This window comes from Equus przewalskii, chromosome X (assembly GCF_037783145.1).
Source record: "Equus przewalskii isolate Varuska chromosome X, EquPr2, whole genome shotgun sequence".
Taxonomy (NCBI): Eukaryota; Metazoa; Chordata; class Mammalia; order Perissodactyla; family Equidae; genus Equus; species Equus przewalskii.
Genome location: NC_091863.1, coordinates 83626245 through 83698333, shown reverse-complemented (window position 1 = coordinate 83698333; position 72089 = coordinate 83626245). Strand labels below are relative to the sequence as shown.

The window sequence follows — 72089 nt, the reverse complement described above, 5'->3', positions numbered from 1 at the left end:
GGATCAAGAAGAAGTAGAAAATGTGAATAGACCAATCACCAGTAAGGAGATCAAAACAGTAATCGAAAGCCTCCCAAAAAATAAAAGTCCAGGACCAGACAGTTTCTCTGGTGAATTCTACCAAACATTTAAAGAAGACTTAATACCTATCCTTCTCAAACTGTTGCAAAAAGTTGAAGAGGAAGGGAGGCTTCCCAACTCATTCTACGAAGCCAAAATTATCCCAATACCAAAACCAGACAAGGACAACACAAAAAAAGAAAATTACAGGCCAATTTCACTGATGAACATCGATGCAAAAATCCTCAACAAAATACTAGCTAATTGAATACAACAATACATTAAAAAGATTATACATCATGATCAAATGGGTTTTATTCCAGGGATGCAGGGATGGTTCAACATCCGCAAATCAACCAATGTGATACACCACATTAACAAAATGAGGAATAAAAATTGCATGCTCATCTCACTGGATGAAGAGAAAGCATTTGACAAGATACAGCATCCATTTATGACCAAAAAAACCCTCTAAATAAAATGAGTATAGAAGGAAAATACCTCAACATAATAAAGACCATATATGACAAACCCACAGCTAATATCGTTCTCAATGGAGAAAAACTGAAAGCTATCCCTCTAAGAACAGGAACCAAACAAGGATGCCCACTGTCACCACTCTTGTTTACCATAGTATTGGAAGTCCTAGCCAGAGCAATCAGGCAAGAAAAAAGAAATAAAAGGGATCCAAATTGGAAAAGAAGAAGTGCAACTGTCACTATTTGTGGATGACATAATTTTATGTATAGAAAACCCTAAAGAATCCACTAAAAAACTTTTAGAAATAGTAACCGAATACAGTCAAGTTGTAGATTACAAAATCAACATACAAAAATCAGTTGCATTTCTATACACTAACAATGTAGTAGTACAAAGAGAAATTAAGAATACAATTCCATTTACAATTGCAACAAAAAGAATAAAATACCTAGGAATAAACTTAAACAAAGAGGTGAAAGATCTGTACACCAAAAACTATAAAACATTGTTGAAAGAAATCGAAGAAGATACAAAGAAATGGAAAAATATCCCATGCTCTTGGGTTGGTAGAATTAACACAGTTAAAATGTCTATACTTCCTAAAGCAATCTGTAGATTCAACACAATCTCTATCAAAGTTCCAACATTTTTCACAGCTATAGAACAAACAATCTAAAGTTTATATGGAACAACAAAAGACCCCGAATAGCCAAAGGAATCCTGGGGAAAAAGAACAAAGCTGGAGATATCACACTCCCTGATTTAAAAATATACTACAAAGCTATAGTAATCAAAACAGCATGGTACTGACACAAAAACAGACACACAGATCAATGGAACAGACTCGAGAGCCCAGAAATAAACCCACACATTTATGGACAGCTAATTTTCAACAGGGGAGCCAAGAGCATAGAATGGAGAAAGGAGAGTCTTTTCAATAAATGGCATTGGGAAAACTGGACAGCCACATGCAAAAGAATGAAAGTAGACTATCATCCTACACTGTGCACAAAAATCAACTCAAAATGGATTAAAGACTTGAATGAAAGACCTGAAACCATGAAACTTCTAGAAAAAAACATAGGCAGCACACTCTTTGACATCAGTCTTAGCAGCATATTTTCAAGTACTGTGTCTGACCAGGCAAGGGGATCAAAAGAAAAAATAAACAAATGAGACTACATCAAACTAGAATCTTCTACACAGCAAAGGAAACCATCAACCAAACGAAAAGACAATCTAACAATTGGGAGAAGATATTTTCAAAGCATATATGGGATAAGGGTTTAATACCCAAATATACAAAGAACTCAGACATCTCAACAACAAAGAAACCAACAACCCAATCAAAAAATGGGCAAAAGATCTGAACAGAGATTTCTCCAAAGAAGATATACAGATGGCTGACAGATACATGAAAAGATGTTCAACATCATTAACTATCAGGGAAATGCAAATCAAAACTACAATGAGATATCACCTCACTCCAGTCAGAATGGCTATAATTTACAAGACAGGAAACAGCAAGTGTTGGAGAGGATTTGGGCAGAATGGAACCCTTGTACACTGCTGGTGGAAGTGTAAACTGGTGCAGCCACTATGGAAAACAGTATGAAGTTTCCTCATAAAATTAAGAATAGATCTACCATATGATCCAGGTATTCCACTGCTGGGTATTTATTCCAAATAACTTGAAAAGACAAATGCATAAAAATACATACTCCCCTATGGTCATTGCAGCCTTATTCACAATAGCCAAGACTTGGAAGCAACCTAGGTGCCCATCAAGGGACAAATGGATAAAGAAGACGTGGTATATATACACAATGGAATACTACTCAGCCATAAGAAAGGATGAAATCCAGCCGTTTGTGACAACATGGATAGACCTTGAGGGAATAATGCTAAGTGAAATAAGTCAGAGGGAGAAAGTCAAATACCATATGATCTCACTCATAAGTAGAAGATAAAAACAACGACAAACAAACACATAGCAACACAGATTGGATTGGTGGTTACCAGAGGGAAGCGGGAAGGGAGGAGGGCGAAAGGGGTGATTAGGCACATGTGTGGTGGTGGATTATAATTAGTCTTTGGGTGGTGAACATGATGTAATCTATGCAGAATTCGGAATATATTATGATGTACATCTGAAAATTATATAATGTTATAATCCAATGTTACCACTATAAAAACAAAAATTAAAATTAAAAAAATAAATAAAATGGGAAAAAATTAACCTATATTTCATTCTAACACACTCTCTAATCTTTGCTAACAATGACCCCACTGCCTGAAATGTCCTTCCTGTTATATTTGCCTATTAAAAATCCTACCTTTAAAAGTTAAAGATCCAGAGCATAGGAAGTGGGACCAAGATGGCAGAGTGACTAGTCTTCTTTGTCTGTCCCCCTTCAAATCTACAACTAATTGGACATTCATCAGTTAACAAAGGATATCCATATAGCATCTCAAGACGCCTGAGAGACCCATGCTGCTATACATTGGAAGGTGGATGGACTTCCTCCCGGGAGGAGGTGGAGATAGGTGAAAACTCTCCAACCCCCGACCCCCGGACAGCCTAGTACCTGCAAGAGGCTCTCTTCCAGCGGACTGCCCCATAGCTTCATCATGCACCAAGGGCGGGAGTGTGCACTCACTGGCAGAACGACAGTGGAAACAGGTGACTACAGCCCTACCTAAGCCCCCTGCGATTACACCTAAGCCCAGGAGGAAACTCCAGGGTCCCGCGCTGCCAACAGGGAAACCCTCTGCTCATCATTAGCAGAGAGGCCCTGGCCAGCATTCAGAATGCCGGGAAGCTCCCAAAGAGCGGAATTCCCAGCAGGGCAGCAGCCCATCAGCCACTGCCAGGCTCCAGGACTCCGGCTGTGCACTGGACAATGCAAGAGGCACCCAGAGATCCTGTGGGCATGCTTTGGGGCCGGGTGGAGCTCAAGCGCCCAGCTTCATGGTCCAGGGGGAAACTCCAGGGTCCTGCACTGCTGGCAAGGAAAGCCTCTGGTCGCCATTAGCAGAGAGGCCCCGCCCAGCATTCAGAACACAGGGAAGCTCCCAAAGAGCAGAATTCCCAGCAGGGCAGCAGCCCACCATCCGCTGCCAGGCCCACGAACTCTGGCTGTGCCCTGGGCGGTGCAAGAGGCACCCAGAGATCCCATGGGCATGCTTGGGGGCCAGGTGGAGCTCCAGCACCTGGCTCTGTGGCCCAGGGGAAACTCCAGGGTCTTGCACTACTGGCAGGGAAAGCCTCTGCTCGCCATTAGCAGAGAGGCCCTGCCCAGCATTCAGAAGGCTGGGTAACTCCCAAAGAGCAGAATTCCCCACAAGGCAGCAGCCTGCCAGCAGCCGCCGGGCCCACGGACTACAGCTGTGTCCCAGATGGGGCAAGGGGCTCCCAGAGATTCCGTGGGAGTCATCTGGGGCTGGGTGGAGCCCCAGGGGACCAGCTCCGTGGCCCAGGGGGCAACTCCAGGTTCTCACAGCAGCCTCAGTGAAAGCCTCTGCACAGCACTAGTGGAGAGGCCCTGACCAGCAATCACAAGGCTGAAGGCCCTGGGGCAAAAGTAGCACAGCTAGGTGAGCTAACCACAGACTGCAGAAGATACCCATAGCTCTGCTGGGACCTATAGTGGACAAGTGAGATCTTGTGGGCTCTGACAGTGACAGAACTGTGATTATAGGTGATCCTGCCCCCGGCTGCTGGGGAAGCCCATAACACCGCTGCAGACCCCAAGGAGGGAGTGCTTCTAGGTGGTCTGCAACAGTAGACACCAGCAGCCTGAGGCCCCCATGCAATTGCCCCCACAACTGATGAGGGACCCCACAGGACCACTGTGACTACGAGGTGGGGCCCAGGTCCAGTCAGTAACAGCTGACAGGGTTCCTGGTCGGTGCAGTCTAAACAGCTGCTCCCCCCCACACACACCAGTTGAAACAAGTGGAAACAGTAACTAAACTCTATCTCTATGCGGAGGCACAAATCCACGCCATCAAGCAGTATGAAAAAATATGTTAAATCTCCAGAACAGAAGGAAAATGACAAGTACCCAGAAAACAATCCCAAAGACATTGAAATCTATAACCTAAATGACAATGAATTCAAAACAGCCATTATTAAAAAACTCAGTGAGTTAAAAGAGAATTCAGATAGACAACTCAACGAGTTCAGGAGCTGTGTCACAAAAGAGCTTGATACTATAAAGAAGAACCAATTAGAAATACTGGAGATGAAGAACACAATGGAGGAGATTAAGAAAAATCTGGACTCTCTGAACAGTAGGGTCGATAATATGGAGGACAGAATTAGCAATTTGGAGGATAGGAATATAGAAATGCTGCAGACAGAGGAGGAGATCAAACTAAGACTAAAAAGAAATGAAGAAACTCTCCAAGAATTATCCGAGTCAATTAGGAGATGCAACATAGGGATTATCAGTATACCAGAGGGAGAAGAGAAGGAGAAAGGGGCAGAAGGCCTGTTCAAAGAAATAATGGTTGAGAACTTTGCAAACTTAGGGAGAGAGATGGAACTTCATGTGACAGAAGCCAAAAGATCTCCAAACTTTATCACTGTAAGAAGACCAACCCCAAGGCATATAGTAGTGAAGCTAGCAAAAGTCAATGGCAAAGAGAAAATACTAAGGGCAGCCAGGCAGAAGAAAATAACCTACAAAGGAACCCCCATAAGGCCATCAGCAGATGTCTCAGGATATACCTTACAGGCTAGAAGAGAATGGAATGATATATTCAGAACTCAGAAGGACAAAAACCTGCAGCCAAGAATACTCTACGCAGTGAAAATATCCTTCAAATACAATGGAGAAATAAAAACTTTCACAGATAAACAAAAGTTAAGGCAGTTCATTGCCACAAGAACTTCTCTTCAAGAAATGCTCAGGAAGAAACTCATACCTGAAAAATCAAAAAAAGGAAAGAGGTTACAAAACCCAGAACAAAGGAGATAAGCAGAAGGACAATAACAGAATGTAGCAGCTCTCCATCAGAACAGGTTAGCAAAAGTTAAATAAAACATTAAAGATAAACGGAAGGGAAACACCAAGAATTAAATATGACCTTGTCATTTTAACCGCAAACTCACAACACAAGAAGGAAGAGGGAAAAAAAAATCTGACAATAACAACCTGGAAGGGAAAAAGAAAAGGGATGGAACATTTTAATTTAAGGAAATAAGAGCCTATCAGAAAAAGGACTATCTCATCTATGAGATGTGTTATACAAACCACCTGGTAACCACTAAACAAATAACAAGAATAAAGACACAAATTACAAATAAGAAGAAAGCCAATACAGAAATTTACCTACCTGAATTAGGAATCCAAAAATCATGGGACGAGAAACAAAGGAAATGCAAAAGAACCAGAGAACAAGTGATAAAATGGCAGCAGTAGGCCCCTACATTTCAATAATCACTCTAAATGTAAATGGATTGAACTCTCCAATCAAAAGAAACAGAGTGGTAGGATGGATCGAAGAACAAGATCCAACAATATGCTGCCTCCAGGAAACACACCTCAGCCCCAAAGACAAACACAGACTCAGAGTGAAGGGATGGAAGACAATACTCCAAGGTAATAATGAACAAAAGAAAGCAGGTGTTGCCATACTTATATCAGACAAAGTAGACTTCAAAGCAAAACAGATAAAGAAAGACAAAGGGGGGCAGTATATAATGATAAAAGGAACACTCCACCATTATGACATAACACTTATAAATATATACGCACCCAACACAGGAGCACCAAAATTTGTAAAGCAACTATTAACAAAACTAAAAGGAGACATCGACAACAATACAATAATAGTAGGGGACCTCAACACCCCATTCACACCAATGGATAGATCATCCAGACAGAAAATCAACAAGGAAATTATAGAACTAAATGAAAAATTAGACCAGATGGACTTAATAGGTATATATAGAACACTTCATCCAAAAACAGCAGGTTACACATTCTTCTCAAGTGAGCATGGAACATTCTCAAGGATAGACCATATCTTGGGAAACAAAGCAAGCATCAATAAATTCAAGAGTGTTGAAATAATATCGAGCATCTCTTCAGATCATAATGCTATGAAACTAGAAATCAACTACAAGAATAAAGCTGGGAAAGGGGCAAAAATGTGAACACTAAACAACATGCTACTGAACAAAGAATGGATTATTGAAGAAATTAAAGGAGAAATCAAATATTATCTGGAGACAAGTGAAAATGAAAACACGCCATACCAACTTATTTGGGACGCAGCAAAAGCAGTCCTAAGAGGGAAATTAGTTGCAATACAGGCTCACCTCAATAAGTAAGAAAAATCTTATATAAACAACCTCAAATGACACCTAACAGAATTAGAAAAAGAAGAACAAACAAAGCCCAAAGTCAGTAGAAGGAGGGAAATAATAAAAATTAGAGCAGAAATAAACGATATTGAAACAAAAAAGACAGTAGAAAGGATCAATGAAACAAAGAGTTGGTTCTTCAAAAAAAATTAACAAAATCGATAAAACCTTAGCCAGATTCACTAAGAAAAAAAGAGAGAAGTCTCAAATAAATAAAATTAGAAATGAGAGAGGAGAAATCACAACAGATACTGAAGAAATACAAAGGATCATAAGAGAATACTTTGAAAAACTATATGCCAACAAATTGAACAACCTAGAAGAAATGGATAAATTCCTAGACTCTTACAACCTCCCCAAACTGAATCAGGAAGAAATAGAGAATCTGAATAGACCAATCACAAGTAAAGAAATAGAAACAGTAATCAAAAACCTCCCCAAAAATAAGAGTCCAGGACCAGACGGCTTCTCTGGAGAATTCTACCAAACAGTCAAAGAAGATTTAATACCTATCTTTCTCAAACTACTCCAGAAAATTGAGGAAGATGGAGCACTCCCTAACACATTCTATGAAGCCAACATCACCCTGATCCCCAAACCTGACAAGGAGAACACAAAGAAGGAAAATTACAGGCCATTTTCACTCATGAACATAAATGCAAAAATCCTCAACAAAATTTTGGCAAACTGAATACAGCAATACATCAAAAAGATCATACACCATGATCTAGTGGGATTTATACCAGGGACACAGGGATGGTTCAACATCCGCAAGTCAATCAACGTGATTCACTACATCAACAAAATGAGGAAGAAAAACCACATGATCATCTCAATAGATGCAGAGAAAGCATTTGACAAGATCCAACATCCATTTATGATAAAAATCCTCAATAAAATAGGTATAGAAGGAAAGTACCTCAATATAATAAAGGTCATATACGACAAACCCACAGCCAACATCATACTCAATGGACGAAAACTGAAACCCATCCCTCTGAGAACAGGAACAAGACAAGGGTGCCCACTTTCACCACTCTTATTCAACATAGTATTCGAGGTGTTGGCCAGAGCAATTCGGCAGGAAAAAGAAATAAAAGGAATCCAAATAGGCAACGGAGAAGTAAAACTCTCACTGTTTGCAAACGACATGATCTCATATATAGAAAACCCCAAAGAATCCATAGGAAAACTATTAGAAACAATCAACAGCTACAGCAAAGTTGCAGGGTATAAAATCAACATACATAAATCAGCAGCATTTTTATACACTAACAGTGAACTAACAGAAAAAGAACTCAAGAACTCAATCCCATTCACGATCACAACAAAAAGAATATAATACCTTGGGATAAATTTAACCAAGGAAGTGAAAGATCTATACAACGAAAAGTACAAGACTTTCTTGAAAGAAATCGATGACGACATAAAGAGATGGAAAGACATTCCATGCACATGGATTGGAAGAATAAACATAGTTAAAATGTCCATACTACCTAAAGCAATCTACAGATTCAACGCTATCCCAATCAGAATCCCAAGAACATTCTTTACAGAAATTGAACAAAGAATCCTAAAATTCATATGGGGCAACAAAAGACCCTGAATTGCTAAAGCAATCCTGAGAAAGAACAAAGCCGGAGGCATCACAATCCCTGACTTCAAAGCATACTACAAAGCTACAGTAATCAAAACAGCATGGTACTGGTACAAAAACAGGTGCACACATCAATGGAACAGCATTGAAAGCCCAGAAATAAAACCACACATCTATGGACAGCTAATCTTCGACAAAGGAGTTGAGGACCTACAATGGAGAAAAGAAAGTCTCTTCAACAAATGGTGCTGGGAAAACTGGACAGCCACATGTAAAAGAGTGAAAATCAACCATTCTTTTTCACCATTCACAAAAATAAACTCAAAATGGATCAAAGACCTAAAGATTAGGCCTGAAACAATAAGTCTTCTAGAAGAGAATATAGGCAGTACACTCTTTGACATCAGTTTCAAAAGAATCTTTTCAGACATCATAACCCCTTAGACGAGGGAAACAATAGAAAGAATAAACAAATGGGACTTCATCAGACTAAAGAGCTTCTTCAAGGCAAGGGAAAACAGGGTTGAAACAAAAAAAACAGCCCACTAATTGGGAAAAAATATTTACAAGTTATTTATCCGACAAAGGGTTAATCTCCATCATATATAAAGAACTCACACAGCTCAACAACAAAAAAAAATCAAACAACCCAATCAAAAAATGGGACATGAACAGACATTTCTCCAAAGAAGATATACGGATGGTCAATAGACACATGAAAAGATGCTCATCATCACTAATCATCAGGGAAATGCAAATCAAAACTACATTAAGATATCACCTTACACCTGTTAGAATGGCAAAAATATCCAAAACCAAGAGTGACAAATGTTGGAGAGGCTGTGGAGAAAAAGGAACCCTCATACACTGTTGGTGGGAATGCAAACTTGTGCAGCCACTATGGAAAACAGTATGGAAATTTCTCAAAAAGTTAAAAATAGAAATACCTTATGACCCAGCCATCCCACTACTGGGTATCTATCCTAAGAACCTGAAATCAGCAATTCCAAAAGTCCCATGCACCCCTATGTTCATCGCAGCATTATTCACAATAGCCAAGACGTGGAACCAACCTAAGTGCCCAGCAACTGATGATTGGATAAAGAAGATATGGTGTATATATATATACAATGGAATACTACTCAGCCATAAAAAAGGACAAAGTCGTCCCATTCACAAGAACATGGATGGACCTTGAGGGTTATTATGTTGAGTGATATAAGCCAGACAGAGAAAGACAAACTCTGTATTACTCCACTCATAGGTTGTAGTTAACATATAGACAAAGAGAACTGATCAGTGGTTACCAGGGGAAAGGGGGGGTGGGGGAGGGCACAAAGGGTGAAGTGGTGCACCTACAACATGACTAACAATAATATACAACTGTAATTTCACAAGGGTGTTAACTATCATAATCTTAATAATAAAAAAAAAAAACTAAAGATCCAGGGGCTGGCCTGGTGGCATGATGGTTAAGTTCGCGCACTCTGCTTTGGCTACCCAGCGTTTGCAGGTTTGGATCCCAGGCGTGGACCTACACACTGCTTATCAATCCATGCTGTGGCAGCATCCCACATACAAAATAGAGGAAGATTGGCACAGATGTTAGCTCAGGGACAATCTTCCTCACTAAAAAAAATAAGGTCCAGCCCCTATGAGTCCACTTCCATGAGGCTTTCTTTGATCTACACAGCCAGAAGTGATAGTTTCCCTCTTCTGAATGCCCAAAGCACTTTGCTTGGAACTTTCTTAGGCTATTCATTATAGTCTGCCTTATACTACAGTTATTTATGTGAATCTCTTATCTCCCCTTTGGCTTATAAATTCCTGGACGGAAGGGAGTGGATCTTTAATTCAGCAATCATTGATTTAGTGACCAGTGCATTCCAGGCACTCTGTTAGAGCCTGAAGGCTACAAGGATGGATTGGATTCTCCCTACTCTTAAGGAACTCATAATCTAAAGGGAAAGGCAGAATGCGTGCAATTGTAATATAAGTCACACTGTGATAAGTGCTGTGGGAGATTAAGGTATTGTGTGCCTTCTATGTACCAGGCACCTTATATGCATTCCTTCATTTAATCCTCATACAACCTGCAAGATAAACATTACAATTACGTTTTACAAATGAGGAAATTGAGACTTGGAGAAGCCACATAACTTGCAGAAGATCGGGGATTCAAAACCAGGTATATTAATGTACAAAGCCCATACTCTTTCTATTTTACCATGATTTAGCACAATGCCTGCCATCCAGTAGATGTTCAATAAATACCTGTTGAATGAATGACTAGAGCAGTGGCATCCACTATCCTCTAATTATACATATTACATATATACACTACATAGAACAATTTAAAGAAATGTAAATAAAAAGGTTAAATTTTGTAGTATCTACTATTAATCCTGCAATCCTCAATTGATCCTTCGTTACCTAACCTGGCCTTTTAATTATTGGTAATTCACCTTGAAGTCTACCAGGCTCCTCTATGTCAATAATTCTGAATTGCTGAAAAACTATGATACCTCACATCTTTAAAGAATGGCTTTCCACAACTGTTCCCTTCAACAAAGCTCTGAAGGCTTGGTGAAGGCAACTGAAGATTTACAAACAGTGGTTAAGCATTATTCCATGTACTTGTATTCAATGCTTCATTCATCAACAAATATTTATTTAACACCTCATATATGGCATATACTCTGCCAGAGCTGTCAGGAAAACAAACTTTGATTAATGGCATGCTTATCAAGCCATCATCTTAGCCAGTTTCTTCAAGTCTCAAAACCCTGCAACAACAACTTCATCAGTCATGAGGGAAATACAAATTAAATACACAATTAGATATCACAACATGCCCAACAAAATGCCTAAAATCAAAAAGACTGACAACACCATATGTTGACAAGGATATGGAAAAACTGGAACTCTCATACACTGCAGTGAGAGTGTAAATTGGAACGATCACTTTGGAAAACTATTTGGCAGTATGTACTAAAGCTAAAAATATGCTTATTCAGTGACTCAGAAATTCCCAAGTGAATATGGGCTCAAAAAGACATGCACAGAGTTTATAGTCATGAACTTTGTTCATTATAACACCAAACTAGAAGCAATTCAACAGCAGAATGAACGAATAAATTATGGCATATTCACATAATAGAATGGCAATAAAAATGAACAGTTGTCATTCCGACAGCAACACAAATGAATCTCACAAAAATAATGTTGAGTGAAAGAATTCAGGTACAAAAGAGTATGCAGCGTTTTATTCCATTTACATAAAGTTCAAAAACAGACAAAACTAATCAATTCTGTTGGAAATGAGGTTTATGATTACCCTTAGATGAAATAGTTACTTGGAGGGAGCACTTTGGGGAGCTTCTAGGCTGCTGGTACTGTTCAGTTTGTTGATTTGGGTGCTAATTGCACAAGTGTATTCACCTTGTGAAAATGCATGGAGCAATTTGTGCACTTTTTGTATGTATGTTATACTCCAATAAAGAATAAAAGTTACCAAAAATCAAACTCTGCGGTATCTTCCACTCTTTTAGCAGAGTCTCCTAAACTTGCCTGATCATGAGAATCGCTTGGGGCCCTTGTTTAAAACATAAATTTCTAGGCCTCATCTCAGACTTTCTGAATCAGGATCTCTGGAGGTGGTGAAGTACTGAGAATCAGTGTTTTAAAAACAATCTTCCAAAAATATTCTTTTTTAAAAAACTATTTTATTGAGGTATAACTGACATGTAAAACCTGTACATATTTAGTGTTTACAACTCAATGAGTTTGGGGATGACTGTACACCTGTGAAGCCATCAACACCATCTCAAGGCCATAGGCATATCCATCACCTCCCAAAGTTGTTTCCTCTTGTCCCTTTATCATTATTATTATTTGTGTATATGTGTGTGTATGTGATAAGAACACTTCACATAAGATCTACCCTCTTCAAAAAATTTTAAGCATACTGAAACACAAATACTGTATGGTCTCACTTATATGTGGAATCGAAAGTAGTCAAACTCGTAGAAGAGTAGAATAGTGATTGCCTGGGGCTGAGAGGAGGGGGAAATGTGGAGATGATGGTCAAACAGTACAAAGTTTCAGTTATGCAGGATACTGTTGATATGACACAAATTTCAGAAAACTTTTTCTATGACATTTAAGAGCTTTTTGTTTGACTGAGACTTTCTTATTTCTTCCCCAGTGCCCAACTCTGATGTCTAGCTACCCAGTCCTCTGTAGACATAGACTATCTAGAAGGTCCTTTAGAGAGCCTTGATTTCAGTCTTCTCCTTTTACGGAGTAGGAAATGAAGACCCAAGTTAGTTTTTAACTTACACAAAATTGTAAAAAGAATGTCAAAAAGACATAAGATATAGCAAGAAGATATCTGACCATGGCTATGTATTTGAAAAGATAAGAAATCCAAATTATGAATGCACATACCCCTAAAAAGATCTGTAACAGGAAAGTAATGTCTTCTTCTAATATATTAAAAAAGTCAAAGGTTGGGGAGAAATTTTCAAATGTCTTGGGAAAGCGAAGTAATCAAAATGACTTATGAAGCCAAATGGTTAACATTAGTATGATAAAGGATTGGAAGAACTGATTGAGATAAATTCATGCCATCAATCTAGTTTACACTTAACCAAAAGAGTGAAAGATACCCATAAAATTGATAGGATTTATGTGAAATAGAATAGAAGTCATGCAAAATGAAGTGAAAGATGCCATCACTTCCGATCATGCTATGGCAAGAACCTGAATTAATTTCTTAAAAGATTGGAAAGTTGGAAGAAGTGTATAAAGGTTAAGTAAATTCCTACTCTTACAGGAATTAGAAATATGATAAGAGGAATGATTGATGGCATATAAACTGAGTTCATCTTTCAAGATACTCAAGCAGGGTGTGTGTGGGTGTGATATTTAATGTGTGTATGGGGAGAAGATAATGTAAAGATTATTGTCAGGGAAAGAGTAGAGTCAAAGCGTCTAAGGTGAAAATAGATCATCTCTTCTGTAGAAGCAAATAATGAGGGATATAGGAAATTCACAGATGAAGAAGGGAAGAATGTTTAAGGCAAGAATAAGGCTGTGATTTTAAAACTTTAGTGTGTATGAAAATCACCAGGCACTAAGGAGCTTGTGCAAATTAAGATTCCTCTGTTCCTCTCCCAAGGACACTGATCTAGCGGATCTACGTAGGGCCCAGGAGACTGCATTTTAACAAGAACATCCCCCTACACACACACGTCACACCAAGGAGTTTCTGAAGGACACTAAAGTTTGAGAACCACTAAACCATGCTATAGCCAGGGGAGGATGGTGAAACTATGGCTAGTGAAAAATCTCCAATGTCTCTCTATCCACTTCCTCCATATTCAAAGTCCTAGAAGAAACTAAACACCTAGGTCCTGTGACTGAGCCTAGGTCATGTGCCTGTATCTTAGCTGTTGGGGGCAGGAAATAAGAATGTTGGCCGCTCTTGACCTCTGTAATGAAAGGCAGAGCACTTTCTTCCACCAAAATACACACAAAGGACAGTTCCCACAAACATAAAGAGGGTTCAGATGCTATGCAACTGTAAAGAGATTGACAAATATTTACATAAGGCATCACTTGTGAAATCTTGATCAAGTTGTTGAAGATAAGAAGAGTGCCTATGTTGGGTGACGTCATTGCCGAGCCATTTTGAGATCAGTAAGTATTAGTAAGTATTTTGAGATCAGTAGACCAGCAATTGATATGAATTTTACAGTTGCAGACACTGATTCAGAGAAGTTAGTGTGACTTGCTAAAGGCCTCCTAACTAGAAAGTGGCAGGACTGGGATTAGGCAGACTCTATGAAGGAGGGAGTATTTCAGCTGGACTGCAAAATAAAAGGAAGACTGAAACTAGCAATGAAGGAGATGGAATCGGGGTGAAGAGAGAAGTCTAGGCTGGGGGCACTTTATGAGTAGGATGAGGCAGGACTAATAAGATATGTTCAGGGAAAACTAAATAGTCCAGTTTAGCTTGATGGAAGGCTTGTATAGGGAAAAAGTATAGAGGAGATATAAAGTAGATAGGAGTCAGATCTTAGAGGGCCTTGGGTAAATGTTTTAGGAAGAATAATCTGGCCATAGTGTATCAGATGGCTTAGAACATGGATGCAGGGATGCCATTAAAGTGGCAAAACACCAACCAACCAAACATAGTGTATAGAAGCCAAAGCTCTAGAGTCAGAAGGTCCTTGGGCGAGTTACTTAACCTCTCTTTGCCTCATATTTCCACATCTGTCAGATAGAGTTAATAGTAATATCTACCTCATAGAGTTGTGGTGAGAATGAACCGAGATAAGGGACATAAAGGCCTATGAGTGTACTAGTCAGGGTGCTAGCAAAAAAAAAAAAAAAAAACAGGCGGCACACTCATATTAGGTAATTTAAGAGATTTTAATAAAGGGACTACTAACAAAGATGTGGGTAGGGTGTAGGGAAGTTACAAGGAATAGTAAAGTACCTGGGGACAAATTACAGTGGGATTATTACCACTCTTAGTCCTGTAGGAGGGAGGAGAGGGAGAAGTGGGAGAAGTTAGTTGATGGGACAGAAGGATGTTGGGAGGGTCATCTATCAGGCACTATGAACTTAGCCATTCCACTGTGACCCCGCAGGGAAGGAGCTCAGGGAATAAATACCCTGACTTTACTCTCCTTCCTCTCCCAGATCTCCTGCTGTGTCTTCTCAATGGTGGAACCCAAAAGGAAGCCAGAATATAAGAAAGCCCATTAACGATGTCAATACAGGTCAATTTCCTCCAGGGACACAAAGCATGGGGAGGAGTGGGGAGAGATGAAGAGTGAAACTGGAAGAACAGTAAATGTGTGCCCAATAATCAGTGGTAGTGTGATTTAGATTCAGGTCCTGCAAGGTCCCAAGGCTTCTGGCTTACTGGAGCCATTGTACCCTTTAAAATTTAAGGGATTATGGGGAAGGTTTGATGCTTTATATTTCTTCTGGTTACCAATGTCTGTGAGTTTCTCATGCCTCCTGGGTACATGGTTTCTTTTCTGTACTGTGTTACCTCCCTGCTCGCTGCTTGATTCCTTCACTTTCCCATCTACTATCGATAGCTGTGTACTGGCAGATTTCACTGAAGGAACCAAGTATTTGCAGTGTAACAGCAAACAACTTAAAATTAAACATTAAATATCTCTCACCTTAAAAGTTCCTTAGCCACTCCATGCTGCTCAATTCTCCTCTCTCCTTCAATCTTCTCCCTACTTTCCCTCAGATCCCTAATATCCAAACCATGACATTATTGCTAATTGCTCAAGCAGAGCAGTTTAGCTCCAGGTTTATTCCAACTATGCCCCAAGGGTAATCTTTGGGCAATCAAAATGACCTATCCAGCTGTTTGCTAAAACAAACACATATCTCTCCCTCTAAGAGGAAATTTGCAGTTAGCTCTTAAACTGACACTTTTATTTTCTCCCCATTAGTTAGTTTGGTTGTTTTTCAGGCATGAGTTGATGAGCACCTGGTTTGATTGAGTGTTAAGAGGATTGAAAACAAAGGGACAGATGTGAGGTACATTAGATGAGAAAAATAAGCCGTGATGACTAAGTAGATGTGGAGAGGCTGAGAGGGTCATCCAACAACAGGATTGCAGCCTGGGTGACTGGGAATCTTGATGCTTTCGGCTCAGCTTTGCTGCAGCCTGCTGAGAGCCATGCCATCATTTTCTCTAGAAAAATAATTAATTTGCACACATGTGTGGTGATGGACTATAATTAGTTTTTGGGTGGTGAGCATGATGTAATCTACACATAATTTGAAATATATTACAATGTACATCTGAAAGCTGTACAATGTTATAATCCAATGTTACTGCAATAAAAAATAAAATAATTAATTTGACTACCATAAAACATTGGGTTTTCTCTGTCTGCCTGTATGTGTGTGTGTAGGTGTGAACTCAGTGGAGCACCTTGGGTTTGGAGTGAAATGAGGAAATTCTGGTCAGGCAAGCCCTAACAGCAAGACTTACCTATCCTTTGCCTTGCTGAAACTTGTACTTTGTTCATGCTCTATTCTTGTTGGAAGGAGATTATCATCAGGCTGATTTCTGATGTCTCACAAAGACACATGGGAGCTCTATGACCTCACCTTTTCCATTCATTGAGAAGGGAAAGTTTCCGTCTCAGGCTGGGTCTCTTACTTTGGTCTCCTTCTCTCCAACTTTCCCACTCTTTCCTGTTGCCAGTTGTCCTCTCCCCCAGCTTACTGTCCTCCAGAAGCCACAGGTCGGGTGTGGGCCACAGCTGTAGCTGCTTTAACCCACATCCCATCACCCATAAATCACCCACACTAAACCATATTCCTTCAGTGTTGAAAAACTGATTTTCCTACAGTTGATCCGGAAGCACTGCAGGACACTGATATCTAATGTGCCTTTTTAAACAATAACAATTTATTGAAATATAATTCACATACCATAAAAGTCAACCTTTGAAAGTGTATAATTCAGTTGTTTTTAGTATATTCCCTGAGTAATGCAACCACTACTACTAATCTCAGAATATTTTCATCATCCCCCAAAGAAACCCCATACCCATTAGGAGTCACTCCTGATCTCCTGTCCTTGCAGTCCCTGGCAACCATTAATCTACTCTCTGTTTTTGTATATTTACCTATTCTGGACATTTTGTATAAGTGGAATCATTTTATGTTTGCCTTCTTTCATTTATCATAGTTTTTCAAGGTTCATCCATATTGTAGCATGTTTGGTACTTCATTCTTTTTGATAACTAAGTAATATTCCATTGTATGGATATACTACGTTTTGTTTATTCAGTCACCAATTAATGGGCATTTTTGGTTGTCTCCACCTTTGGCTATTGTTGATAATGCTGCTATGAATATTCATGTACAAGCTTTTGTGTGGACATAGGTTTTTATTTCTCTTGGCTGTACATCTGGGACTGGCATTGCTGGGTCGCATTTTGAGGAACAGCCAAACTGTTTTCCAAAGTAGCTGTACCATGTACAATCCCATCAGCAATGTTTGAGGGTTCTAATTTCTCCACCTCACTGTAAACACTTTTTGTTTGTCTTTTTCACTTTAGCCATCCTGTGGGGATCGAAGTGTTATCTCATTGTGGTTTTGATTTGCATTTCCCTGATGACTAATGAGCTTGAACATCTTTTTACATGCTTATTATCCATATGTATGTATGTATGCCTTCCTTAGAGAAATGTCTATTCAAGTCTTTTGACTTTTTTTTAAATTGAATCATTTGTCTTTTTATTGTTCAATTGTAAGAATTCTTTATATATAAGTCCTTTATGAGATATACAATTTGCAAAAATTTTCTCCCATTCTGCAGGTTGTCTTTTCATTTTATTGATGGTATACTTTGAAGCACAAAGGTTTTGAATTTTGATGAATTCCCATTTAACTATTTTTTCTTTTGTTGCTTGCAGTTTTGGTGTCATATCTAAGATACCACTGCCTAGTCCAAAGTTAACAAAGATATACTCCTGTGTTTCCTTCTAATAGTTTTAAACTTTTAGCTGTTACATTTAGGTCTATGATCCATTTTGAGCTAATTTTTGTATATAGTGTGAGGAAGAGGTTCCCAAACTAGTGGCTGCAAGCCAACTTGCCCCACCTCTGTTTCAGGATTTTTTGCTGGTAGCCGGCTATTCAATTCATGCCTTACGGACTCTTACTGCGCACAACGGGCTGCTTCTCACTACTGGCACTAAATCCCTTTCTCACCACTTACTTTGTCAACATATGGCTCAAATAAAATTTAGTGACCTTAGTATTTTTTCAGAGGGAAAAAGAAAAGCCTCTGAAGTCAATTGTTGCTATAGTATGTCTTTCCTACCTGCAGGAGAAATGGAAATTAAACGGCTTCTTGCTGCCACCTGCTGTCAGGCACAGTTCAGACAACAATTGGTGGCCCCAGAAGTTTGTTGACAGAGTTAGCAAACTTAAATACTTCAGGGGTTGGGTAGGCAGTAGGAGTGTGTGCCAGGTACTGGTTAGGAACTATGTGAACTGCTAGCATTAGCCCATAAAAAGCAGGCAGCAGTTCCCCACCTCTAGAGAATTATTGCCACAAAGGAACATTGGTCTAGTAAGGCCAGATCTTGGTTGTTTTTTTTTTTTTAAGAGAAATCCAGAAATCTAGATACTTAAATGTGAACTCTCATAATTTTTAGCCGACAATTTAATAAAATCAAGTGCCCTGCAGACAAAAAAGAACAGGTCTCTAGGATAATAGTTTGCAACCTCTCTTTCTTGTGCCACAGCCCCAAAGATTATTTTGATAAATACAGGAGTCAAAATTAAAAGTAATCTGAGACAGCCCTGATTGCCTAGTGGTTAAAGTTCAGCTCTCACCACTTCAGCAGTCCAGTTTCGCTCTCTGGTGGCAGAACCATACCACTTGTCAGCTGCCATGCTGTGGTGGCAGCTCACATAGAAGAACTAGAATGTCTTACAACTAGGATAGATAATTGTGCATTGGGGCTTTGGGGAGGAAAAGAAAAAAAAGGGGAAGATTGGGAACAGATGTTAGCTCAGGGCAAATCTTTCCCTGCCAAAAAGAAAAAATTAAAAGCAATTTTCTCTAATGAAGTTCAAGTGATTTAGTGGTGGCTCAGCATCGTCAGGCTGCCTGGTTTATTTTGGAATCTGAAGACCTGGACTTCCTTAAGGACAGACCAAATTTTCTGCATCTTTGTGTCCCCATCAGTGAGTACATTGCCCTGGACGGAGTAAGTGCTTAATCAACACAGGATAGATGAACAGGTTTATGCTTTGACCCTGCCACTGAACAGCTCTGTAATCTTGGGTGAATTAAGTAGCTTCCCTGAGTGTCCATTTCCTCATTTGTAGAATATGAGGTTCAACTTTTGCAAAAGTGACCTTTATACAAAGATGACTTGATAGTGGTGAAAGACAAGCTGAATAAAGGAATATTTAAATTCTTCGGGAAGAAGTTCCTGAGCATAAACTGAGTGAACCACAGCCCAAAGGTCCTCAGATTTCGAGAAAATCAAAGTCATACTAAAAAGAACCCTGATGAAAATGAGCCACAGAACAATTTGACACAAGCTGAGAAGATAGAATGTTTCAGCTTGAATATAAATTAAAGTAAATTGGATGATTAAAGCTAAAACCACAACTTTGCCCTCGTGCACTATTCAAAACCCTCTACCTCATTAATTGAATGAAGTACAAATATTTCCAATCTTGAAAACATCATAAATTGTGGTGATTGTGAGGGTCAAGTGTCAAGATGGAAATATTAGTAAGTTGCACGCTAAACACAATGTTTCCCCCAATTACCTGATCATAACACTCACCTTGCAGCGAGAGATTATCAAAATACATATTCCCAGGCCCCATTGCTTGTGATTTTGATTCAGTAGGTCCAGGCAGATAGAATCTCTTGTATCTGTATTTCACAAGGCCCCCAAGTGATTCATATGATCAAACAAGTTTGGGAAACTCTGAAGAGGATTTGGTTTCTGAATTGAGTTCTAGGCAACTGCTAGTAACGTAAATTTGCAAAAGTCACAAACTCTGAGCTGAGTTCCCTCCCCATAATAAAATGAGAAGTTGAATTACCAGATTTCGTTTTGATAACAAGATTTTTAAGGCCCCTTTATGATCTAAAAATCTATATACTATGTTCACAAAATGTATATTTGAAAAAAAAGAAAAGCATACTCATTTCCTCCATCTCTTTTATTCCTACTGTTTCAGAATCCCCACATCTCTATAAAGGAAGAACCATTTTGACCAGCTCTCACATTTTTGAAGGGCTCTATTTATACTTTTAATGTTTACTTCAGACAAGATTGTCCATCCTGTTCCAGACATAAACTGACAAAATTGAAGAAAATGGCATTTATCAGACAACTTTATATTTGTGTCTTATTATTGAACCATAAGACATAAAGAACATTGTTAATTACATTTATAATGTTTTGTTTTTTGAATATATTATATCACATTATTTGGGGAGGTTGGTGATGTTAAAAGTTTCGATATGGTAAATATAAGTATTTAAAACATCTCACAATGTTTAAAACCTGTTTTAACATGTCTTTGTCATTTCCTTTTAATATATCAAGAGCCTAAGAAATAATAGTGGTAGCCTAGGCCTCTTTTGAACTCTGAGAGTCCCTATCTCTAATTATATTTTGGAAACATCCTTCCTGTCATCCAAGGCTAATTGTTCCACTCATGCTCTTATCCCATTACTTCTGTCTCCTCTGGAACATTTTTCTATTATTTATTGCAGTGTCCCCCTCTTTAGGATCTCACCTATATAGCTTTTCCTTCTTGATCTTCTTCAAGCAATCCTTTTCCTCCTCTAGTCCCCTAGCTGAGTTTTCCCAAGGTTTCAGTCATAGCCTATGTGCTCACAAACTCAAGTGCTCAAAGGGACCAGGCAGCAAACATAAATGACTCAATATTCTGTTGAGGGTTTCTGCTTGGTTATCCCACAATCATTTAATATGTCTAAAAAGAAATTCATCAACTTCCATTGAACCAGTCCTTCCTTCACCCCTACTTTATTTTCTTTGTCGATGACATGATAGTTCTGATCCGTCAATCTGGGACCAGTGAATAGCCCTGACAGAATTGAGTCAGACAGAAGGAGGTGCTGGTGACATCAGCATGATTGTGATACTGGCACAGATCTAGTCAGAATCCAGAATTATGCAGGAAACAGCAATCAGGTCAGTGTGGGTCGTGGGGACAGAGCATGGCTAGGTAGCATTTAAAGTACATTATATAATGCCAAAAAGGCACCTCAAAGCCAGGGAAGGCTCAAGCAGATCTGATCATAGCTCCAGGAAAAGCTTTAAGGAAACAGTTGCTTCAACTATGTTCTCCAGTTACATTTTAATTAGAGCAGTTCAGGACTGCTGGCTGTCAGTTATCCCAGGGAAAGACTCTTCAATGAGTGATTCTTAACCTTTCCTGGGTCATGAACCCCTTTGAGAATCTGATCAAAGTAGAATTTTTCCCTAGAAAAATGCACAGATTAACATACTCACAAATTATTATACACAATTTCAGAGGATTCATGAACCATCTGATCCTATTCATAGACCCTAGGCTGAGAACCTTTGCCACATATCTTAAAGGACTTTGGCTAAATAGAGCAATGCTGAATCTCCTTAGGGACAGAGTGGGTCAGGGAAGGAACTCCTTCGGCTGAATTTAGTATTAACGGTTCCTGAGTCTTCCCTGTTCTTTCTCCCAGTGGATTCCGTTAGGCTGGACTGCCAAAATCTATGAAAGGAAACCTTCGTGCCTGCTATTTTAAAATTTTTTGTTCAACAAGTATTATTTATTGAAAGTTTATTTTATTCCAGTTACTACACTAGGACCTGAGAAATCAGCAGTGAATAAGAGAGATAAAAATGGAACTTGTGGCCTAGTGAGGGATACTGACATTAAACAAAGAAAAATACGTTAATAGAAGTATTGCAAGTTGTAAATGTTAACAAAAGAAACAATTGAGATGAGATAAAAAGTTATAGGAGGCAAGGATAGAGAAAATTATTTCTGACAAGAAGGTAAGAAAGGGCCTTCTGAGGAATAGACTCATGCTGAAGTCTAAGGAGTTTGCCTTGAGAAAAATTAGTAGAGAACATCCTAAATGGAAGGGATGGCATGCATAATAACCTAGAAATAGGAAAGAGATTGCTTTGTTTGAGAAAGTGAAAAAAGACCACTGTCTTTGGAGGAGACTACATGTTGGGGAGAATGGCAAAAGATGAGGGTGTCACAATAGGAAGCAGTCCGATCATGTAGGGCCTTAACAGGGCCTTAACATGGTACCTGACTCTGAATTTTGTTTGAAGTGTAACAGGAAGCCATTGAATAAGTCTAAGTAGGAAAGTCACATGACTCAATTAACATTTTAAAAATCACTCTGCTGGGTGGAGAATGAATTAGAAGAGTCAAGAATGCAAGCAGAGAGACCTATTTGGAGTTTGATGTAGCGACTCAGATGGGGTTTGACTAAGATGGTGTCAGTAGAAGTCAGAGGTGGATTCCAGATATATTTTGGCACTACAATTGACATGATTTGCTGGTGTATCTGCTTAAGGCAGGAGTAAGACAAGAGGAAGGCAAATCAAGGAATCGAATTTTCAGAGCAAGGAATCAAGGACTTCATAAACTTCTGGCTAGAAAAACTGTTTGGATGAATGTTGATGCCATTAACTAGAATGGAGAAGATGATGGATGAGAAGAAAGTTTGGTAGAAAAAATCAGTAGTTTCATTTTCAGCATGTTTGATATTACTGTGAGATATCAGAGTGGTGATTTCAAGTAGACAGCTGGGCATGAAAATCTGAAAATACAAATTTGAAAATCATCAGCATCAGATAGTATTTGAATCCATGATCACTGATGAACATTGCTATGGAGAGAAGAGAGTCCATAAAGAGTATAGAAGAACGCTAGCATTTAGAGTCAGTTATAGGATGAGAAGCCAACAAAGGAGCCCGAGGTAGAGAAACCAGCTAAGGTAGGAACAAAAACCAGGAAAGACTAGTGTTACAGAAGTTGCTACAGACTGGACTGTGTTCCCCAAAAGTTCATATGTTGAAGCCCTAACCTCTAATGCGACTGTATTTGGAGGCAGGGTCTTTAGGGAGTAATTACGGTTAAATGAGGTTTTCAGGGTGGGCCCTAATCTGATAAGGTTGATGCCCTAAGAAGAAGAAAAAGAGAGACCAGAGTGCTCGTTCTCTGTCTCTGTCTCCATATGAAGACACAGTGAGAAGGTGGATGTCAGCAAGCCAGGAAAAGAGTCCTTACCAGAAATCAAACCATGTCAGACTTCAGTCTTGGATTTCCCAGCCTCCAGAGCTGTGAGAAATAAATTTCTGCTGTTCAAGCCACCCAGTCTATGGTATTTGTTGTGGCGGCCCAGGCTGACTAATACAGAACCAAGAGGAGAATATCTCGAGAAGAGAGGAGTGCTGTTGAGTCAAGCGAAATGAAAACAAAGCACTGACTATTGAACTTGGTGATACTGAGGTAACTATTGACCTTGACAAGAACAGTCTCTCAAGAGCAATGATGGAGACGAACGCCAGAAAATAGTGGGCTAAGGAGAAATGAAAATGTGAGGATGCAGAGACATCAACTACATCAACTATAGACAACTCTATTGGACAGTTTTGTTGTAAAGGGAATCAGAGAAGCAGAACCGTGGCTAAAGGGTGGCCTAAATTAAAAACTTTTTTCTTTAAAGTAAATTGGAGCTAGTAGAAGATGTTTTATGCTGATAGAAATGATTGCATAGAAACAGAGAAACTGATGCAAAAGAGAGAAGGAATAACCAACTCAAAGAGCAAGTTCCTTGAGAAGTAAGAGGGATGACCCTCAGAGCATATGTTGACAAACTGTCCTTTGGTAGGAGGATGGATGTTTACTCACTCAGAAGAGAAAGTAAGAAGAAAATATGAGTGAAAGCATAGGTAGGGTTGTAGACTTGGTGGTGGAAAGAAGTGGGAGTTTTCTGTGATGCTGTCTATTTTGTCAATAAAATATGAATCAAAGTCAACAGATAGGAGTGAAAGTGAGGGAAGAGATATGGGAGGTTTGATGAAAGAGGAAAATGTTTGAAACAGTGTGCATAGGAAGCGACAAAGTGAGCCTCCTAGAGAAACATAGTGGCATCATCAGGCATAGTTAGGCATGAGTTTGAAGCCTGAGGTCATGCATTTAAAATAAAACTAGTTGATTCAATTGTGAAATTTTCCTCCAGCAAACTTTGCCTGCTTGAAGGCAGGCACAGAGAAGGTGGCCAATAGGTTACATCCAGTATTTTGATGATGGGAGAAAGGGACAAGTGCAATAATGAGTATGTAAGGGAGTGGTTATAATGATCAACCGTGGAAGCTAAGGTAGACAAGTGAAGACAGGAGATGGATAGGTAGGAAAGGTTTAATTAATTAATTTATTTATTTATTTATTTATTTCCAGGGAAATATTTGCCCTGAGCTAACATCTATTGCCAATCTTCCTCTTTTTTTTGCCTCCCCAAAGCCCCAGTGCATGGTTGTGTATCCTAGTTGTAAGTAGTTCTAGTTCTTCTATGTGAGCTGCCACCACAGCATGGCAACTGACAGACGAGTGGTATGGTTCTGTGACTGGGAAGTGAACCCCCGCTGCCAAAGTGGTGAGAGTGCCAAACTTCAACCACTATACCATCAGGGCTGGCTCTATTTTAATTTATTTTTTAATTTTCAGGTAGAAGGGTGTTTTTTCCATAAAATTTTGATGAAGTATAACATACATACAAAAAGTGCACACATTATTTAGTGTACAGATTGATGAATTTTTGCAAAGTGAGCATACTCTTGTAACCAGCTCCCAAATCAAAACACAGAACATGACCAGGCCACAGGAAACCCCACTATGCACTCTTCAGTCACTACCTCCCAGAGGGTGACACTAACTTGACTTCTAACATCATAGATATGTTTTGCATGTTTTTGTATTTTATATAAATGGAATCATACAGTAAACACTCTTTTGTGTCTGGTTTTTTTTACTCAGCATCATGTTTGTGAGGTTGAGCCTTTCTATTGGAGTGGATATTTGGGTAGTCTCCAACTTTCAGTCTGAGGCTATGACTATGAATATGGCTGCTCTCGCTATTTTAGTTGCTGTCTTTTGGTGAACATATGCATTTCTGTTAGGTATATAACCAGCAGTGAAAATTATAGAAAAAAAGAATGTTAAGGGTCATACCATTCATATTAGATGCTATTTTGAAACTTGCATTTTTTTTATTTCTCATAACATTAGGAACATAATTCTATGTCAACCAATAAGGATAAGTAAGGAAGGAAGGAAGAAATTCACCAATTTTAATCATACAATTTGATGAATTTTAACAAATATACAGTCATGTAACCACCACCACAATCAAGATATAGACTATTTTGACACCCCAAAAAGTTCTTTCATGCCCCCTTTGCAATCAAGCCCCTACCTTCAGCCACAGACAATGATCCATCTGCTTTTAATCACTGTAGTTTTGCCTTTTCTAGAATTTCATATAAATGTAATCATACATTATATAGTCCCTTCTGTCTGGAATAATTCTTTTATGATTCATCTACATTGTTAAATGTTTCAGTGGTTTGTTAATTTTTATTGCTGAGTAGATTCTATTGCATTGACATGCCACAATTTATCCATTCATCAGTGGATGGACCTGAGGATTCTTTCCAGTTTTAGGTTGTTATGAATAAACTTGTTAAAGATAGCTGTGTACAATTCTTAGACTTTATGTCACATAAGACTAGTGACTAATGATGTTGAGCACCTTTTCATGTGCTTATTAGCCATTCACATGTCCTCTTTGGTGAAGTATCTGTTCAATTCTTTTTCCCATTTGGCCAAATATAAAGAATTCTTTAAAAACTGTGTTATAAGAGTTCTTTATATACTCTTGATTCAAATCCTTTATAGTATTTAAATATTGAAAATATTTTCTCGTAATTTATGGCTTGTCTTTTCGTTTTCTTGACAATGTCTTTTAAAGAGCAAAGTTTTTAATTTTCGTGAAGTCCAATTGATCATCTTTTATAGTTCATGCTTTTTCTGTCTTATTTAAGCCTAACCAAGATCACAAAATTTTCTCCTGTGTTTTATTATAGAAATTTGAGGGTTTCAGTATTTACATTTAATTTTATGATCCATCTTGATTTAATGTTTACATGGAGTGTAAGTTCAAGGTTCATTTTTCTCTGTGTGGATATCCAATAGTTCCAATACTATTCATTGAAAAAACTATCCTTTCCCCAATGATTTGCCTAGACATATTCCTCAAAAATAAGTTGAACATATATACATGGGGCAATTTCTGGACCCTATGTATTTCCTTACACCAATTGGTCTCTGTGTCTTTCCTTACACCAATATCACACTGTCTAGATTTCTTTAATTTTATATTGTCTTGAAATCAAGTAATGTGATTCCTCCATCTTTGGTCTTCATTTTCAAAATGGCTTTGACTATTTTAGGTTCTTTGCATTTCCATATAAATTTTATAATCAGATTATCCATTTCTAATAAAAATCTCCTGGAATTTTGATAGCTATTTCACTGCAACTATAGATCAATTTGGAGAGAGTTAACATCTTGACAATTAAGCTTTTCAGATGTGAATATGGTATATCTTTCTGTTTATTTAGGACTTTAATTTCTCTCAGCAATGTTTTATAGTTTTCAGTGTACACATATTGCACATATTTTGGTAAATGTACCCCTAATATTTCATGCTTTTGGTGTCATAAATAGTAATTTTATTTCAATTATATTTTTCATTGCCAGTATATGGAAATACAATTTATTTTTGTATATTGGCTTTATAATACAACTTTGCTAAATTCACTTATTCTAATATCATTTTATAGATTCCTAGGATATCTGCAAACAGTTAGCTGTATATCTTTTCTCATGCAATTTTTTTTTTGATGAGGAAGATTGGCCATGAACCAACATCTGTTGCCAATCTTCCTCTTTTTGCTTGAGGAAGATTGTCCCTGAGCTAACGTCTGTGCCAATCTTCCACTATTTTGTATGTGGGACACTGCCACAGCATGGCTTGATGAGTGACGTGTAGGTCCATGCCCAGGATCCGAACTCATGAACCCCGGGCTGCCAAAGTGGAGCGTCTGAACTTAACCACTATGCCATTAGGCTGGCCACTCTCATGCAGTTTTTTAAATTGAGATATAATGCACATGCCATAAAATTCACTCTTCTAAATTGTATAATTCAATAATTTTTAGTATATTCACAAAGTTGTGCAAACATCACCACTAGTTCCAGAACATTTTCATCATCCTCAAAAGACACCTCAAACCCATTAACACTCACTCCCCATTCCCCCTTCCCCTCCCTGTCCCCTGGTAACCATCTACTTTATGTCTCTATAAATTTGCCTATTCATGGAATCATACAATATGTGATCTTTTGTGATTGACTTCTTTCACTTAGCACGATGTTATCAAGGTTCATCCATGTCATAGCATGTATCAGTACTTCATTCCTTTTTATGACTGAATAATATTCTTTTGTGTGGCTATACCACATTTTGTTTATCCATTCATCAACTTATGGACATTTGAGTTGTTTCCACTTCTTGTTTATTATGAATGACGCTGCTACAAATATTTACATACATCTTTTTGTGAGGACATATGTTTTCAGTTTTCTTGGTTTTATAACTGGGAGTGGAATTGTATCATATAGTAACTCTATGCTTAACTTTTTTTTTTTTTTAAAGATTTTATTTTTTTCCTTTTTCTCCCCAAAGCCCCCTGGTACATAGTTTTATATTCTTTGTTGTGGGTCCTTCTAGTTGTGGCATGTGGGATGCTGCCTCAGCGTGGTTTGATGAGCAGTGCCATGTCCGCGCCCAGGATTCGAACCAACGAAACACTGGGCCGCCTGCAGTGGAGCGCGCGAACTTAACCACTCGGCCACGGGGCCAGCCCCCTCTGTGCTTAACTTTTTGAGGAACCGTCTTACTATTTCTACAGTGCTGCACTATTTTACATTCTCACCAGCAAAGTATGAACATTCTAATTTTTCCACATCACTGTCAACATTTGTTATTGTCCATCTTTTGATTATAGCCATTTTAGTAGATATGAAATGGTATCTTATTATGGTTTTTATTCACATTTCCTTAATGGCCAATGATGTTGAGCATCTTTTCATGGGCTTATTGCCCATTCGTAGACCTCCTCTGAGGATATATCTATTCAGATCACTTGCCCGTTTTTAACTGAATTATTTATTTAACTATTCTTTATATATTCTTGATAATAGCCCCTGATATATACAATTTGGAAATATTGTCTCCCATTCTCTGAGTTCTCTTTTCACTTTCTTGATCATGTCCTTTGAAGCAGAAAAGTTTTTTATTTTGACTAAGTGCAATTTATCTAATTTTTCTTTTGTCATTTGTGCTTTTAAGTCCTATCTAAGAAGGCTCTGCTTAGATATGAGCAGAGTTGATAAAGATTTACCACTATGTTTTCTTCTAAGAATTTTGTAGTTTTAGCTCTTACAATTAGCTATTTGATCCATTATGAGTAAATTTTTGTGTATAGTGTAAGGGGTCCAACTTCATTCTTTTCCATGTCGATAGCCAGTTGTCTCAGCACCATTTGTTGAAAGACTATTCTTTCCACATTGAATTGTATTGGCATCTTTGACAAAAATCAATTGGCCATTAATCTTAGGATTTACTTGTGAACTCTCAATTCCATTCCATTGATCTATATGTCTGTTGCTATATCAGTACCACACTATCATAATTACTGTAGTTTTATATAGTAAGTTTTGAAATCAAGGAGTTTGAGTCTCCAACCTTGTTTTTATTCTTCAGGAATGTTTTAACTATTTTCTGTAAAAAATAGGCAGCTGTGATTTTGATAGGGATTGCATTGATTCTATAGATCAATTTGAGGAGTATTGCTATCTTAACAATGTTACCTCTCTTTATCCATTAACATGGGGTATTGTTCCATTTATTTAGATCTCTAATTTCTTTTAATGATGTTTTGTTGTTTTCTGTGTATATATCTTGAACTTTTGTTAAATTTATTTCTAAGTATTTTATTATTTTTGATGCTGTTGTAAATGCAATTGTTTTCTTAAATTCCTTTTTGGACTGTTCGTTGCTAATGTATAGAAATACAACTGATTTTTATATATTGACTTTATATCCTGCAACCTTGTTGAACTTGTTTGTTAGCTCTAGTTGTTTTTTAAGGGATTCCTTAGGATTTTCTATATTCAAGATCATGTCTTCTGTGAATAGACATAATTTCACTTCTTCCTTTCCAATCTGGATGCCTTTTATTTCATTTTCTTGCCTATTTGACCTGGCCAGAACCTCAAATACCATTAATGATAAATAGAAGTGATGAGAGTGGGCATCCTTGTCTTTTTCCTGATCTTAGGTGGAAAGCTTCCAGTCTTTTCCCATTAAATATGATGCTAGTTGTGAGGTTTCCATAAATGCCTTTTATCAAGTTGAGGAATTTCCCTTCAACTCCTAGTTTTTTAAGTGTTTCTTTATCAATTAAATATGACAATCTGCTTTTAACTAGAGTGCTTAGACCAGGAGTCAGTAAATTATGGCCTATAGGCCAACTCCAGCCCAGCCCACTGCTTGTTTTTGTAAATAAAATGTTATTAGAACAAAGTCAAGCTCATTTTTTTAATATATTATCTATGGCTGTTTTCATGCTATAATGGCAGAGTTAAGTAATTCAGACAAGGACTCTATGGCCCTTAAAACCTAAAATATTGGCTATTTGATCCTTTACAGAAAAAGTTCTCTGACCACTGATTTAGACAATTTACATTTAACGTCATTATGGATATGGTTGGTTTTAAATCTTGCTATTTGTATTATATTTATTCTATCTCTTCCCTTTTCTCTTTTTCCTTCTTTTCTTGCCTTCTGAATTTTTTCATAATGATTCGTTTTTATCTCCATACTTGGCTTATTAACTATATTTCTTTGTTTATACTTTTTCAGTGGTTGCTATAGCACTTGCAATATGCTCCTTATTACAGTTTACTTTAACTTTTCACAGTCTACTTTCAAATATATTTAAACCACTTGACATGTAGTGTAAGAACTTTACAATATTATATTTTCTTTTCCCCACTCTGGTCCTTTGTGTTTTTCTTCTACATATGTTGTAAACTCCACAATATATTGGGGGGCTTTGTTTACTTTAAAAAGTTATCTTTTTTGGTGTTTATATTTTTAAATTTTATCTTAAAATTTACATATGATAAATTTTTCTCCGTTTTTGTACAATTCTATGAATTTTGACCAAATAAAGAGTTGTGTAACCTCCACCATAATCAAGGTTTAGAACCTAGCATGGATGCTGTCCTGTCATGCTTGATCCTGGTAAAAAGGACTTATTTTTGCCATTCAGAGTTGTACCACCTAATTATTTTCTCATCAAATTGGTGGTTGGGCAGTGGAATAATTTGTGAATTTCTTGAAAGCTTGAGGGCAGTGCTCTAAAACTGAGAGAACAAATTCTTTCTCTTCTGAAGACCCATAGGTATCTCCCAATCACAATTCATTAATACATTTGTCCTCATAAGTCAGACTGGGGGGAAATCACAGGTCCTTGTCCCCAGGATAGCTCAGACTAGTTGTTCTCAAAATTTAGTGTGCATCATAATCAACTGAAGAGCTTGTTAATACAAAGACTTATGGGTCCCATGCCCAGAGGTCAGTAGGTCAGCAAAGGGACCAGAGAATTTACATTTTAAACAAGCTTCTAGATGAGGCTGATGCTTACATAGTGGAACCACACTTCTAGAACCACTAGCTCCGATTATAGCTATCATTAAAAAAAAAATTCTGCATTGCTTGTTTTAGCATGCTAGTTCCAGGCTCCTCTATTTCGTAGTAGCAGTGAGAGGAGAGAGTGAGAAGGGGGAAATTGGTGCACCTGAAGTAGATTTCAGAATTCTGGCACCATCATCAGCCCTTATACCATATAACGCATGAGTTGAAAAACAGATACGTGATATTTGCTGGTGTTTTATGTTGTTTGTTGTCTGATACCTTGTAAGTGAACAAGAAGGGCATAGAGCTCATAACTCAGAGTGCTAAAAATAGATAATCATGGAAAATGAATGCATTTGAAGGCTACTGGTTATACCCTCTAAACCTTGAAGCTTTTCTCTTTTTCCAAGACTTTGAGTTTTTCCATGAACTGACTCATCTGCAGTACTACCCAGGCATCTTTCCATATTTAGTGATATTATATTAAATTGGGTTTTTGTTTCAAAAAATACTTGTGTGATCTTTCTCTTTATGTAGGCCCTTAGAAACTCTTCAAATACATTGGAATTCCATAGACAATGTGAAAGAATAGCAAGATCACGACATGAACTTTCTCTACAAACTGGATTAGTTATATAGATAGAGCTATTTCAAGAGGTGAAATCTTTCATCACTTTATTTTACCCTTGACTGAAATTAGTCAGAAAAATAACTTTCTACTTGGCTCTTCTTTTAGTCATGTGGTGGTATAATTTTTTCAGGGAGCATGATTTTTTTTTTCAAAAATAGCTTCTGAAACTTTAAAACAATGTACAAACTGCAGTGATCAACGCTCTAAAATTCCTTTATGGAAGAATTACAGAACTGTGTGAGGGGATAACTTCTCCCTACCTTGCCCAGAATTAAAACACAGTGACTAATTAGTAAGAAATTTATATTTGTATACTGCTTTTCATTTTCCAAAGTGCTTCATGGGCATTATCTCATTTAGTTGTTCCCAGCAACATTATGATGATGGCAGGGTAGGTAATATTACCCCCCATTTATAGACGAAGAAATTGTGACTGAGAGGTTAAATGACTTAGTAGAGGTCACATACATCCTATAAGAGTCAGGCAGGACCAAGACCCAGGCATGCCGACAACTGGTCTCATGCACTTCTCATGATGTCAACTGCCTCCTCCAAGTAATAATAGAAACACACTTCACCCGTACATCACTCTTGCTCCCTTTATAGCCATGAATCCCTCAATATCTCTTCCAGTCTGTGTCTTAATGCTCTGTAGATTTTGCTGTTCTTCTGTAATGAAGAATCTACACATAGTATTTTCTACTGTAGGAATTGAATATTTGAATGTTTAGATAATTGTACTGACAGAAGATGGAGGATATTTTCCCTAATGGGGAATTAAAATTTTGTTTTTTCCAGTAAATGGAAAATTTTATAGTGAATTATAGGCCAGTCCAAACACTTTCCATCTAAACAGAGCCCCTTCTCTAAGGCACTCCTATGGCTGTCCAAGACATGGCTGTCCCAGCTACCTCTCTGATAATTAATGTCATTGATGTTGTTGATATCCTATACATATCATGGCATTTTGATTTTCTTTTACTTTTTTAATTAAGATTTAATTTTTTAAAGCAGTTTTAAGTTCATAGAAAAATTTAGGGGAATATACAGAGTTATACCCTCTGCTCCGCACATGCATAACCTCCTCCATTATCAACATCTTCCACCAGAGTGGCACATTTGTTACAATTGATGAACCTATGTTGACACATCACAATCACTCAAAGTCCATAGTTTACCCTAGGGTTCACTCTTGGAGTTGTACATTCTATGGGTTTGGACAAACGTGTAATGACGTGTATCCATCGTTATGATATCATGCAGAGTGTTTCCACTGTCTGAAAAACCCCTGGCAATCACTTATCTTTTTTCCATCTCCATAGTTTTACCTTTCCCAGAATGTCTTATAGCTGGAATCATACAGTATGAAGCCTGTTCATGTTGGCTTTTTTAACTTAGTGATATGCATTTAAGTTTCCTCCATTTGTTTTCATGGCTTGATTGCTCATGTCTTTTTAGTGCTGAATAATATCTGGATGTACCACAGTTTATTTATCCATTCACCTACTGAGGGACATCTTGGTTGCTTCCAAGTTTTTGCAATTATGAACAAAGCTGCTATAAACATCCATGTGCAGGTTTTTGTGTGGACATAAGTTTTCCGCTCCTTAGGTATGTACCAACAAGTGTGCTTTCTGGATTGTATGGTAAGACTATGTTTAGTTTTCTAAGAAACCACCAAACTTTCCTCCAATGTGACTGGAGCATTTAGATTTTTATCTGCTAGATTGTAACTTATGAGACCAGGCACTATATCTGTTTTTGCTCACCACCAGACTCCTAGGCTCTAGAGCAGGGCCAGGCACAAAGTGGGCAATTATATTTGCTGAATAGATAGATGAATTAATTATCTTAATTACGGAATCAAGGACATGCTCACTAAATTTGTAAATGAAACCAAATTAGGAGATGAGGCTAGCATCTTAAAATACATAGTAAGAATTTTACGTGATCCTGACAAATGGGAGAAATGGTCAGAAATAAAACAAAACAAGCATTGATAGGGTAAAATAGGTAACTATTTTCAGAAATGATTGTTAATATAAGTGTGGTCAAAATATAGTCAGTGTATGTGTTGACTTCATGTCTAGCCACCATATTTCTAGAAGAATGGTGACAAAGTTGTGAGTGTTAGTGGGGAAGGGAAGAATGAAGGATTAAAAACCAGATCCACATGGAGACTTGTTAAAGGACTTGCAGATACTCAAGCCAGGGAGAAGAAAAATTAAAGGTGTATAAGAGCAACCCAGATAATTGGAGGTCTATTATGTTGAAGAGGGATTGCATTGGCTAGTACATGGTGTGTAGATTGCCACTATCCCACTTCTGTGCCCTCAGGAGACATCACAACACATATTCCCATTGTAATATAAGCAGTGAATATCAATTGATCTAAACTGGCAAATAAGGTGAAACTCTCAAAAGTAATAATTAAGCAAACAAACTTATATGCTATATACAAAATTTAAGAAAACCATTTTTATTTCCAAGGCAATAGGAAGAGGAAACTATTTTAACTTTAACTTGACAATCAAGATAAACTAATCTTTTATAGGCTTAGAACACAGTGCTTTCTTTAGGAAAAGTTGAGTAAGCTTACTTTGGATGTTTTACATTAGCCAACACAATTTTCAAAACATTAATTTTCATACAATCCATCATATTATGACTTAAACATTCATCTGAACAATGTTGTGCAGCATTTGCAACAACTTTAAGACAACAGATCTGTAGTGTTCTCAAAAGAAAAAGAAAGCAAAATGTTGAATCTTTCAGCCTTAGAGAAATTCTTATCTTTTAAAAAGAGAAATTGTTATCTTAGTGAACAATGACTTCTTGCACAGAGATGCTGAGCATTGTATTTATTTTGATTTTTTTCTTTTAACCTGCATTCTTGCTGAATAGCAGCCTACTTTTAGAAGCTACTCACTATCCTCAAAGGAGAAATTTGTATTTCTGATTTTATTTTTCCTTAAATTAAGAGAGACTTCTACAAAACCTATCTGCCATCTCTGAGATCAGAATTAGTATCAAAATAGTGGGAGTTGGAGGTTGCAGATTTCATCATTTCATAAGGAAGGACTTTTTAGCAAAGTAAACTGTCTCCATAATAGAATGGACTGCTTGTGAAGTCATTATTCAGAGACTGAATGACCACAAGTCAGGGAGTTGTAGAAGGATTCCTGCAATAGGTGAGAGGATAGAAAAAGTTCATGATTCCTAAATGTCTGTACATGGCCAGTTTATCAGAATCCCCTAGGGAACTCATTAAAAACAGACATTCCTCCCCCACCTCCCCACTGCTGAGATTTCAAAGTCAGGCACTTGGAATCTATACTTTTGATAAATGCTCTATGTGATTTTGTTGTATATCTAGGTTTGGGAATGAGTGGATTAGATCATCTCTGATATCCCTGCCAAAAACAAAAGCCTATAAACTGAATTCTGAAGATATCAGGGAGAGATGGGTTTTCTATTAAAGGGGGACTTCAAAGGGTAGAAAGACTGTGGTGAATAGGCAACATGTAGGATATTATCCTTAGTTTTTCAGGTTCTAGAAATTTCAAAGGAAACCGATACATGTTAATCAAACTCATGATGGCCATATGCCAATTTATCCACTTACAATAGATAAACTATAAATTTACAAAGTTTTTATACGGATTTTAGGATCAGGTTGTAACTTTCTACAAACAAGCCAGCTAGAATTCTGGAAGGGATTACATAGAATCTTTAGATCAATTTGGAGAGTATTGCTATCGTAATAGTATTAAGTCTTCTGATCCACGAACATGGGATATCTTTTCATTTATTTATATCTCCTTTAATTTCTTTCAACATTTTGTCGTTTTTAAGAGTCCAAGTTTTGCACTTCTTTTTCAAAAATTACTCCTAAATATTTTATTCTTTTTAGCGCTCTTGTAAATGCATTTTTTTCTTGCTTTCATTTTCAGATTCTCTCTCACAATTTATTTGTTGAAGAAACAACGCTGTTTTTTGTAGAGTTTCTCTCCCCAACATCTCCACTCCCAACCCAAGTCTGAACATTCTTGCTTACATCCTTGTGATGTTATTTAACATCTTTGTCCTTATGTTTTCCTAAAAATTCATAGTTATATCTAGAGGCTTGATCAGATTCAAATTCTATTTTTGATGAAATAATTCATAGTCACTGCTTTATTTTTCCATTAGGAGTCATGTGATATCTGGTTATTACTCTTTTTTGTAATGTTAGCAGACATTGATGATCATTGCCTAGATCCATTAATTCATTAACCGTTGTAAAATTCTATTATTCCTTCTTAATTTATTACCTAGAAATCTTCTACTAAAACAATATTTTACTCACAAACTATTCGGTTACACATAGAAAGAATGCGTGAAAGAAAGGCAGGTTAAATGTTTGATTCATTATTTTATTTACCAGTTTAAAAATAATGAGCTACTTTTCTAGCTTTCTCCAAGTTAACCAATTATGTTTCTAAGTATCATTATGAACTCATATATTTAAACATATTTGATATATTTCAATCCATTGTAGTTATTGCCCTTACTGACATTCAAATCACTTCACGTTTGGCTAGACAGAGTCTCTTCAATTTGACTCACAAATCCTTTTGACACAAGCCTAGTAGTGTTCTTGTATAGGGAAAAACCCAATCACAAGTCCAGGTTGTTACCTGTGCCTCTGACAGATCACCTATAAATCAGAGGTTCCCATGACTTCCTCCTCCTTGGGTTCCATTATTTGCTAGGGCGGCTCACAGAACTCAGGGAAACACTTACTTACGTTCACAAGTTTATTAAAGGATACAATAGAGAATACAGATGAAGAGCTACATAGCGCAAAGTCCGGGAAGTTCTCAAGTGGAGGAGCTTCTGTCTCTGTGGAGTTGGGGCACATGACCCTCCTGGTACATGGATATGCTCACCAATGTGGAAGCTCTTCGAATCCTATGCTTTTGGGATTTTGTGGAGGCTTCCTCACATAAGCATGATCAGTTATTAACTCCATTTCCAGCCCCTCTCCCTTCTCTAGAGAAGTGGAAATGGGGCTAATAATTCCAATTCTAATTATGGCTTGGTTTTTTCTGGGGATCCATCCCTATCTAGGAGCCATCCAAGAACCCACTCAGAGTTGCCTCAGCACAAAAGACATTCCTATCATCTAGAAAATTCCAAGGGATTTAGGAGTTCTGTGTCAGGAACTAGGGTCGAATACCAAATATTGGAACAAAAAATGCTCCTAGTGCTGTTATCAGTGAGGAATTTACAAGGGTTTCAGGAGCTCTGTGCCAGGAACCAGGGGCAGAGGCCAATACATATATTTTCTATTATCTCACAGTTCCTTAGCTTCTTTGCTCTCTGGTGTGACAAGATATTCCAGTTCATTTTGGACAGTTTTTATCACAGATTTGAATGAGCCATTTCTCTAAGAAACCTTGGTTCCCTTCATTGGGAAATGGTATTTAGAATCTCAGTCTGGGCACTAGAGGTACTCTTTGGTACTGGGATTTTCACTGTTTCTATGTGTTTTCAGTGAACAGAGCTTGAAAATACATGTTTTAAAAATAATAAAACTGAATTTGTACTGATGCTTTCAATAATTGGATGATCTTCAGAGATCTTTCCTTCAGACTATGGTAAAACTTGCACACTGACCTTATTACACAAGATTAGCCACATGTAAGCGATAAAAAATTATTGTGTCACCAGAACCAGTGACTTGCTTTTGGGCAATGATAGGTAAATAGTGACATATTCTTAGTGTTCAATTTTTTTTACATATCTATGGCTACCATATTTTGTGAATAAAACATTAGATAGTCCCATAAGTATTACTGTAAATCTGGGGACAGCAGAACAAAATATTCACAATCAGAACTATCTGGAAAATATGAAATTTATTGTTGCCATATAAATACTCTAGGCCAAGGATGGCGAACACATTGCCTCATCTATGGTAGTCGTCACTAACTAATCACTCTTTCCTACTGAGCTGGGTGCACCTTGGAATCCTCCACAGCATGATCCTCTAGAAAGCCACTACAAATCAATCTGAGTGGCCAAGCAAGATGATATATATTGCCATCCATGTCTAAGGCAAACCAATGTCTTGTTATCACATTCCAGCTTTTACAATTGATTAGGACAACAGTTACCCAATTGGGTTCTGAGGTCTACTAGTCTTGTTAATATGCGCTCCATAAACAAAAGGAACTTGTGGTCACAAAAGTTTGGGAAATGTTGGGTTTAAAAAAAGTGGTTTCTTTGCTGCATGATTCCAAGAGTTTTTAATATTCTGATATGCATTGTGACTCTCCAGGAAGGGAAATTGTATGCAGTGTTTATGAATTTATTTGAACCCTTCATGGAACTCTTTGTTCACAAGCATTTTATGAAAACTCAATCAGGCTTTTCTTTTATATTAATACATTCCAATTACTTCTTCTTTAAGCCCAGGTAAATGTATTTAAAACCAAATCGGGATTGGGGACTTTTGGAGATTGAATTCATACACTGAATGCTGATTTTTGCATGTGCATGTCACTCTCCAAAGGTAACATTTCTCCAGTATGTAGAGGCAATCTTGGTTTAGCCTCCTATCTACTGACCACACTATGATTCTGTTTTTGGCAGAAAAGTGGGATGTCTGTGTGTGTGTGTGTGTATGTGTAATATGTTACAAAGGTAGGATTATACTATTTAATTATGCATGGAAGCATTATTAATGGACAGCATGGTTTAACAGACCTCAATGATGAATCATTTGGAATAGCCCAGTCTGAGAGCCACAAAACCACCTCCACTTGTTACTTTGAAACTCTGAGCTATTCCCTTTGTGCTGTTCCCTCACAACTAGCGGTAGTCATGTTGTTTCTATTCTACACGGATGGCAGCTGCTTTGCAAGTGACCTCTGGAGACTCTTTTAATATAGGGTTTGCAGTTCGGAGTCTTTGGGCTAACACAGGACTTCACCTACCCCTAGGGGTTCCAGCATTTGGCAAATATGTAATGCCTTCAGCAGTTATGAGCTTCTGACTACAGAACCGGGTATCCAGGCCCAGAAATTAAAAGGCCTTTAAAACTAGTTTTGGGGGATTCTCAGAGATGATTAAACTGTTTGGAAAATAGCATCTATGAGAAAAGGACAAAAGAGTCTAGATTCACCTCAAGATGAGAGACTCTAATATGAAGGACTTTTAATTTTGAGCAGTGCACAAAACAATTTATTGGAGCGCAGAAAGAAAACATTGGAACATCAACATATTTATTTTTTCTCATTCTTTTAAAATTTCTATGTTGGAGTATTTTTAATGCATGTGTATTATAATGTACATATATAATGTAATGTATAATGTATACATGCTCAGTAGTACATGTATACAATCTAAATACATATACATATATTGGGGCCCATCCTCAAATGTTTTCTTTTATTACAGATAAGAATGCGTGAATACAAAATTAATTTAGATGCTCCACTTCAGCTCCCCAGGTTTGGTTCCCAGGCATGGACCTATACCACTCATTGGTGGCCATACCGTGGTGGCAACCCACATATGAAGTAGAGGAAGAGTGGCAAAAGATTGGCTCAGGGAGAATCTTCCTCAGCAAAAATAATAATAATAATTAATTTAAAGGACTACGTGCCTCTCTTCTCCATCAGAAGAGTGTTTTAGGGTGTTGTGTGGGTGGAACTGGTTTAAGTAGGAGCACGAGGGATTCAGTTAGACCCATTCATTTTATTTTAAAATAACAAGAATTGTTGATGTTACAACATTCATTAATATTAAACAAATATTTTCGAGCATGTCCTGTGTAACAAGCATTGCCCTAGGCTCTGGGAATATGATGGTGAATCTAAACAGTCAGTCCTTGACTTTATACTAGTGCCCTATAGTTTAGTGGAGGAAGGTAGCTGTCAATTGAGTAATCATACATTTAAATATCTCATCATAAACAGATAAGTATTATGAAGGAAAAGCACAGTAAGCTACAGGAGGCTACAAGAGAATAAATCAGGGCACTTTATTCTGGGGTTATTGAGAAAGGTTACCCTGAGGAAGTGACATTTAAGCTGGAGCCTGTGGGTTTGACTGAGTGGTTGACTTGTGAAAAGGTAGAGAGTGAGTGGCCTAGATGGAGAGAGGGCATGTGTGAGGGCCCTGAGGGGGCACATGGTGAGTGAGGGACAGTGCCACACAAGCACAGAGTCTCAGACATCAGGGAAGCTTCAGAGATGGATCTACCTGACAGAGAGATGGGGTGCAGGCTAAATGACCCCAGGAGCTCCATACTCTTTCGATTTCAGGGGAAAAAAAGTCACAAACTAGTTGGAGGTACCAGAGGGTCACAGAGGACAAGAAGGGACTGCCTGGGTGGCTAGGCACAATTGGAACATTGCATTCTACCCCAGCAACATTCCTGGAAACCTCAGGTAATGCTCTCTGTGTGGCCCTCTAGAATGGTAACTGGGAAGGCTAAAGGACAGTGTGTCTTCTATGCCTGAGCTACAGCTGTGAACCTGTCCTTTTGCATTGCCACGAGAATGTCATGAGTAGTAGCCAGTTAGAGGGCCTGGTAATGTGTTGTGATCATGTATTTCCCTGAGTTATTTGAAACAAGACGACGTCTGTGCTATCCTCTTGGCAAAAGAAGAGCGTCTGGAGGTAAGGTAAATGAGATAGGTCGAAGGGTGATTGCAGGAAATGGGGCTGTGACCCTCGGCTGCAGAGGAGCCAAGCTGGAGACCAATATTTGACGGTCCATTGTCGCTGCGCCTACTAATCGGTGAGAGGAGGAGAGGAGGCCAAGGGCTACCAGGGTTGGACACTGAGCATGAAAGAAGAGTGAGCGAGCCAGGGAGCGTTCTCGACATGCAAGAGCGGGAGGCGCCCACACCGGGTTCCAGGACGCCAAGAAAGGGGCAAGAGGAGGCGGCGCAGCCCCGCCCCCTCCCCCGGCGGGCGCGGGCGCGAGACGCTGCGCGGCGGCAGCGGCGGGCGCGAGCGGCAGCTGTCAGGCCACCGAGGTCCAAGCTGCACTTGCTGCCCCATTGAGGACGAGGAGGCAGCGGGAGTGGTGACGGTGTCGCTGAGAAGCCAAACGGCCAGCACCCAAAGCTGACCTGCCTGGCGCCCGCGGCCCTCTCCAGTCTCTCTCCCATTGTACTGGGTAAGGTGCCGGTGCGTGGGCAGGGAGAGGGGCTCGCGACCGGCGGACGCGGGAGGCCGGGAGGTGGCAGGCCTGTGGGAAGACGGAGAAAGGGGGATCTAGGTGATCCTCGGAAGCACTTGCACCCTGGGAAGGGGGCCTAGGCGCTGCACGGGTCGGAGCTGGGGGGTTAGGTAACGGTAGAAGGGGGCGTTGCTGAGTAATCCAGAGCGGCTGCCAAAGCCGGGCAGAGGCGCAGGGCTCCGTGGGGAGCGGGTGTGGCTCAGTGCGCATGCGCCACAGGCGCTCGTTCTAGGAGCTGCGGGTGAGGTGAGAAGACCCGGGTCCGAGGTAGTTGGAACTATGCGTGACGTCTCACTTTCTAGATCCCCAATACAAACAGTGCTCCTTTCATAGAGATGACAGCATTCCCAGGCACCTAAGGAAGCTTCTTTTCCCTGTACCCTGCTCACTTAATGTCACCCAAACCTTACCTACCTGTTTGTCTTCAGGCAGTCTACTTGGGAAGAAGTGCCCTGGGGACAATGCCAAATAGTTACCTAGTGTGTCTTTGGGGTCATAGCCCCATAGCTGTCGTTGTGAGGAGTGAAAGGTTAGAGGTGAAATTCCACATTGGACCCTTCTAGTTGCATATAGGATATAAATATGGGCATAAAAGTAGGAATAGCGTTTCAGTGGCATAACGGCTGTGGCATATGGACTCAAAGCATGGAGGTAGCTGATAACTAGGTAGTTGTACAGAATGAATACAGTGCGTCAGAGCTTCCCCGCTACGAAACCAACCCCCTCCGCGCCAAGCATCAGGTTGTATTGGAAACAACATACACCATTTAAGGTAGAGAGTCTCAAAGATCCAATCATTTCTTGTTTATATTGATTTTTACATGGATTAAAGGAAGCCCCGCCCAGTTCTCCAGTGCAATATTTCTGAATATTGTGCCAGGAATCAACAGTGAGTTGAGTAGCCTCAACTAGTGTGTCACCGCAAGATGGGCTTTCCCCACAGCTCCAACCATGGCTTCTCCCCTGTGCAGATTGCCACCAGGGCCACTTTCATCCACTGCTTAGCCCTCCCCTGCTGCTCTTCCCTCTCCCCCAGCCTTGCAGTACACATCCCTGTCAAGACTTGCTTCCAAACAATCTGCACTATGGATTTGAGCATCATTCCAACCATGGCAACCGAACGTACGTTGCCAATTTGCTTTTCTATCTTTCTTCTCTCCATCGTCACGCTAAAATGTCCTATTTTCAAAGGTTCAACCTTTTCCTCATCATTGTACTGCTTCCTCCCTCATCTCCACCCCCAACACCACCCCCAAGCATCACCAACTAAATACGATAGTTTTGATAAGCCTGTGTGGGTGTGGGCACAGCAGATTCAAAAGGTTTCAAGTGTGTTGAAGGACAGGGAAAGCTAGAGAGTATCCGTTAGGTAAATTTCTAATTCACCTTACTGCCCAAGTCTTAGACCCTAATTGGGGGAAAAAAAAGTGAATAAATTATCCTTAGAGAATGCTTGTTAATCTATTTTGGGGAGTGGAGTAGGAAAGGGAAATTGCACATCTAGGATATTTGAGTCGATTAAAGCAAGATCTTTCTCTGAATAGGACCAAAATCAGAATAAATCCTAACCTGGTGTGGGACCCATAAGTGATGCATAAGGGATTTGACTTTCCTATTAAATGTACTTAGGCTTATCAAAGAATTTCTTTGCCTATGTAATGCTATCTTCTTTAAGGTTTGACTTAAATTTGGCGTATTCTAGGGGAGGAAAAAAATTGTTTGATTTGCTTTTATGCTGTGCTATTTCTTTTTAAGTGTGTCCTAAAGAATATCACACTCATTTTCAAACAATAATGATGATGATGATAGGGACGATGGGGATCATGATGGGGATGCCAGCACCCACTGAAAACATAAAGTTGAGATAATTATTCTGCTCTTGTTTTTGGTGGGAATGGAGAAATTTATATATTTATTTTTAAAATCTGAGGGGAGGGGAGGGAAACTGGAGTATTTTCACTGACTTTCAACAGGTAGAATTCCTGTTAAGTCCCATCTAGAAAGTAATCCAGATGAGTCCATAACCTCTGCTCTTTAGTAACCTTATAAATAATAGTATTTGGACATCTTACAGAACTGTGGCTCTATTGTACCTTGGCGTCAATTCAGAGGCATTAGTTCTTGGCACCTGCCTAGACAATTAATAAACAAATGTTTATTGATTATCCATATGGAGGACCCTGGTGCTGCATAGTGAAGGGGCCACAAAAACATACACAAACAAGGGCCTTACTATCCAGGAATTTAAAATTTGGTTGTGTAGGAAAGACATACTTGGAAAAAAAGGTTTTGTTAACAAAATAATTCAGTATAATGGTGTTATTTCAACTGTAAATCATGAGCTCTGAAGCTTATATGTTAATTTGTAAACTCCTTGAGGATAAGACCTTGCCTTCAACATGTATGCATTTCCAACAGCGTCTACACCCAGTGTGTGCTCAAGTGAGGAAACTTTGCAAAGTAGATTAAGTAGGGAGAAACTGGAGGCAGGGAGAGGAGAGCCAGGAAACTTTCACCAAAGATTTGTGCAAGGAGATATGGGTCAAAATGAGGATGGTAGCAGAGGACAGGAAAAGGGTAAACCAAGAAAAAATCAGCAGGATTTAGTGACTGGAGGCAAGGAGACAAGCCTAAACTGTATTCATTTCTACCTCCAGGAAACAAATGGGAGTTGGAGACAGCAGAGGAGAGTGGAGGATCACCTTAGTAAGGACACAGCACACAGTAGGCACTCAAATGTGTTCTCAAGCATCAGTAGCAGAATTGGACCAGAAGACCCTTAAGGTCCCTACAACGCTGAGATTCTGTGGTATATACAGATGCTCAAAATTGTTGGGGAACAAGGCTCTCTCAGATATGGAAGAAAGAGAAAAGGAAGAATTGTTATCCTCCCTCAAAAAGGCAGGTCCTTTTTGAGAAGGTTTAGTACCTAGCCACAAGGCACCCACTGGTGAATGAAAGGAGGTGGAGGAGCAAGAAGAACAAAAATCTCAAACCAAAAATTTCAATAAATGCTTACAAATCTTTACAAACTTCCTAAGTTATTCATTTTCCCCCAAATCCTGTGAGTTAAGTGGGGCAGGTATTATCAGCTCTATTTTTATATAGGAAGATATTGAAACACAGCAAGATTCGTTGACCTGCCCAAATTCATAAAATAAATGAATGAGAAAGCAGTGATGAAGACTCTCGTCTCCTGATTGCTGCCAGCCCAGTGCATTTGACACTGAACCACATTGCTTTTCCTCCCTTTTCCCTGGTATGGAGCCTCTGTACCCAGAAGTTATGTGTGCACAAGACCAAGTAGGGAGTGCACAAGCAACTGCAGCATTATCTCAGATAGTTATTAATACTTCATCATTATTCCTGGCGCTGAGTATTTGGTTTCCATATTCTTTCAGTCCTTGACCCATCATTTGAGTTTATCCGCCGCCGGGGAAGTAGAATTAGTGAGTCGTTTAATGATGTGAACACCTGTTTGCTGGGAACTTAAGGACGCTCATTTGGCATGGTCCTTAATACTAACCACCAATTTGTACTTCCTTCTGTTACTTTTTAAAGTGAGAGTTCAAGAGTTCTGCTCTGTAAAATTATCCTACAGATCAGTATAAAAACTAAAGAAGTGTGCTAACGCTTGTTTCAGCTCCATTTAAAGAAATGTTTGTTACTTGACCTAGTTCCAAAGACAGCAATTTGAGAGCAGGAAAAAAGAGGACGATAATCAGGAATTGTAGGAAACTTGAGAATGTTTTAGGCTAGATAGACCAAGAAGGAGGATAAAGCCTATCAATTTAGAAGACATTATTTCATTTCATAATTACTGTTTAGATCTCTAATGAAGCCCTTATTATATGCTGTATCTACATGTGGAAAAATAACATGAGATTATTAAGCAGCACAGATTTCTTAAAAGCTTCTTTATTCCTCAGTAAGAAAAAACACAACAAATCTAGAAACTGTTTTTCCTTTTAGATCAGTACTCTTGATGCTGCTTAGCTAAGACTCTTGCCATAATTAACTATAATGCTAAATGAAGTTGTGTTTGAATTTCATAAAGCCAGCTAAATATTAAACCTGTGCTCAAGACAGATGATCAACATTAATGAGTAAAATAATTAGCCAAGAGACTATATTATAAACAGGGAATCCCCAAACATAATTTTTCTTCTGTGATCTTGTGGAATCAATTGCAGACACAGCCTTGAGGCAGAGTGGTGAGTGCCTTTGTAACTTTTTTGGAGATGGGAACACTGGTAGGTATAAAGGGTAGGAGTTTCATCTGTGACTTAGAATTTCAACATATCTTAGACTCCTCCGTACTTTCCCTTTCCTAAATATCAGCTACCGTGAATATCATCTACTTTCTTTGATTTACTTTTACTTTGAATGGAGAGACAATATAAAACTTTAAAAATCATATAAAGTACACTCACGTTAAGACAAGTTAAAGCTCTTACAACAAAATTATTTTTTCCATGTTAAACACTTGTCGCGTTTTGAACTCTTAAGTATATTTGTGAAAAGCATCCTCTGTAGGTAAGTTGAAGTTGGTCTGATTTTTTCCTTACTCGAGTGTATTTATATAGATAGCCTTAATTTATTTTATTATAGATTTTTTTAAATGATGTTTCCCAATCTGTTTTTTAGAACCCTAAAAAGAAGGAATAAAACAACATCAAGAAAAAGACTAACATTGTGACAAAGACCCAACGGGGTAGGTTCCTATTTTATACTCAACTGGGTAGGTATATATTTTATATTTTTGTGTTTGATCTCTTAAAATGAATATTTAAAAAAATAAATGATTAGTACATATGCACACCAACATAATTTTAAGGACTACTGAGATTTTTTTTCAATTACATTTCGAAGGTGTATACCTCCGGAAGCTCTTTTATATGTGCTCTTTTGATTCATGATTAGTTTTCATCTCCTTGGGTCTCTGGCATAAATAACACCCAATTACCATCATCATTACTGAGTTCCCACAATGGACCTAGTGTGAACATACCTAACATAATCTAGTGCAAGGTAGTTTTTCAGTAAACATTTCATCTTTTTATTTTAAGATAAATTCTAGGTATTCCATGTTGTGGAGGCAACAAGAAGGGTACTGTATAATTATCACACTTTAGAGTTTACAGTATGTTTCTGTTGGTACTATTATGGAATTAGAACCTAAATTCAAAAATTAATAAGCTATTCAAGATTTTCCTCCTGAGTGATAGGCTGTTATAATAATGGTACCAGTCAATAATCATCAACTTAAGGGCCATTGTTCCATGAAGAAACGATTATCGAAGATCCTTTACTTGTTAAGGGTATCCATTCTAATACCCTTAACTATTATACCTGCAAGTATATAATACCCGCAAATATAATGGGGACAAATGCCTGAAGAAACTTGACCTTTTTCTCTTTTCCAAGCTCTGGGGTCCAGTCTAGTTCTGGGGTCTACTGACATAATCAAGCTTCCAGCTTATACAGCTTTCTCTCCTCAATAATTCTTGGGTCCTTCCGGAACAGACATCAAAGCCCAAATAACTTTCACTCTATTTACCTCTTGTTTGGAACTGTCCAAACCAGAAGCTGATGTGGTTACACATTTGAGTGTCATTCCTGTTCTAGGCTCTCTCCCCTAGAATAGAGTCAGAACTGAACCAAATTACAGCACCATCTGCTAGTCCATTTACCCATGGCATTCAGCCATTTCCCTGGCACAGGCAAGAGACTTCAGAAAAACAAGACCTATATTCCCCCTTATGCAAAACTAGTTTTATTCCTTCTGCTGTACTATATTGTTTAATGAGCATGAATCAAAAGAAGTTAAATTAGAAGTCCTCACAATTCAGGGAAATTTACTATGAAGTTGATTTCAGTTTGAGGTTTAACTGTTTTCCCTCTTACTCTTTCTTTTATTTTCAGGTTCTCTTGGTTATAAACTCCTCCCCATCTGGTGCTGCAACAATGAGTGGGAAATCCCTGCTCTTAAAGGTCATTCTCTTGGGTGATGGTGGAGTTGGGAAAAGCTCACTCATGAACCGTTATGTAACCAATAAATTTGACTCCCAGGCTTTTCACACCATAGGGGTAGAGTTCTTAAATCGAGATCTGGAGGTAGATGGACGTTTTGTAACTCTCCAGATCTGGGACACTGCAGGGCAGGAACGTTTCAAGAGCCTTAGGACACCCTTCTACAGGGGAGCAGACTGCTGCCTCTTGACCTTCAGCGTGGACGACCGGCAGAGCTTTGAGAACCTTGGTAACTGGCAGAAAGAATTCATCTACTATGCAGATGTGAAAGACCCTGAGCACTTTCCCTTTGTAGTTCTGGGTAACAAGGTAGACAAAGAGGATAGGCAAGTAACTACTGAGGAGGCGCAAGCCTGGTGCATGGAGAATGGGGATTACCCTTATCTAGAAACAAGTGCCAAAGATGATACTAATGTTACAGTGGCCTTTGAAGAAGCCGTCAGGCAGGTGTTGGCTGTAGAGGAACAGCTAGAGCATTGCATGTTAGGTCACACTATTGACTTGAACAGTGGCTCCAAAGCAGGATCTTCATGCTGTTAAAAGTAGGAAGCCTTTTAAAAGTGTGCCCCAAATTGCTCAGTCAGTAGTGTAAGAATAACTGTGCCCCTCTAAGAGTGCACACATACACAAAAGTGTAAGAGATAAGGTTGTGATTGTGAATCAGAGCCTTTCAAATTGAAGTTGTAGGGCGATTTAAAAAAAAAAAGCTTTATCAAACCAAGTGTATTTTGTGTGATTTCTGCTATTTCCTTCTTGTGTGTATCGGGACGTTTCAGAAAGCTTTAGTCCTGAGAAATTTAAATATTTTTCAAATCACAATTTAAACTTAGAACCCAGCCGCATGAAGGAGTTAACGAGCTACAGCTATCCCTTAAAGCGTTCCATTAATCAAGTAACAAATGTCACCATTGACTCTTGCCAGGCAGTTTCTGACATTTCTGCTAAAGGGGAAAAAAATAAGACTCTGAGCTGTATTACAATAAAAATAATAATGCAAAAAAGGATGTCCTAAGTTTGAATTATAAAGAGGTTGTAATGATTAGGAATGCAAAAGTATAGTGATGTACACCGCCTTGTTTAAATCCTTATGTATGGTTTGCTTCCATCAGAGCTTTTTAAAAAATACCACCTCAATAGGAGATACACTAATGACAACGGAAATTCATTATACTCCTTGTGTTTAAAGTAACAGGGTACTAGTGAATGGATTATACTTAAATATGCCAACCACTTTTTCAAATAAACGGTTGGTCTGCTTTTACTTCATAAATCTACTTTCGCTGCCCAGAGATGTTGCTTCTCTGACAACTTCTTATCAATTTAGTGATGCTGCTTAGTATATGGCTTTGGATGTAGTGCTCTCTGCTCATAATTTTGATGGTCCTTTGATCCACCATGCTGTGCTCTCAGAGAAGCCTTCAGAAAAGCTTGGGGGATAATGGGCTTTTCTTGCAAGGTTTCTTAAGTCAAATATTTATTGTAAAAGAAGGAACTGATTTCTTGTATGTTGCACTGTATATTCCTCTGGCCAAACTAGGACATTGAAAGTAACAAGAGAGCAGACTTTCACCCAGTGTTAGAATGAATTTCTCATCATTAGACTTGTCCAACAGTGGAATGGACTGCCTTAATAGTGGACTCCCTTCCAGTTAAAATATTCAAGAAGATGCTGTATGACCATCTGTTACAATGCCATAAAAAGACTTTCTATACTGGCTAGATGTTTGGTTTAAGATCCCTTCCTTAAACCATGTTATAGTTAGATATATTGTAAGACAACAGCCAAGACTATGGAGAAGAACTTTGAAGTTTTTCAAACTATTCTGGGATCAGCATTTAACAGCAACTACATAGCTCTTTCTTTTGCTTTTGCACTATGGCAGGAAAAAATCTTGAGCTCTGAGTAATCATTATGTTTCCTGATATAAACACCCTAAAGATACCATATTAAAATACAAAAATTGTCTGTCAAATTTTGATCACATGACTGCTATCTATTTACTATATTATGAATGCCTAGTTCCTGTTGGTTGATCTGTTTGTCCTGCATAGCCTTTAATCTGTACTTTTGAAACATCTATAATAAAAATAGTGACCCAAAGTAGTGAGGGACAGTTAGAAATGACCCAAAAAGAAACCAAGGTCAGGGAGGGGACAGGAGGTTTCACAGAAATACAGCCTAGAACTCTCCGTTGTATCCACATATGGAATCAGCCTTACACATGGGACCTTATGTGCTTTAAGAGCTCTGGGACTTTTCAGCCACATAGACAAGTGGAAGATGGTATTTCAATCTAGTCACACTCAGTATTTCTAATTTAACTATAGTCGTGACCCCAACTAACTTTGATGCCAGAAGTCAAAGCCAGAACTGGGACCCCACCGCTCTTAAGTATTGGTCCCTATCCTGCCTATGCCTATAGCCAGCCACACTGGTTTCCAAGTTCTACGATCATCTTGCTACAGTCATGTTAGGGTGAAAATCTGTATGTCAGAACTGTTAAATGCTAATTGTTTTTAAGTGCATGAGACCTGGGGCCTTCTCTTTCTACTTGCACTCTGCTTATAATAGTTTCCATTTGTAGATCTCAGGCCTTCGTAAAGACCTTCATCCACTCACAGAAGTACTTGTCACTATTAGAATGGCATGTGATCATTTAAGTAAAAAAGTTACGAGGTTCTCCCATTCATAGGCCTCCTCTCCATCCAAGACAAGTGTTAATTTTGTTGACAGGTCAACTGAAGCCCCTTTCCTCTTAATCATACCAATTTTTTTTCTGTCAAATCATTACACAATATCTTAATGAAAGCATTTAACATTAAGTGACAAAAACAGTGGCATTTTGGTGAGTAACACTCAGTGGGGTGCTGACGTATAGTTTAGGTAAGATTAAAAAACACCAAAGGCTGAAATCTGTGAGTACGAGGACCTGTGCATATAGGCTTAGAAATTGTGTACGCTAGAATGTGCAGTGCAATATTTCCAGTAGGTTTTTTTTAATGAACACTAGATTTTTTGAATAAGCTATTTCTAATTGGAACTATACTGTTTTTCAATGGCCCATTAAAGCGTCATACACAGTATTTAGTTTATTTTCATGTATTGGGCTAACATTCAGGGGGCCTCAGATTCCCTATGTCTTCAGTGGATTGACGAATTTCAGGTTAATTTGTGCCTGCCTCAGCCATCTCAACTTTACCCTGAGGTATTCCACAATCCTCTTGTTGCAGGTGCTGCTAAAAACTCAAAATTGTGTATCAGATATTTTGTTTCAATTGTAAAGTATCATCTGTGTTAAAGTGAATAAAAAGTGCATTTTGAATAACCAGTATACAATGTTTGTGCTTCGTCTCTCCCTTTCTCTTGTTGAGCAACTGGTGGGCATGACAGACAGTAGTTCTCAATCAAGTCACTCTTTCAGGCTGCTCTGAATGTGGCCTCTGGATCGTTTTTTCACGCGGTACTCCAAGCAGCCACTACCTTCTGATCAAACAGGCAGTGTTCTACTGACTGGAAACAGACTCAGAAGACTAAGGTGGGAGGATTCCTTTTGTGCTGCTTTATAAGGCATGAAGAGTATTGGGACCGTGAACTGGTTCTTGACTCTCCACTTTATTTCTTCATTATAGCTTAAAAAAAATTAAACCATCACAAAATATAAACAGAATATACAGATTTTCTTTATTTTCTTGACTGGTGTACTGTCCTCATCTTAGGAAAACATGAAAATATAGGCCAAACAAGTCAGAAACTCAAGGATAATTTTGTTAAATATTCTGTTCTCTTGCTTCTCACATACTGGAATTTAGATACTTGCATTAGCATTGAATGGCTTGAATATACATAGTGGTGACTTTTAAATTATGGACACAAGTCTCTCCACAGCACATCATTTCATTTCATTGATTTCATCTGTCACAGATTTGGCCTTCTTCTCCCCTCCTTCTACTTTTGCCTATAGAAACTTTGGGCAGTCAAAATCACAGGAAAAAAAGATTTTTTGCCACATGTACTGTTTTCATCTCTGAACATAACCGTTCAACAAATTATCAGACCATGCTTCAAATACAGCACCCAAAATCCTTTTGATTAGGCTATAATGATGCAATTTTTAGGCAATAGAAGATCATAGATTCATACGCCTCTTAGAAAGATTTCCTCGTGCCAGGCCTGGTGATGTAGTGATTAAGTTCGCACATTCCGCTTCAGCGGCCCAGAGTTTACCAGTTCGGATCCTGGGCACAGACCTACACACTGCCCATCAAGCCATGCTGTGGAAGCATCTCACATACAAAATAGAGGAAAACTGGCACAGATGCTAGCTCAGGGCCAATCTTCTTCACCAAGGGGGGAAAAAAAAGATTTGCTCATCTGAAACTAATATTTTAAAAGCAGGAAACTAGCTTTCTGTCTTTGCAGTTTTTTTTGCCTGATTCATAGCCCAGCAGGAAATCTCCTTCTCTTGATGTCTTAAGAAATAGTATAGATTCTCATTTTTTGGAAATAGTTTGGCTGTGGTCCTTCCAGAAAGTGGAGAGTGTGGAATAGACGGTTTCTCTTCAATTCTGTAATAGAATTTTTAAAACACACCAGAAAATCGAGGCATCTATTTGAGTAATTTCAAGATGGGAGTTGAGGTGGGCGTCTCTACTTTCATTTGAAATACCTAAAGTAGTTCTAACTGCCTTTTTTTTTAACCTCAGTGATCCAGATAATCATTTCACTTTTTCTCTCCTTGCTTTGGAGATGTAGGATTCATTACAGTGGAGTGCTTTTCTTACAGCTGATTTTAGACCAGGCAAACTGTGATACATACACGTTTTGATAAAATGTTAATATATGTGCATGATTTTTTCAAAAGTGGTCTCTTTTTTCCCCCTGGCTTTATTGAGGTTTAATTGACAACTAAAAATTGTATATATTTAAGGTGTTCAACTTGATGATTTGATATACATATACACTGCGAAATAATCACCACAATCAAGGTAATTAACATATCCATCACCTCACAGAGTTACCTTTTTTTCTTTGCTGTTTTTTAAATTTCCTCAAGTTACCATCACCAATAAAGCTCTCATTCTTTACTTCTTTCTCTTTAAGAGAAGGAAGGGATAACAATAGAAGCTAGGCATATTTAAAGAATGAAAGGGGGGCCGGCCCGGTGGTGCAGCGGTTAAGTTCACACGTTCCGCTTGGGTGGCCCCGGGTTCGCCTGCCGGGATTCCGGGTGCCACGGGCCTGGCACCGCTTGGTGAGGGTGTTTCCCACATAGAAAGTAGAGGAAGATGGGCACGAATGTTAGCTCAGCGCCAGGCTTCCTCAGCAAAAAACGGAGGATTGGCAGCAGATGTTAGCTCAGGACTAATCTTCCTCAAAAAGAAAAAAAATAAAAAAGATTGAAAAAAATTTCATTAAATGTGCACTTATTGATATTTTGCAAGAACTACTAAGCAAGGATCTGCCTTTTATTTTGCTGGTGAAGGTGGTGATGCTTGTGTGAGTATTTTTTTTGAGGGAGTGAGGGGTTGCTTAGTGCTTTCCCAGTGAGAATAAGCATCTTCACAGCTCAAGATGTAAAAGAATTGTCCCGTTTAGTCATATAGGAACTGCTGCAGTTTTCTGTGAGTCTTCACAAATCGCTTTATCTTCTCCAAGGCAACAAAGAGAATTTTGGTTCTGCCATATTTCGGTGTCTTTTTAAATGGTAGGTGTTGTGAGTGCAAGTATGTGTATTTTTGAGTAATCTGTCAATTCCGTTCATGCTCTATGAATTATGGGTAAATGCGGAATGAGTCTCACTATAGCAGTCCTGAATTTTAACCAGACATGCCACCCTGTGCTTCTTGTACTTAATTGATTGATAAAAAGGAATTGAGAAACACTACCTTAATGAAAGAAAATAACTCTTAATTCAACACTAGCTGTATTGATTAAAAATACAAATCATGCCTTCTTGTGGTGCTTTCGTGAGGAAGCAAGAAACAGACTTATCTCTTCTCATTTCTCTTTCATTATTCCTGACTGCCTTAGAAACAGCACATCTGAGGGTGTGTCCTGTAATATAGTGCTCACTGTGGAGTCACTGATAGATGAACAAGTGTTGGTATAACCTGTGAATCGTCTCTTTTCCCATTTGTTCCCACAGGGAAAACAGTGTCATCAGTAAATACTTTAAGACTTTTTTTTTTTCTGATTACAAAAGTTACACACATTCATGGTAAAAACGAACAAACAAACAAACAAACAAAACTCTAAGGAACAAAAGAAACAGAAAAGCAAGATAAAGAAAATAAGTCATCTGTAGTCCTGTTACCCTGAGGTAACCAGATTTTTCTTAATATTACTTTTGAGTGCATATTTTAATATATTTATTATTTAATGTACTTAATAAAGAAAATTGATGTCATACTGCACACACTGTAATCTTTTTCACTTAATATATACGGAACTTTTCTCTAAGTGCTTATAGATTCTTCTAGGGATTGTATTTAGTGCTTGCATAACATTCTATTGAAGGATATATACACTTATTGCTAGACATTCAGGTTGTTTTCCAACTGTCTCCTTTATATAAAATATAGCAGCGGTGAACGTCCCTAATATTAATCTTAATTGACATCTCTGTTTATTTCCTATAAGTAAAATTTCTAGGTCAGAGAGTATGAATATTTTTATGGCTTTTAATATATATTGGCAAATTGCCCTCTAGAAAGTTGTCCTTAAATCAACAGCAGTAGAATAAGAGGAGGTCTATTTTTCTAAACACTCAGTCACTCATGGAATATTATCTTCCTTTTTAACCACATTTGCCCAATTTGATGGATGAAAAATCATATATCTCATGTTTTGATTTGCGTTTCTTTCATTCTTTGAGAGTAAATAGTTGTTCATAGATATATTGACAATTTTTATTTTTTCTTGAATAGCCCGTTCCAATCCTTAGCCCATTTGGGGTGGGGAACTTTCATTTTTATTTCTTATTGATTTCTAGAAACTCTTTGTTTTTAATATTATGAGTATTCACCTTTCATCTTATCCGTATTGCTGGTTTTCTGCAATCCTCTCCCACATCTCTTCCCTTTTAATTATGTTTGACATTTTTAAAAAATGCTAACATATTATTGAAAGGATCATGTTCTAATAAAATATAAAACTAAGGTGGGTGGAGGAGAGAAAAATGCATATTTGATCTACCCTTTGTTCCTAACTGCGTTTGAGACCATGCAGTTAGTTTTGTTTAGAAAGGTTATGAGTCTAAGCTCGTGTCAACATGATGAAAAACTTGGTAGAAAGCAAAACATTTATTCATACAGCTTCTTCATCTGCATGATGTCAAATGGCTGGTTTGATTTGGATTTGTTGTTATTTTAATGAACAAATGATTTTGAAATCTTAATATGAATACTGTGATAATAACAGTTCAGCTTTCAGCCACAAGAGGGCAGTGAAACCCGGTTAGTGTTCTGCCATAGACTAAACAGACTACTAAGGGTTAGAAATCATCCATCTAGTCCACCTCTCCCTTACTTTGTATACCACAAGAACACTGAAATCTGGAGGGGTCAAATGACTTGTTTAAGGTCATAGAGCTGGCTGGCCAGAGAGGTAAGTCCTAGGGACTTTCCAGTTTACCATCCTGTGATTTACCATACTGTGATTTAGTTAAATTGACACAAATGGTAAACACATATTTTTTCTGATTTTTAATTTTTTTATTTTCGCTTTTTGAGGTAAGATTCATGTAGCAACATTAACCATTTTAACTCAGTGGCATTTAGCACATTCACAATTTTGTAAACACATGCATTTTAATCTCCGCATTCAAATCCTAGTCCTGCCAGTAATTAGGTGCATTACCTGAGGCTGGTTATGTAACCTTGCTGAGCTTCAGTTTCTTCAGCTTGGGTAGGGAGAAAATGTCTTCCTTAACAGGTTGTTGTGAAGATTACCAGAAATAATATTCACAAGCGCCTAGCAATGTACTTGGCACAGAGTAGATGAGAAATAAATTCTTTCTTTCCTTCAAGATTTTCATCAGCTGCCCTCCATCTAGTATTAGTATATTTATTTCACATTAAGAATAAAAATAGATTCCAGAGTAGATTTTTTATCTTCACATGACTTTTACTGCATTATTTATATTGAATTTTAAATGTGCACAAAGGTAAAAATTACTAAAAAGAAATTCACAAGACAGGTTCTTGTGACACAGTTAGCCAAAAATTGCAGTATTTAATAGGTGCAAAGACCCTCTTTAAAACAAAAAAGCTTCTTTGAGGAATTAGGAAAAGTGGAAGATGATTCCAGCAAGGTGCAGAAAGCATGGGGATATGTTTGCTACTTTAGGTCAAATTTTGGAACTGATTCTAATGTAATACGATCCAATCCCCTCTTTTTATAGATAATAAAACCAAGAAACAGAGAAGTTAAGCAAATTCCTGAAGGCCATATCACTAACCAGTGACAGATCAGGCTCTAGAATGCTCATCTCCTACTTCTCAGGCCAGTGGTGTTTTCAGGACACCTCACTGTCTGGAGCCAGGATTTTTTTCCCCAGCTTTATTGAGATATAATTGACATATAACATTATGTAAGTTTAAGGTATACAATGTGATGATCAGATACACGTAGATACTGCAAAATGATTACCACAGTAAGGTTTGTTAACACATCCTTCACTTCACATAATTACCATTTTGTTGTTGTGGTGATGGTGAAAACATTAAAGCTCTACCCTCTTAGTAACTTCCAAGTTTACAATACAGTATGGTTAACTATATTCATCATGTTGTACATTACATCCCTGGAACTTACTCACGTTGTATAGTTTGAAAGATGCAGAAGAGATGGGAGTGGGGAGGAAATAAAACCAGAGGGGCAAAGAAAGGGAAGGCAAGGTCCTAAGCAGAGCAGGATTTAGGCTTCAGACAGTGGAATGGGAAGAAGCAAACAGTAGCAAGCAGATCTTGCTTGGGAGAGATTTCCTTAGAGTCAGTCATGTCCTTAATAGTCTTCCCAAGGAAGAAACCCTAGGAACTATGGTGAAGGTATGCCTCCCTGATAGCCTTTGCTTTATTGAACAAACAAAAGCTACTGAAAAGTGTTGTTGAAATCAGAGCTGTTGGGGTTTGTTAGCATCCCAAGTCTTTAGAAGCCTGATTAAAAATTAGTCCCCCTCCACCGTGGCGTAGTGGTTAAGTTCGGCACACTGCGCTTTGGCAGCCCCAGTTGGTGGGTTCAGATCCTGGATGCAGACCTACACCACTCATCAGCCATGCTGTGGTGGTGACCCACATATGAATTGGAGGAAGACTGGCATGGATGTTAGCTCATGGCTAATCTTCCTCAGGAAAAAAAAAAGAGGTAGATTGGCAATAGAAGTTAGTTCAGGGCAAATCTAAAGAGGTAGATTGGCAATAGATGTTAGTTCAGGGCAAATCTTCCTCAGGAAAAAAAATCCCCAATGACTAAACTCTAAGTGCTCCTAATAAACAGAACAAGGAAAAAGATACCTGACAGAAAGGTTCAAAAACATCCTGTTCTTCAGGCCCACATTCTCCTGGTTTCTTTTGTGTAGAGCTACAATAAGAAAAATAGTTATTGGCAACCAATTGTGAAAATTGCTCTTTAATTATGTAGCAGTTGTTAGCTTGTGTGATTAACTATATCTCAGCCAAATGAGCTTTCTGATCTGTAGTGTTATTCTTTAGACTGTCATGGCTTTGTCCTAATGAAAATTTCTTTTGTAACATTGCTAATTTGAACTGGAAAGTTATTGTCTCTCTGAATGATGCAATTTTTTATTGTTTTTTTTTCTAGAATACTTCTTTAGTTACAGGAGTAAAAGCTGATTTATCTAACATTCTGGCAGAGATTTTTCTTAACTGGCATTTCCACACTTCAATATTATAATGAGAATTAATGCTTGTAATGATGACCCATAGACACTGTAAGAGGCTAAATTACTTACTGGATCATCAAAGAAAAAAATAAGGGATATTACAGTTTGGTCTATTCTCTAATGTGGGAAACAGATATTCAATGTATGATGTATGTGAGTATGGTGCATATGGTAACGTAAACCACAATACTTCCCTGGAATGGAGAGCTCATTTTCATTCCTTCCGCCTTTCACCTTTATTTCCCCCACAGAATCCCATTTCAAGAACAGTAGGTTATTTCTCCAAAATTCCACTGCATACTTGAGTGCTTTCACCAAATGCCTGCCAAGTGTCATACAACCAATGCTGAAATACTGCTAGTGACAGGGAACTTACCATTTTACGAGGCAGATGATTAAATCTTTGCAAAGATGGCTCATGCTTCCTTATGTGGAGTCAAATCCTGACTTTTTGTGGCTTCCACTGATTGGTCCTAGGCCATTCAAAACAAGTGTTTCACGTGACACAGGCCTTCCAATATTTGAAGACAGCTCTACCCTTCATAGATATTACTTTCATGAATTACAATCTTCCAGGTATTTCAGTGAAATATGACATGTTTAAGCCCCTCTTAGTATTCACAGTAATAAGTATTTGTCCAGTGTCCATGTTGCATCAGGCACTATTTGATTTATGCAGATGACGAGGGTAAATGGGAAGCAACAGGAGTAGAAGTTGAGTCAGAAGCAAAATCACAAAGAATCATTTAATCCCCATTAAGAAATGTAGAAGTATTTTGAAAGTAATAGGCAATAAAGAGGGAGTTTTAAGCAAAGAGGTGGGAAGCCTAGGTTTGTGTCATAGAGTGATTACTTCACTCATGTGGAGGATGAGATTGTGGTGGGGTGGGGGTAAGCAGCGTAGATGCATGTGACCAGTTTCTATAGCAATAGACATGCCAGTTATGCTAAGGCCTTTAGATGTTATCCTGTCAGTGCTTTCCAAGAATGGTCCACAGAGCAACAAACCACCTGTGGGAGAACCACCTGGGGACTTTGTCAAAAATGCAAACTCAGGGGCTGGCCCAGTGGCATAGTGGTTAAGTTCATGTGCTCTGCTCCAGCCACCCAGTGTTCGCAGGTTTGGATCCTGGGCATGGACCTGCCACTGCTCATCAAGGCATGCTGTGGCAGCATCCCAGATAAAGTGGAGGAAGATTGGCACAGATGTCAGCTCAGTGACAGTCTTCCTCAAGCAAAAAAGAGGAAGAGTGGCAACAGATGTTAGCTCAGGGCCAATCTTCTTCACACACACACGCACAAGAATGCAAATTCTCATGCCCCACATCGACCTTCTTAATCCAAGTCGCTGGCAGGTGGTGTGGCCCAGACACCAACACTTGGTCAAGTTTCCTGGCGCACTCTGACGCACGTGGTCTGAGGGCTAGGCATTGAAAAGCCTCAGCAGCAGCAGCCAGAGAGTTTGTTTGACAAGTGAAAGCCAACAAGCGTCCAGACCAAAGGGAGCCTGCCTCCACCAGGGCAAAAAGTTCAGAAATGCCCTGGCCCAGGGGCAGGGACACACCTGGGCCCTCCTGCACCCATCTCCCCTGCACTCTGCCTGACTGGTGCCTTCTCTTCTCCAGGGTCGGGCCTGAATATCACCTCCTCCGAGTTCTTTCCTGGCCTCCCACTCGATCTGACAGGTCCTCACAACATTCTGCTTTTTGTTTTCTTCTGTTTCTCACAATTTGTAATCTCGCATCCAAGTGTGGGTCCTCATAAATGCCCCCTCCCCCACGAGACTGTCAGATGCACGAGGTCGAGGCCTATGCCCGTTTTTCTCATGGCTGAGCCTCCTACACACCTCGTGCAGGGCCAGGCAAGGAGAAGGGGCAGCTAAATATTTTGGAATGAATGAACGGATGAAGGCATGAGTGAAAGAACGGTTGGGGAGGCACTGGTGGCAGTCCCGGCCTGGACGACAATGCTGAGTGTCAGTCCTCGCTGCTCTCTTGGGAAGGTCGCTTGCCACCCCATTAATGGGCATGAAAGGTGACAAAGCAGGGCCTGGGCCCCTTCTTCGTAGGCTCCCATCTCTGGGCAGAGTCCCAGTCACTCCCCAAACATAAAGCAAACAGAGAAGCCACAGCAGCCGGGTCTGGGTAGGAGGCAGGGGAAGCAGGCGCCCCATTTCAGGCTGGTTGTCTGGGCACCCAGAGGCCGGGGGAGGAGAGGCCCTGGGGCGGGCTGCACCCTTGCCCTCGCCCTGGACCCTGTCTCTGGCTCCCTGAAGGTGGACACTGAAAAGGAGCAGAGTTTGCCACCCCAAAATGTGTCTCACTGGCATCAGGGTTATTTTAGGCTGATTATTTTCAAGAAACAGCAGACATAGGAAAGCTCTGAGAACTGAGTAGAAGTTACCCTTTCTAGGAGACAATTATGTTTATACGGGAAATCTCTGTAAGGGTGTCTCCCTCTCTGTACTGTACCAGGAAGAGAATGTTGACTCTAAATCTCCCGAAACTCCTCTCGATGGGGAGGCAAGGACTTAAATCTGCATGACAACCTTACCCTTGGTGACCTTGCTTTCCCTGAAAACCTCCCAAAACTGTCCCACCACAACGTCTTTTGTCTTTAGCTGGAGATTTAAGGTGGTAGCTTGGGCCATTTCAGGCAGTTACTCAGTTTTCCTGGCTCTCTCCTGTGTATCCAGGAGGTATAGATGGTATTAAACTTCTGTTTGTTTTTTTCCTGTCAGTCTGTGTTTTATTACAGGGATGTCTCAGCCAGGAGCCTGGAAGGGAAGAGGGAAAATTACTTTTCTTGCCCCATAGCCCTTACCCAGCTGTATGCAGAGTTGTGGGCAGGTGGCCTCGGGAGCCCGGGAGCATTGGTCTCCACAGCAGTGTTTCCACTGGGGCCTCAAAAATGAGGAGGACACACGTGCGTTTGCATGAAATCACATGGGACATGATCTGCATGGATCCTGAAGGGGTGGCTCAGGCAACCTGCAGACCACCTCCTCTCATTGCCAAAATGTCATGCTCTGTCCAGAATGAAAAGCCAGGTCCCAGTGACTTGAACCCTGGAACAAATGACAGACCTGAAAGTTCACTGTTCAACAGATCAAACTGTTACTGAACCAAAGTGGATCAGCTTCCTGGTGAGTTGAAATCAGAGCCTTCACCAGAAGTAGTTGTCACACGAAGTAAAATTTATTTGTAGCAAGGAGGAGATCACGTGGAATCATTTCCCAAGTCGTGGCTCTCCCCTAGCACGGGACAGCAGGGGCCATTTCTTTCGGATGGGGAATGCATATTCAGTGGGGAAAGCCGTGGGTGCAGGCTCAGTGGGAACACACGCTCTCACGTACATCATGTGTGAGGCTAATAAGGCTTAGGTTCTTCCCGGGGTGGAGACTTTAGTATTAAAATGAGACAGAGGGAGACAAGGTCAACTCTGGGCCGTCCATGCAGGCGCTGCTCTCGCTGTAGGGCTCTGCCTGGTTCAGGCCAGTTGGCGATGGTATCTCTTCCTAACATAGGTCTGAAAAACAACCTTGAGGAAGTGTTAAGTACTTTTATGACTTCCTTTGAGCTGCTAGGACATACACCGGTGACAAAACTCCAGAGAATGAGGATCTCTGATGAGAGGCAAATAGCTAACGTTTATTGAGTGCTCTTTCAGGCTGCGTGCTGACTGCTGTGCACTCGTTTGCAGCAACTTTCGAGGTGGGCACCACTGTTGTCCCTGTTTCACAGATGAGGAGACTGAGGCTTTGTCAGGCTAAAAGGGTTTTCACCATCACGTCCCTGGGAAGAGGCAGAGCTGGGATGGGAACCCGGGCAGCCTGGCTCCAGGGCCCACACCTTGAATTGCTGCTGCAGGGTGCATGCTGCCTCCCTTGTGCACTTGTGTGAAGACTCAGACAAAGAGAAGGCAAGCCGGGTGCCCAGGGTCACACAGCCAGTTAATGCCAGAGCTGCAACCAGGAGTTAGGTCTCCTCTCTCCCACGCCAGCTAGTTCAATTGGTTTAGCTTGTCCTACTTGCCCCAGCCAAGCAGAGTCCCAATGGCCTAGACAGAGGCTGAGTTCTCTTCAATCCCATGGCTGGATCTCCTTTGACTGCCTAGTACTGGATGGTTCTAAGTCTGAGAAGAATGGCGGGATCAGGCCCTCTGTGTTTGTCCAAAGCTTTTGAGAAGGATGACGCCCCAGACCAGCACTGTGGTCACCCTGCAGTGAAGAGCCTCCATGTGTCCCCCACCCTCCTGTGTCCCTGGGCCCCAGGGACTCCCTTCCACAGGCCCTTTGGGGAAACCTCCCAGCCCTACCTCTGCATCTCTCCTTCCCTGTGGCTTTGTCCCCAGCTAGCTGTGGGGTCTGGGAACAGGTAGGTGTCTCTCACCCAGGGCATTTTTTTGTGTGTGTGAGGGGGAAGATTAGCCCTGAGCTAACATCTGTGGCCAATCCTCCTCTTTTTGCTGAGGAAGACTGACCCTGAGCTAACATCCATGCCCATCTTCCTCTACTTTATATGTGGGACAACTGCCACAGCATGGCTTGCCAAGCGGTGCCATGTCTGCACCCGGGATCCAAACCGGCGCACCCCAGGCCACTGAAGTGGAATGTAGGAACTTAACCACTGCGCCTCTGGGCCAGCCCCCACCCAGGGCTTTTAACGAGAAGTTTTGTCATGCCCAGGCAGCGAAGATGAATAATTCAGTGAAGGAAGCCCAAGAAATGTTATTCCTTCTGAGAAGAGTCCCTGGACATTGGGCGAGGCAGAGAAAGACTGCATCTTGTTATGGGAGAAATGGGGGCTGGGGTGATAGTGGTGCAGGAGAGGATGAGGAGAACGAAGGCTACACAGGTGTCACTAACAGTGTAGGCTTTCAGTAAAGTGTTTTAAACAGAAAAGTTATTGGAGATAGAATTTCCCTTTTAAACAGTCTCCTGACTAGCAAGGAGGGTGGATTGAATTTGGAGCTGGAATAGAGGCAGGAAGAGCAGAGAGGAGGCTATTGTAATCATTCAGGTTTCAATTGTAATGAGAGGGGTAAGGTGGTATTGACTGGACTAGATGTGGATCTTAAAAGAAAAAGTCTAGGGTGATTATTTGGTTTCTGAGCACTGACCTCTGAGTAAACTCGAATTTGTTAATTTCTCTCTTAAAATATGTCATTTTAGTTGTGTTTGGAACACCACAGAGTGAATTTCGACTATCAGAGGCTCTCCCAGCAGCATGGGACCTAGTGACAGCCTATGTTCTGGCACATAGAGGGAAGGTGGGGCAAGCTTTGGGCTGCCAGGTGCACCCCGGCTTCCAACTATTTCTCCCGCAGGAACTTCATTGATGTGAGATTTTCTTGAGATAATCAACTCCCACTAATTCAAACTTAAATTACATTAGCTTCCTTTGCAGCCACACCAAGCTTTCTTCCCCTTCTTCCTTCTCCCCTTTCTTTTTCTCTTTCTCAAATTGTTATTGCCAAGCACTGAGCTATACACAATGAGCTCATTATTAACTACAGCTTCTGGGTGGTGTTCTCGTGTGCTGCTGCTCAAGCTTGTATGCCTATCTTGTACTAGTGAGATTCACTGGAGCAGTTAAGGGTAGGAGACTATTACTACATTCACTATGGCACTTAATGCTGTGTGGAAACATTTAACCCTGCTAAATTGCATCTTGTAGAGCCAACTCATGGTCACAACTTTTTAGGATGGTTTCTTATCATAATTCTGGCAGCCACTATATTTGCCATCACTCTCAACTCTTGTCATCCACAGATTTAATATGCAATGCTTTTATTTCTTTACCTAAGTCATTGGTTAAAAATTTGAACAGGAAGGGGGTTGGCCCCGTGGCCGAGTGGTTAAGTTCGCGTGCTCCGCAGCAGGCGGCCCAGTGTTTCGTTGGTTCGAATCCTGGGCGCGGACATGGCACTGCTCATCAGACCACGCTGAGGCAGCGTCCCACATGCCACAACTAGAAGGACCCACAACGAAATATACAACTATGTACCGGGGGGCTTTGGGGAGAAAAAGGAGAAAAATAAAATCTTTGAAAAAAAAAAATTTGAACAGAAAGGACTCAAGGACAGAACCCCTCAGACTGACACAAACTTGCTAATTAGCACTTTTAAGGTACAATCATTCAACTTATTACAAACCTACCTAACTATATCATCCAATAATCAGTATTTTTTCCATCTTATCCCCAAGACTATCATGAAGAAGCCTGGTTAAGTTTCTTCCTGCAATCTGGATACATTTTCTTATCACTTTCGCATAGATCGGAGCTAAGCAAACTTTGAGAATCTATCCCATATGTGCCTCTAACGACAGAGCCCCCAAAAATACGATGCAAAAAACTGACAGAATTGAAGGAAGAAATAAACAATTTGACAATAATCACTGGAGACTCAAAGACCTGGCTTTCAATAATATATAAACAACTAGACAGATGATCAATGAGGAAGTAGAAAACTTGAACAACACCGTAGATCACTAGACCTAACAGGCATCTACAGAGAACTCCATCCAAAACAGCAGAATACATACTCTTCTTCAGTGCAGAAGGAACATTCTCCAGGATAGATCGTATGTTATGCCATAACATGTCTCAAATTTAAAAGAACTGAAAGTTTACGAAGAATATTCTCTGACCACAGCAAAATGAAATTAGAAAATAAAATAAGGAAATTTGGGAGATTCACAAATATGTTAAAATTAAACAACACCCACCTAAATAAACATTAGATAAAAGGAAAAATCACAGGAAAATTAGAAAATACTTTTAGATGAAAGAAAATGAAAGTACAACATGCCTAAACTTAAGAAATGAAGTAAAAGCAGTCCTTGGGGGGACTCTATGGCTGCAAGCATCTATATTAAAAAAGAAGAAAGATCTCAAATCGATAACTTAGCTTTCATTCTAAGAAACTAGACAAAGAAGAGTAGACTAAATACAAAACAAGCAGAAAGAAGGAAATAACAAAGATTAGAGTGTAAATAAATTAAATAGAGTAGAAAATCAAGGAAACTAAAAATTGGTTCTTGAAAAGATCAGTAAAGCTGACCAAACTTTAGGCAGACTGACCAAGAAAAAAAGAGAGAAGACTCAATTTATTAATATCAGGATTGAAAGATAGTCTTATAGAAGAAGAAATATAAAATCTGAATAGATCTATAACAGATAAAGAGATTGAATTAGTACTGGAAAAACTTTCCACAAAGGAAAGCCTAGGACCGGATGGCTGCACTAATGAATTCCACCAAACTTTTAAATAAGGATTAATACCAATCTTTCACAAATTCTCTCAAAAATAGGAGGAAGAGGCCAGCCTGGTGATGTTGTGGTTAAGTTTATGTGCTCCGCTTCAGTGACCCAGAGTTCATGGGTTCTGATCCCGGGCGCAGCCCTACGCACCACTCATCAAGCTGTGCTGTGGTGGCATCCCACATACAAAATAGAGGAAGACTGGCACAGATGTTAGCTAAGGGACAATCTTCCTCACCAAAAAAAAAAAAAAAAATAGAGGAGGGAAGGCTTCCTAACTCATTCTATGAGGCCAGTATTATTAACCTGAAATTAAAGTCAGATAAAGACATCATAAGAAAAGAAAAATGCAGGCCACTAATCATTATAAATATAGGTATAAGCATCCTCAACAAAATACTAGCAAACTGAGACAGGCAACATATAAAAATGATTATATGCCATGACCAAGTGGAACTTATCCCAGGAATGTCAGGCTGGCTCAACATACAAAAATCAATCAGTATAATACACTATATTCATAGAATGAAGTAAAAAACACATGATCATCTTGATATATGACAAAATTGAACACCTTTTCAAGACAAAAAACACTCAAGAAACTAGGAATACAAGGGAAAATCCTCAACCTGATAAAAGGCATGTACAAAAAATCTACAGCTAACCATACATAATAGAGAGAGACTGAAATCTTTCCCCCAGTGATCAGGACCAAGAAGTCCCCCCTCTACTTCTGTTCAGTACTATACTGGAAGTTCTAACCAGGGCAATTAGGTAAGAACAAGATACCTAAGGTGTCCAAATTGGAAAGGAAGAAGTAAGATTATCTGTAGTCACAGATGACATAATATTATACATTTAGAAATTTAAAGAAATCACCAAAAAAACTATTAGAGTTGAAAAAAAGTTCAATGAAGTAGCAGGATACAAGGTCAACACACAAAAATCAGTTGTATTTCTATACACTAGCAATGAACAATCCAAAAAGGAAATCTTTAAGCAGACAATTCCATTTATAATAGGGTAAAAAAGAATAAAATACTTACAAATAAACTTAACAAAAAAGGGCAAGATTTGTACACTGAGAGCTACAAAAGTTCATTAAAAGAAATTAGAAACCTAGGGGCCGGCCCGGTAGCGCAGCGGTTAAGTGCACACGTTCCGCTTCTCAGCGGCCTGGGGTTTGCCGGTTTGGATCCTGGGTGTGGACATGGCATTGCTTGGCAAAAGCCATGCTGTGGTAGGTGTCCTATGTATAAAGGAGAGGAAGATGGGCATGGATGTTAGCTCAGGGCCAGTCTTCCTCAGCAAAAAGAGGAGGATTGGCAGCAGTTAGCTCAGGGTTAACCTTCCTCAAAAAAAAAAAAAGGAAATTAAAAACCTAGATAAATGAAAAAATATCCTGTGTTCATGAACTGGAAAACTTAATATTGTTAGGATGGCAGTACTCTCCAAACTGAGCTACAGAATCAACACAGTCCCTAGCGAAATCCCAGCTGGCTTCTTTGCAAAAATTGACAAGCTGATGCTACAATTGATATGGAAGTACAGAGGACCCAGAATAGCTAAAACAATCTTGAAAAAGAAGAACAAAGCTGGATGACTCACACTTCCCAATTTCAAAACTTACTACAAAGGTACAGTAATCAAGACAGTGTGGTAATGATATAAAAATAGATACATAGATCAACGGAACAGAATTGAGAACCCAGAAGTTAATCCTCACATTTATGGTCAATTGATTTTCAATAAAGGTGCCAGGATAATTTAATGGGTAAAGAATGTTATTTTTCAACAAATGGTGCTGGGACAACTGGATATCCACTTGGAAAAGAATGAAATTGCACCCCTGCCTCATACAATATACAAAATTTAACTTAAAATGGATCACAGATATAAATGTAAGAGTTAAAGCTATAAAACTCTTAGGAAAGAGGCAGCCCTGATTGCCTAGTGGTTAAAGTTCAGCACTCTCTGCTTCAGCAGCCCAGGTTACGTTCCCAGGCATGGAACCACACCACTCGTCTGTCAGTAGCCGTGCTGTGGCAGCGGCTCATGTAGAAGAACTAGAATGACTTACAACTAGAATACACAACTATGTACTGAGGCTTTGGGGAGGAAAAAAAGAGATTGAGAGGAAGATTTTCAATAGATGTTAGCTTAGGGCGAATCTTTCCCAGCAAAAAAAAAAAACAAAAAACTTACAAGGTAAGAGAGGTGATTGGTTTACATATCCATACTTATCAAATAAAAAAAAAGCTCTTAGGAGAAAACATAGGTAAAAATATGTGACCTTGATTATGCAGTAATTTCTTAGGTATGATAAAAGCAAGAGTAACAAAAAATAGATAAGTTAAACTTCTTCAAAATTAACGACTTTTTGCTTCAAAGCCACCATCAAAAAAGTGAAAAGACAATGCACAGAATGGGAGAAAATATTTGAAAATCATGTATCTAATAAGGAATTTGGAGCTAGAATATATAAAATGATCTTACATTGCAATATAAAAAGACATACAGTCATGCATCACTTACCAATGGGGGTATGTTCTGAGAAATCTATCATCAGGTGATTTTGCCATTGTGCAAACAGCATACAGTTACACAAACCTAGATGGTATAGCCTACCACACACCTAGGCTATATGGTACTAATCTTATGGGACCACCGTTGTATGCGCAGTCTGTCATTGACCAAAACGTCGTTATGCAGCACATGACTGTAACTCAATTAAAAAATTGGGAAAGGATCTGAATAGATATTTCTCCAAAGATATGCAAATGGTCACTAAGCACATGAGAAGATGCTCAACATCATTAGTCATCAGGGAAATGAAAATCAAAACCATAATGAGATATCACTCCACACCCACTAAGATGGCTATAATCAAAAAGTCAGATAATAACAAGTGTTGACAAGGTTGTGGAGAAATCAGACCCTTCGTATATTGCTTTGGGAATGTGGACTGTTGAAGCAACTGTGGAAAACAAGCTGGTAGTTCTTCAAAAAGTTAAACAGAGAATTAGCATATGACTCAGCAATTCCCCTCCTAAGTATATACCCAAGATAATTGAAAATATACATTCTCACAAAAACGTGTACAGGAATGTTTATTGCAGCATTATTCGTAATAGCCAAAAAGTGGGAAAAAAAACCCAAATGTCTATTAACTGAGGAATAGATAAAATGTGGTATATCCATGCAATGGAATATATATTATTTGGTAATTGGATAAATTATTCAACAATTGGAAGATATACTATTGGCAATAAAAAGGAACAAAGTACTGATATATGGTACAACATGGATGAACCTTAAAAATATTATGCTAAGGAGAAGAAGTCAGTCACAAAAAACCACATATTGAATGGTGCTATTTGTATGAATTGTCCAGAATAAACAGATTCTTAGAGACAGAAAGTAGATTAGTGGTTGCCTATGCTGAGAGGGGAAGGGGGTGAGATGAGGAGTGACTGCTAATAGGTATGGGGTTTCTTTTTGGGGTGATGAAAATATTCTAAAATTGATTGTGGTTGCACAACTCTGTGGACATCCTAAAACCCAATGAATTGTACACTTTAAATGGGTCAGTTGTTTGTGTGTGAATTATATCTCCATAAAATTCTTAGAAAGCGCTCTATCACACACTAATAGCCTGGGATGTGAGCTTATTTTCATGTCTTACTGCAAAGAATAGGCTAGTTATTTCCCAGTAAAGCAAAGGTTACATCGAGATTTATTCCTGCACAGTCATCTCCTAGATTTTAGTCCTGCTTACCCTTCAGGAGTATCAGCAACTCTATACATCCTATCGGAAAAATTATGAGCATCCTCAAGAGCAAAGGATTCCACTGGAGAGCAACCATTTGTTTAATTTGGACCTCAGGGGGCTGAGAATTGAGTTGATCATACTCCTCAGTTCATAGTTAATTTTCCTCATCATTCCAGGCAAGACCTCTCTCTCTCTCCCTGTCACTCTGTTTTCCCTTCTTCCATGATCCTTACTCCCATTTCCCCCTCCCACCCCAGGTACCCACTCTAGCGTATTTAATATAGTCTTCAAACGTGCTTGTCTCACTATAAATTATGTACTAGTGTTTATTGTTGTATGTATTTTTTAGCTGTTTCTTTTTTGATAAAACCTGCTCTGCACTTCGTGGCTACATAGTTTGCACAGTGGCATTTATGCTGTGGGATTCTTCCTCATAGTGGGGACTGAGTGTTCTAAATTCTGATTAGCCTGCTCTGGCCTGCAGCATCCTGTTCTCACTAATCTCATTTTGTCCTGAACATATCCCGCTCCCAGGACAAACAGGACTGTTTTGTTATATAAAATGCTTTGCTTAATTTTAAAGCCCTGCTCCCCCGTGATACAATGTGTCCCTCTGCTGGAAGAACCATCAGGCAGCAGTTAAGTGCAGAGACTCTGGACTCTGACTCCCTAGGTTCAAATCTTGCCAGAGGCTAGGGCAGAGGGGAAATGGGAAGGTGTTGGACAAAGGGTACAGAGTTTCAATTATGCAAAGTAAATAAATTCTGAAGATCTACTTTACAACGTAGGGCCTATGATTAACAATGCTGTATTGTATAGTTAAATTTTTGCTAAGAAGGTAGATCTTATGTTAAATGTTCTTACTACAAAAGGAAAAACAAAACAAAAGGGGCAGGAGGAAACTTTTGGAGGTTATGGCTAAGTTTATGGCATTGATAGTGACGATGGTTTCACAGTGTAACATTTCCAAACACATCAAGTTGTAATATATTGAATAGCTACTGCTTTTTATATGTCAATCATACCTCAATAAAGTGGTTTAAAAAGTCTTAGTTGTACCACTCATTAGCTTGTAACTTTGGGCAACGTATTTAACCTATCTGTGCCTCAGTTTCTTCATCTTTAAAAGCAGAGTGGTGATAGTAATAGTACTCACCTCTGGGTTGTTGTGAGGTTTGCATGAGTTAATATCTGCAAAGCACTAAGAACGATGCCTGCACATAATAGAAGTTGTGTGTTATATTTCCAGGTTGTTAATCATATTTCAGAATTCTCTGGTGAAACAAGTAATTTATTGATATTCCAGTAGGGTAAGCAGAGTGCAGAAGCTGGGTCCAACAATAAGCAAATCTTCTAGAGAAGTTCAGCAGGTTTGGCAGTGGCCATTAGAAGGCCTGTCACCATTTAACAGGAGCAGGGTACCTGATAAGGTGGTGGGACCAACTGGTGAGGGCAAGTCTGAGACACACTTCTTGGAGGGGACTGGAGTAATATGTGACTGCTGTAGTGATCTGAAATGGGGAAAATCCTACTATAAGTGGTATGAAGTGAGTACTCAACATAAGTGTCACAGTAAAACCCAGCCCTGGGGACATCACTGTACCCAACTGTAAGCCCGGTAAGGCAGACGCAGAGGGAATGAGGCAGAGCATACAAAAGATCCACTCTTTTGGTAAGCCTGTTTTAAAGCAATAATCTCCTGATATTCTAGAACTGAAAACTATTGCATCTTTTATTTTTGTTTATCTCATTCTCTTTTCCTAAAAACGTATGCCATATGCCTTTCAAAACTGAATTGCATTAAGATCTTATTTGTATCATTTTCCTGACACTCCTTGAAACAATTGGAGAACCCTGGGATGTGGAAGACAGCCCTGGGAATTAGCTCCCTTAGGCTTCTGTTATGGGAAGGAGATAAGGAGCAGTATAAAAGCCTCCCTTACCTGTGAAAGTAAAAGCTTTGGGCAAGGAGCCATTTTAATTCAAAGTTATGTCTATTGCTAGAAGTCTCTGCCAGACAGGGTATCTTCCAGGCTTATGTATTAGCATCACAAAGAGCCTGGAGTTCTTATTAGGACCGGATATCAAATATGCATGGGTCTGGTTGAGAGATGTTAATTCACCATACTTGAATCCATATATTAACTCACTGACAAAACCACATCTAAACCCAGTGTTTTAAAGGTTTCTGAATTCTGGAGTTGAAGTGAGGGCTGAGGTAAACCTGACCTAGAACTGTTTTCTTTCTTTGTCTTTCAATCCTGACCACACTGCGCACCACCACAGAGATGAGAGGGGAAAGAGGAAAAGAAGAAGAATCTAACAAAGAAAGAGGTTGTTTTGGAACGGTTTCAACAACTCAGAAACGGATTAAATTACCAAAGTGATGAATGTGTTCCAGAAAAAAATCCAAAGGACAACAACATCAGTAATCATAATGACAGTCTGCCTTACTCCACCACTCAAATAAAGCACAACTATTTTTGATACTGAGACTTCAGAGAAATATCTCCACCGTAGCCATCTGGATAAATATAGTGTAATGAATGACACCCACAAAAACATGCTCATAGTAAACACAGTCACTGTTGCATAAGACTGTCTTTTAAAAATGCCGCTTAATATAGGTCACTGATATCAAAAAGCAGAGCAATTCCATGGGGGTCAATATGAAGCATTCAGATATGTTGCCACTTATTGTTCTGGTTTAAATCACAGAGATTTTAGACTCCAAAGTGGAGCAATTCTCAAAGCTTTACTCCTCTGTCTACCTGTGGGTGGATTAGAAAACGGAGGCATTTCTACAAGGAGTCCCCATATTCGTCCGAACACCAAGGATTGTCAGTAGAATGAATGAATGACATATCTTAATGTGTGTGGACATCAATAAAATACAAACTCATTTTAAAGTGTTATTGAATATTTGATCCTTGTTGAAGTTGAGTGATGAATACATGGAGTTGATTGTACCATGCTCTACTTTTGTGTATATTTGAAATTTTCTATAAGAAAAATTTTAAAAAGAGTGTTACTGAATTGACGTAGATTTAAAATGTTTTCTCAACCAATGGATACTAAAAGTACAGCCACTCTCATTATGGAGCCCTGAAAAAAGTATTTACCTTAGAAAGAGATTTTCATACTCAAAATGGTTTGGAAAAACTGCTACACAGTATGGTCTCTAATGTGGGATGTGTGTACTCTATGAGATTGCAACAAGATCCATTAGAACTCGTATTTATATTAATTTTTAATCTTAAAAATAAGAAAGAAATTGTTTCACTAATATCTATTATAGAGGTTGACTCTGGTGTCCTTACTCACTCTATTTGTCAAGGAAAGATGCCTTTTGAAAAATGAATGAGAAAGTAAGTGCTTTTCAAAAAAAAACATGCCATAGAGCATTTTGAAAGCAGATACTTGAAAAAGTTTTCATCATCTTGCGATTTTGTTGCTGAAAACAATGCGTGTCGCCTGTTTTCCCAGTTGTAAAAAAAATAAATGTAACGGGACATTTTAAACTTGTGTAAACTGTTCTACTCCAATAGCTAAAACTCGTTTGTAAAAATATTTCAGTGTGCAAGAACCACTGATTGATGTTGAGGAGATTGGAAGTTTTTTTTAAAAGATTTTTTTTTTCCTTTTTCTCACAAAGCCCCCCGGTACAAAGTTGCGTATTTCTGGTTATGGGTCCTTCTAGTTGTGGTATGTGGGATGCTGCCTCAGCATGGCTTCGTGAGCAGTGCCATGTCTGTGCCCAGGATTCGAACTAGCAAAACCCAGGGCTCCTGAAGCAGAGCACACAAACTTAACCACTCTGCCACAGGGCCGGCCCAGAGGAGAGTGGAAATTTACTAGCCAAATTTCATCAAAAACCTTTGCATAACTGCAGAGTGGGGCTGAGCAGTTAAGTCAGTAACATGATTTAGTGAGCACAGCTACTGTCATACTGCAGCCACTGAGATCCCCGGAATCTTCTTGAGATCCCATTTTCAGCTATGACATCCATTGGAGCCAAGCATTAGTTTAAACCGAACTGAGTATTCCAAAATCTTAAATTGTCATGTCAGAATTAATGAGGCATATTCAATCACATTGTTCTCACTAAAATAGTTATAATAATATGTTCAAATAAGAGATAAATTTATAATCAAAGAAAATTTATTTTAAAATATTATTTCACATTTATCCCATACTTTTTAACGTTCTGTTTTGCATGCTTTATAATCATATATCAGTACAGTAGTACATGAATATAACGTCAATATTTTAAACATGTGTATTATATATTTTAATACATTTCTATATAATTACATACAAAAAATATTCTCAAATTTGAAC

At 39.0% G+C, this 72089-nt stretch overlaps 1 protein-coding gene across 4 annotated transcripts; it reads left to right on the top strand.

The window, feature by feature from the left end:
• Positions 1-40146: 40146 nt before the first annotated feature.
• Positions 40147-50146, top strand: RAB9B (RAB9B, member RAS oncogene family). Of its 4 annotated transcripts, none has more exons than XM_070605103.1 (3): positions 40147-40208; positions 45424-45490; positions 46702-50146. In XM_070605103.1, the coding sequence occupies exon 3, from the start codon at positions 46744-46746 to the stop codon at positions 47347-47349; it is 606 nt and encodes a 201-aa protein (XP_070461204.1). In that variant the 5' UTR covers positions 40147-40208; positions 45424-45490; positions 46702-46743; the 3' UTR covers positions 47350-50146. The 4 variants fall into 4 exon arrangements, with proteins under 4 accessions (XP_070461204.1, XP_070461203.1, XP_070461202.1 ...); XM_070605102.1 differs by having other exon boundaries at positions 40185-40208; positions 45424-45517; XM_070605101.1 differs by lacking the exon at positions 40147-40208 and adding an exon at positions 40487-40713.
• The last annotated feature ends 21943 nt before the right edge of the window (positions 50147-72089 follow it).

Bases quoted from the DNA above. Each gene is read 5' to 3' on its own strand.
- RAB9B (XM_070605103.1), top strand. From the start codon at position 46,744: ATGAGTGGGAAATCCCTGCTCTTAAAGGTCATTCTCTTGGGTGATGGT.